The sequence below is a fragment of the Wyeomyia smithii genome, chromosome 2 (assembly GCF_029784165.1).
Source record: "Wyeomyia smithii strain HCP4-BCI-WySm-NY-G18 chromosome 2, ASM2978416v1, whole genome shotgun sequence".
Classification (NCBI taxonomy): domain Eukaryota; kingdom Metazoa; phylum Arthropoda; class Insecta; order Diptera; family Culicidae; genus Wyeomyia; species Wyeomyia smithii.
In genome coordinates this window covers 23,227,054-23,299,142 of record NC_073695.1, presented here as the reverse complement: position 1 = coordinate 23,299,142, position 72,089 = coordinate 23,227,054, and the positions used below count along the sequence as shown (strand labels likewise).

Sequence of the window (72,089 nt, the reverse complement as noted above, 5' to 3'; positions counted from 1 at the left end):
GGTCTCACCGCTAGGTGGATTAATTTGGGTTTTACGACTGGTAGTAAGTTTTTCTTAGCATCTACTGAACCGATTCGGCTGAAATTTTGTTTGTGCATTTCTAAATGGATCACCTAACTTGTTACATAGCCGTTTTCGATATCTGTAATTTTTCATGAAAAAAAATTAATTTTTTACTAAAATGACCGCCATTTTGGCAATTTTTAGAATTTTAAAAACGGCTATGTAACAAGTTAGATGATCCATTTTTACATGCTTAATTGAAATTTCAGCCAAATCTGTTCGGTAGATGCTGAGAAAAACTTACCTTGACAAATGAAAAGACCACGTGGTTGAAGTCGCAAGGGGGGGGGGGGGGAGGGTTGGCCAAAATACCACGAAAGACCAAGGGGGGGTACGGGGGGTATAAAAAGTGATCAAAAAATAACCACGTGGTTTAGGAAAGGCCCCTTCAAATATACCTCAATGAATAACCAAAATATCTGGACACTTCACTATACGTTAAATGTCCGAAAAAAAATAACGAGAATTCATTATTTTTCGATATTCCCCCCTTACCACATCGATTTATGATAAACTAGCTGACCCGGTGAACTACGTTTCGCCAAAAAGTAGTTTTTAGTTTAATATATATTCAACCCAATAGCAGCAGTACGTGTTTCTTTTGTTGCATAGTTAAATGTTGGAAAACACACTATATTTAGACATTTTTAAATGCCATCCATTGCTTTGTGAATTTACCTGAAACTCGGTTTGCAGAAACAAATTCCGTTCATTGGTAATTCCAAATTTTATTTGACGAAATATTCCATTTGATGGGTCTGCGTGTATTATTAGTATTAGTAGTATAAAAATGTTATTGCAGTTATTGCAAAATTTATAGCAAAGTGGTTGCGTTTTTTTCTCACTGAAGATCAATGCAATGCTTTGTGGTAGACTCGCTGATTCAAGTACACCAGTACAGTCGATCCGTTTTGCAACATTACTCGCATATTGGTCTTCAACTGCAGCTTCTTCACATAACGCCACAAATACGCTTAGGGCTTGAGGCAAGCGTGGATTTCATCTGCTGCCGTTGATCGCGGAATTACAGGAAGCGTTGGTAGAAAAACACCTGAAAGTTAGTTACAGGGATGTGATTTCTATAATTGACTGAGTAAAATAAAAGGAAAATCACCAGCCAACAGAATCATTGCTCCTCTAAAATGTCTTGTGTTGCTTCGTAAATTTTTCATTGTTCGATCAAGTGCTTCATTGTGTATCTCATCATTAATTTCCTGTTCGGAAGCGAAAGTAGATGCACGAACTCTAAACAAAGCTTGTTATAGTTGTTCAGAAAATCCATTGCTAAGTTATGGAGGCTCGCACATTTCTGTCTCTCTCCCTAATTTATATATTCAGATACCGGAATTCAGTTTTTTGAAAAACGAGAACGGATTCGCACTATATGAAAAAGAACAGTGCGAAGTCAAATTGACGCAGACTATCTTTTTAGGATTGAATAGGAAATTTAGGAATTGTTAAATTTAAATTTCATCTGATTTCATCTTAATGAATAAAACAAATAATTGAAACTGCAATCGTTCATGAACCGTTAACATTTGTCAACAACAACAACAAATAAAACAAAATGGGCTCGTAAGAAACATCGAAAATTTTTCAAAAATTCAAGATGGCCTCATTGTTGCCCTTTAAAGTAAAATGTGTCCAAACTCGGGAAAATGTTTTTTGGATCAAAATTCATAAAAAATCGTACATACAAGCCAGGGCAGAAAAAATTATTGCACTGTATGTGCTACAAGGTGTGAGGAGGTCTTATATCCCCAAAAAATTCTACACAGAGAAGAAAATGCTTAGATTTTGAGGCCCTGTTATCATTTTGAACCTTTATATCCCACCCATCGCTTCGCCTGTGATTTTTTTATGCAAAAGAAACAGTTTTGACTGATGATTAGTGAAGGGTTTTGTGAATATCCACATTGACACATTTAATTAAATGCATCATTGAATAAACATCAAATGTCAAAAATATATTTGCCAGAATCTCTCTGCTGTCCAAAATATATTAAAATACTTTTTAAAAATGATGTTCTATTAGAAACGTCTTCCGCTAATATTGTTTGGTGTCGTGCTCATTTGATTGATAATACTTGCAACAATATTATATTTATTTCTGGAACCAAGGTTATGCCCAGGGACCGGAAAACAATTCAAGGTGGTATTTTAAAATTTTAACCAATCACCATCCGCTATGAACATTTCTGAGCCCGGACGATGCGTCCCCTCTTTCTTGCGTAAAAAGCGACTTTAGCTAAAAAACAGATGATATTTGAACTTCTATAACCATCGATTTTTTTATTGGATATAAATTTTAGAATCATTTAACATTATTTCAATACTGTGCCTTTAAAACAATGTTACATAGTTCATGTATAACTTTTACCCAAAGGCGTTGTTGTAATTTCGTTTTTTCGAGAAATCGTTTTTTAATCAACTATTTTTAAAATGTTATATTTGGTTCAAATAATCCGGTGTGTATTGCGTTGTGAGAATATTTCCATGTGTGTCGCCTTTAAAAGGGTGGCATCTACGTGAACAATTATCAATTGTAATGCGTGTCATTCTTAGGAGGTGACACCCACGAATATTACATCCATTTTCTCCTATTGGTTGCAAGATAATTTTTATTGCAATCTAGGAGGCTGACATCCAAATTTTCCGCCCCGGATGTCATCCAGTCACGCTACACCGCTAACTCCAACAGTGTCCTGTAAACTAACAGTTGGCAACGAAATCGTCTTAAATAAACAGAACAGCACGAGCCACCTTGGCTTCAACACTAGATAAGAAGAAGAAAAATAACCACAAATGACTTGCGAAAACGCGTTTTTCAAACATTATTTTGAAATATCTTAATAATGGATGCTTCTGTCAGAGAAATGTACTCCATGTACTGTCTCAGAGTGACAGTATTTGATAAGTTACTTACAGATGAAATATTAAAAAAGTTGATCATACTCAAAAGTTTGTTTTGATAATGATAAAATTAGTGTTGAATTGATATTTCGTCATTTTAGGCCGTTTGAAAAACCTTTAAAAAAATTGTTTTGATGTCCTAATTACAGCATTTTCAACATATTGTAATGTACACAACTATGTGCCCGGAACGCAGCAACCGTGGGCCATCCTAACGACCGACGGCGCAGGTTAGAATAGTGAGTTTACCACTGCAACATCATCGCGACCCGCTTGCAAACCGCAATAGTTTGTCACCACGCCTCGTTTCTTGGTCGAAGAGTCAACAAAAAACAAATGCTATGAAAAAGTTCTAGAGTGTAAATTTCTGCGGCTGGAAAAGGGCCACACCTAATGCTTCGTTCTCCTCCAGTCAGCCGGCCAGCCAGCCAGCATTACGCCAGCGGGCAAATTTTGACCGTCTGATTGACGATGATTGACAATGTCTAGCGCTCGAATATCGAGAGAATTGCAATTGCATTTGCATCTGGTCGGCTGCTTGGGTTGGTCACTTGGGTTGGCGAGTTGCACTTGGCAACTACGGAACGCTGATGCTCTTCCGCACTTGGCACAACCGTTGTTGCATTATTTTGTATATTTAATTTTCGTTTATTCCCGCCGTTCAGGATAATTCATGAACGATCATATAACTTTTTATTTGTTTTACGAGCCCATAAGGCAGAATATCATTTTGGGCAATTTTTATTCGACTCGGTTGGTTGCTGCAAGACGGGATACAGCCAGCCGACAGACACGGGATCTGGTCATTGCAGACAGTCGGAAATTTCGGCGTAATGATGATGAATTTAAATAAACTTTAAAATGGTTGCATTTATTGGAAGTGTAAACAACGAATGACTGATGGCTTTGGCTGTTCAACGGATGAACGTCTCGTCGTGACTCGTGACAGTGATAATGACAGGAACTGGATTGAGATTCAGTTCATCGTACTAAGCTGTTAAATCATGTACCAATCTAAAGTTTTCTAAAGCGTATTGTTAATTGTTCTGGTTAATTGGAATGTTGCTAGTGACAGGTTTCGTTAATGTGATGCTTACAAAAGTACTCGTCACCGTCGCAGCCAATTATGCTAAATCTATGCACGACGAATTATTCGTCGGCGAGTTGTTGTTTTGATCGATCGAAAACGATGCTCGTTGTGCATGAATTTTCCAGCAATCTCCAAGGCGTGAAAGCTATTAATTCCACAAGTCGAATCGATTGTTCTCGTTGACTACTGAATGTCCAGACGTAGATTTGCATTTGGGTCTTCCATCTTTTCGGCAAGAAACCTGCATACTGTCTCACCCAGGAGGATCGCCAGCAAAGTGCGCAGTCCGAAAATTAACCGAATATCTAAGCGGTGACCTATGTATGCATATATTTCAACCAAAATAATCTCCGATTTAGAATTACAAATGGCGATCTGTCTGGTTGGAACCAACGGGCGCCTGGTATAATAAAAGAATGTTGACCTCGTCTGCGAGACGTTTTACGTCACTTGTAGCTGCTGGTTCTAAAAAGGACCAAGGAACGTTCGGCGCAATGACGTCTATGTTTATTTCCGTGTTTACCTATGAAACGTTAAAAAAAGGTGCATATTTGAAAGAAATCCATCATTCATTTGTGGTTTATACGAAAGAGTCAATGTACAAATGCCTAAACTATAAGCTATCTTTTCAAAACAAGGGTCAAAAATATACCAGAAAAATTTAATTTAAAGAATTAAAATTAAAAATCTTATCAGGATTAGGAATAAATATAACAATTAAGAATTATTGCGATAAAACATTATTCCATAAAGTCGACATTAGGGCCCATCCACATACGACGTGGACAGCTTTTTAACGATTTTAACCGTACCCCCTCCCCCCCGTGGACAACTGCCCATATAAATTCTAAAATTTTGTATGGACCGTGAACATCACACTGACCCCCCCCCCAAAGCTGTCCACGTGGTATGTGGATGGCCCCTTATTATGTTTTATCACTGATACGCTTTAAGGTGTATTTAAAAAAAATAGAAGCTTCTGTTTTTTTTTTATTAGTTAACGTAAACACTGACTAACGTTGAGTGTTGTGAAGTGGTGAAATTGATCATTGTAAATAAAAAAACAGTCGAAACTTGTCTCAATTTGTATGAGTTATTAGAGAACCGTTCTGATTACTCGGTAAGTATAATTACTGAACTTGTTTTTTTTTGTTTTGTTTTCGAGTGAGACACAAAACAATGGAAATTTCCATACGCATTTGCTCGGTTTCGATTATGCCTAAGTGCTATGCACTTGCAAAGCACGTCGTTCCAAAAATAATGAAACCTCAATTAGGGAAGAGCAAGTTTGATAAATTGCCGTACCTACACTGTACATTTCACGGGCAGCAGCAAGTGATTTCATCTTGCGTTTTCAATGCCAGTGTCACTTATCTCATCCAAGTTAATTAAAGCTTTTATGTGTGTGGTGCACCGGCTGCGGTTGTTTGCATTCTGTCAAGCAAGCGACAGCGACCGATGCTTTATGTAACACAAGTAGCCTCCATCATCGCCAGGCCAAGAAAACGTGATTCAGCTAATGAATTCTGGTAGGTATAGGTACATACATTACATCCACGCATATTGCCCGCACTCGCACTGAACCGGGTACGAATGTCGTTAGGTTTGGAACCCCCTGTCCAATGGCAAAAGGTGTACCATATCATAAGAACATCATATGCAAAAGACAGGAAAGGCCGTGAGGACGAAAACAGTCATCGTAAAATTCAATTGCAACTGGTCCTCACCTAATTTAACAAGTTCTGTCTGCAAGATTTGTTTGGGCTACCCGCACCTGCCGCATCCACTGCTTGTTTCCTACTGCACTGTTTGCTGGGTAACACTTCATACGTGGACACATCCTCTTGTACCATTATCCCAGCTTCCCGAGCCGGATCTGTTTTGCGTTGGCCAATTTTCTGCATTTGTTTGTAACCATCCATCCCACCTGACCAAAATTCATTTGAAAGAAAAACCAAACGTCTCGCCGAGATCCCTGAAAGCATGAATGAGCGAAACAGAAAATCTCGTTTGTATTCTGGTTATGGTCATGTTTATTTTTCACTTTTAATAAGCACACTTTTCTCGTTTGTGCTAATTATTTTAGCTTTGACTTCGGACACATTGGAACGAGTTTGCCGTATTCGCCCTGGTCTGCCCTGGTGTCGGTGTCGGTGGTGGGATGCAATTTTTGGCTAGACAGGATTCGGGACGCAGTCTGGCAGTTTTCGCCTGAGTCCGTGTTTCTCTCTGGACTACTTTATTGCCATGTACGTCGTCGTTGTCTGAATTGGCACTGCTGCTTTGGCGATACATGCTGCTCGCTGCTCGGGGTGTGTAGGCTGTGCTGTGGTGAGTGCTGCTGCGGTCGGCATAGAAGTATCCATTCGGAAAGGCGATGGATAACGACGGCGGTTCGGGTTCCGGTAGTATTTTATTATTGGCTGCGGTGAGCGGCTTGGGTTCTAATGTGACTTTTTTGTTTTATACAAAACCAATCAGTTGAGAAGTGTGCCACCAATCGACAATATATATGATTCTAGCAGTTCGATCCATTTAATATTTGGTCGCACATAAAGGGACATATATTCGTCAAAAAACACGTAGAAAAAACCTTAAGATATCATTGTGCAGCAAAATTATTGATCTTTTATACCGCTCATCATCTTCTGCACAGTGTTGTCCCAACTCACGACATCGTGGCTCAGCAGAACGAATCCATACATGCCATTCGACGATTATCAGACGACCATTGAACAACAAAACACTGATTGGAAATCCCATGCTAGTTTTAAGTTAGACTTAATTTCAGCTCGTAGTCGGCAGCGAGGATAAAAAATTTGCTTTAGTTTTTAAGTCATCAGATATAATTGGCGCCGTTAAACATTAAATTGTATTTGTGCCGTGTCAAATAAATGTTATGTGAAGAAAAAAAAAAAAAATCATCTTCTGCACAGTGGAACTGTCAGCTCGATCCGCCATTTCCTTCCACCATCAATGTAAAACAGCTGTTTTTTTATTGTTCTGACAATTTTCTTCAACTTGCTCTTGATTGTCACCCAATATATTTCAAGTGGACGAAAATCTGGGCAATTTGGTGGGTTGACAGCTGCCACAACATCAGATTTCGAGCGAACTTGTTAGCAACCTCTTGGCGACATCATCCTTGCGTTTGGACATATAAAGTTTTTGTCCTAGGAGCTGCGCGAACTCCATTTTTACATATGTCTATTAGGGTGGGGAATCGTTATATGGAAAAACCGAAACTTGATATCAGAAAGCCAGAACCAAGTCTTTTTTGTTTTATTCGGGGCCCCAAACAATCCTAAATTTATCGGAAGTCGATTGGTTTTGTCTTCGCTTGGCGCATTGCATTTCAAATTTATATGGAGACCAGCTGATCCGGCAAACTTCGTCCCGCCTATTTTTGTGTTTAATTTAATAATTTTCAACATTCCAAATTCATTGATTTCTTGCGATTTGTTTATATCGTTTGAAATTATTGGTTTTATCGGAATGACAACATCCTCGTCTTTTGCCTTTAGAACATCACCTCTATTCCGGAAATACTCATATTGGGTGGTATTCAGTTATTTCCTTTTTTTCAGAATCTGAAAGTGGTCATCTTCGAATTCAAGATGGTGTCCAGGGTCAATGCTTGGCATCTATACATTATTTCGGTTACGGAAATATTCATATGTAGTAGTATACGGCTGTTTCCCAGAAGTTGCCATCTTACAATTCAAAATGGTGTCTGAGGTCAATTTTTAGCTTCATGCATCATTCTGGTTGAAGAAACACCCATAATAGACGTTATTTAGTCATTTTCGGCTGTTTTCCAGAAGCCGGAAGTCAAAATCTTAGAATTCAAAATGGTGTCTGTGGTCGATTCTAGCTCCTGTGTATCATTCTGGTATCGGAGCATCTCATATTGGATGGAAATCGGCCGTTTTTGGCTGTTTTTCAGAAAGCGAAATTCGCCATCTTGGATTTCAAAATGGTATTTGGAGACAATTTCTAGCCTCTGAGCGTCATTCAGGTTGAAGAAACACTTATATTGGGTGGTATTTGGTCATTTTCGGCAGTTTCCCATTCACCGGAAGTCGTCATCTTACAATTCATAATTATGTCTGAGGTCGATTTGTGGCTTCAGTGCTTCATAGCAATCGCGGAAATACCCAAATTGAGTGTTATTTAGTCATTTCCCACTGTTGTTTAGGAACCGGAAGTTGCCATAATAGATTTCAAAATGGCATTTGAAGACAATTCCTGGTCTCTGAGCGTCATCCTGGTTAAAGAAACACTCATATTGGGTGGTATTTGGTCATTTTCGGCTATTTTCCAGAAACCGGAAGTCGCCACCTTGTATTTCAAAATGACATTTTGTGACAATTTCTGGCCTCTGAGCATCATTCTGGTTGTTTTGGGTCATTTTCTGCAGTTTTGCAGTCACTCAAAGTTGCTATTTTACAACTCAAAATGTTTTCTGAGGTCGATTTGTGGTTTCAATGCATCATCACGGTTTCGGAAATACCCATATTGGGTGGTATTTGGTCATATCTCGCTGTTTTTCAGAAACCGGAAGTCGCCATCTTGGATTTCAAAATGGTATTCAGAGACAATTTCTGACCTCTGAGCGTCATTCTGGTTAAAGAAACACTCATATTGGGTGGTATTTGGTCATTTTCGTCTCTTATCCAGTCACCGGAAGTCGCCATCTCACAATTCAAAATGTTGTCTGAGGTCGATTTGTGGCTTCAGTGCTTCATAACAATCCCGAAAATACCCATATTTGGTCATTTGCCGCTGTTTTTCAGAAACCGGAAGTCACCATCTTGGATTTCAAAACGGCATTTGGAGACAATTTCTGGCCTCTGAGCGTCATTCTGGTTAAAAAAACACCCATATTAGGTTGTATTTGGTCATTTTCGTCTTTTATCCAGTCACCGGAAGTCGCCATTTTACAACTCAAAATGTTGTCGGAAGTCGATTGGTGGTTTCAAATCATCATCACGATTTCGGAAATACCCATATTGGGTGGTCATATTCCGCTGTTTTCCAGAAACCGGATGTCGCCATCTTGGATTTTAAAATAATATTTGGAGACTTTCCGGATAGAAACTGGAAGCTTCCATCTTAAATTTAACAATGGCGTCTAGAGTCAAAAAATTTTCTTGCTCTCAGAAACCTCAATATATCAAATTTGGTTCCATTTGCTTGATTATTTCTCAAGATGTGCAGAAATTTTCGTGGAACCCCTCCATCTTTGTTACCCCTAAAAATATTCACCCCTAAAAATATTCACCTGCCGAATTTGGTTCCATTTGCTTGGTTAGTTCTCGAGAAGTGCGGAAATTTGTGTTTCATTTGTTTGGAACCATTATGGACATATTTGTTGCCGCTAAAAACATTTACATGCCAAATTTGGTTCTATTTGATGGATTGGTTCTCGAGCTGTGCGAAATTTTTGTTTCTTTTGTATGAGACCCCTCCCTTTTTAAAAGAGGAAGGGGCGTCAAACTGTTATGGATATATTTAATACCCCTAAAAACATCCGCCTGCCGAATTCGGTTCCATTTGCCTGGTTAGTTTTCGAGATGTGCATGAGTTTGTGTTTCATTTGTATGGGACCCCTCCCTTGTAGAAGAAGGAGGGGTGTCAAACCATTATGGATGATTTTGTTGCCCCTAAAAACATCCACCTGCCAAATTTGGTTCCATTTGCTTGATTAGTTTTCGAGATGTGCATGAATTTGTGTTTCATTTGTATGGGACCCCTCCCTTTTAGTAGAAGGAGGGGTGTCAAATCATTATCGATATATTTGTTACCCCTAAGAACATCCACTTGCCAAATTTAGCTCCATTTGCTTGGTTAGTTTTCGAGATGTGCATGAGTTTGTGTTTCATTTGTATGGGACCCCTCCCTTGTAAAAGAAGGAGGGGTGTCAAACCATTATGGATGATTTTGTTGCCCCTAAAAACATCCACCTGCCAAATTTGGTTCCATTTGCTTGGTTAGTTTTCGAGATGGGCATGAATTTGTGTTTCATTTGTATGGGACCCCTCCCTTTTAGTAGAAGGAGGGGTGTCAAATCATTATGGATATATTTGTTACCACTAAGAACATCCACCTGCCAAATTTAGCTCCATTTGCTTGGTTGGTTTTCGAGATGTGCATGAATTTGTGTTTCATTTGTATGGGACCCCTCCCTTTCGGAAGAAGGAGGGGTGTCAAACTATTATGGATGATTTTGTTACCCCTTAAAACATCCATCTGCCAAATTTGGTTCCATTTGCTTGGTTAGTTTTCGAGATGGGCATGAATTTGTGTTTCATTTGTATGGGATTTCTCCCTTTTAGTAGAGGGAGGGGTGTCAAGCCATTAGCAATATATTTGTTACCCCTAAGAACATCCACCTGCCAAATTTGGTTCCATTTGCTTGGTTAGTTTTCAAGATGTGCATGAACTTGTGTTTCATTTGTATGGGACCCCTCCCTTTCAGAAAAGGGAGGGGTCTCAAACTATCTTAGTCACCTTTCTCGGCCCCTAAAACCCTAATATACAAAATTTCACGCCGATCGGTTCAGTAGTTTCGAAGCCTATAAGGAACAGACAGACAGAGCTGCATTTTTATATGTATAGATTTGTATGGAAAAACAAACTTTTTTGCATTTTCCATTCTAAAGAGCTCAAAATGGCCCAAACCATAGGTGGTAAGTTTTTTGATGCCTAACAACTTGGCCGAAAACACTAAAGAGCTAGGGTGTCCCAAAAAAATACTAGAGCTGTTCAAAGATGATTATTTCAAAATTTATGTTGCAAATCATTTTTTCTGCCAACACTGCCAGTGTACCGGCGTCAGTCAGATTTCCATCTGAAGTAACCTCTTGAACACGTTGTAGACTATATCTACGCCTAGAATATTGACCTAAATTTGTTTGCTTGATCCAGTTGAGTGTATAAACTCGTTACGACAGGTTACTTCTGATGGGAATCCTACTGACAACAGTGCATTAGCGATGTTGGCAGAAAACAAGATTTTCTGCATTTAAATCGACATACTCAACTTTGAACAGCTATAGCTCTTTTTAGGGACTTCCTACCTCTTCATTGTCTTGTGCAAAGTTGTTCGGCATCTAAAATACTATATTTTAACATAATGTAGTGCATTATTAGAGCATTATTGAGCTTTCTAGAAAGGTAAATGCTAAAAAGTGGGATTTCCCATATAAATTTTCATACAAATTTAAAATGCAATGCGCCAAGCGGAGACAAAACCAATCGACTCCCGGTAAGTTTAGGGTTGTGTGGGGCCCCGAAAGGAACCAAAAAAGTAAAAAGTAGGATGGTGGTATTCAAGACACGACCGCATGACGTTGACTACCGTATTCTTAAAAAAAAAAATATTCCATTGAAGCAAATAGTAGAGGGAATTGCAACGCTTCTTTTACAAAACTTCTGTAACAAAATTTCGAGGCTCCAAAAGGTACCAGTTTCCGATTATTCTCGTCCAGAATTCCAGCCATTTTAGTATTTTGCAGTAGCCATTTATTACTAACAGCCACCAGCATAACGGGTGAAACCGGCACTAGATGACCGGTACTATTTTGTTTTTCCTCCTTTTAGCTGCTAACACCTAGCGCTGTCGTGAAATTAACATCAACATGAACATGCATTTTTGCAAGGTTTTTTCCGCTAGAAATAGCAGTTGTAAAACATAAAATTCAACTAACCGCTTCTATTATAAAACTGCGAGGCACCAAAAGGTGCCAGTTGCCGATTTCTTGTTTACTGGTTTCCGTCCAGAATTCCAGCCATTTTAGTACTTTGCAGTAGCCACCAGCATCACGGGTCAAACCGGCACGAGATGACCGGTACTATTTTGTTTTTCCTCCTTTTAGCTGCTAACACCGAGCGTTCGTATGTATCCGGTACGGTTTAATAATGAAACTGATGGGGTGAAATGTTCGAACGATACGTTTTATACCAAGGCTTCGTCAGATAAATAGAAAGAGGGAGGGGCTACATAGATTATGGAATGGTAGAGACAAATGTTTCTTGAAAGCTGCGCCGGCCGCTGTCATAATATTAACACCAACACAAACATGCATTTTTGCAAGGTTTTTTCCGCTAGCAGCAGCATTTGGTAAAACAGAAAATTCAATTAGCCGCTTCTGTACCAAAATTTCGAGAATTCCTGCTTAGTCCGTCCAGAATTCCAGCCATTTAAGTGTTTTGCAGTAGCCATTTACTACTAAAGCCACCAGCATTACGGGTGAAATCGGCACGAGATGACCGGTACTATTTTGTATTTCCTCCTTTCAGCTGCTATCACCTAGCGTCCGCATGTCACTGGTGCGGTTTTGGAATCAGAATGATGGGGCGCCGGCCGCTGTCGTAAAATTAACACCAACAAAAAGATGCATATTTGCAAGGTTTTTTCCGCTAGCAGCAGCATAAACATCGTAAACATAAAGTGACAACAACAATAACAACAAAGTCAGATCGATTGTATCCGTTAGTGTCGACTGTGCTTGGGAAGAGAGGTAGTGATTGGCTGCGCGGTATGATTTAGACAATCGATATTAATTACCAATTTTTCAATAGTGTATCTCAAACAATAGTTTGTTTTTGTTACATAAATTTAACCGTAAAAGAATTCCTGATCGATTGATGCCAAAACCTCGAAAACCTGATTATAGATGACTGCAAAATAAGCGCTCAAAACCTGACCACTTTTCTCTGGTTTTCCCTGGTTGAATTACTAGATTTTTAAATTCAGGGGCCTAACTTCGATATAGACGTTAGTCAACGTCAAAAACTTGGTTCTGGAAAATTGATCATTTTTCCCCAACCTAATGTCTATTAAAATGCAAACGTCGAACTTAGTCGAGACTTTCTCATACAACATTCTAGCGCGGCGTTTCGCAACGGGATTCTGCTTGAGGGTCCTATTGGGGTGTTTGCTGGCGTGGAACGACCGCAGACCTTCACACCGACAGATTCGTCGACAGTGCTGTACGGTGTCAAGAACTTTTTAGCCAAATCGCGCAGAGTGATCCCAAGGTTCGTCCGAACTGCTCTGCAGACTTTCAATTGTAGCTGCTTGTCAATAGTTCCACTTCTACGGTTGCTGTGATCATTTTTGCACCCGACCACGTCGGATTTTTAACGTGAGTGTGCAAAATTTTCATTTGATATAGTGTTAGGGGCCGTTCAATAATTACGTAAGCATATTTTTCCACTTTTTCAATCTTCCCTCCCCCTCTTGTTAGACATCGTAAGATTTTTTGATAACAACAAATCCTGAAATGAAGTTGTTCTGAAACAAGTCTAGCGAATTTTTCGTCTCTATCAAAACTTGCTGTTTTTAGCAGTGAATGTTATTATGGTGTTCTATATGCTATCATATTTTGTTAGAAAGCTGATGCGTTGGTAACAAATTTTGATATGGGTTTGATACTAGTAGAATCATTCTTGTTATAATTTCTGTTATTTTAACACCTAACGGGATCAAATTTAAAACACAACCTGAAATTTTTCACTCGTAACAAACTAACAACTTCTGTTACATTTTTGTTTTGGCTTTCTGATCGGGTATGTTGCATTTTTCAAGAAAACGTTGTTTTAGAGAAGCATTGGGGCATACAGAACAAACGTTTTTGTCGAAGACTTCACATCTCCAGGACTGTTTCTTGCAAAGTTATAAAATATTTTAGCTTATTTTTTCGATAACTCTAAAAACGTATAGAATAAAAAGGGCCAGTGGAATCATCCTTGTCCATTTTTGACGTAGAATACGTCTTACGGCAACGTATACAGGGACCCAATTTCAATACAGGGATCAAATTTCAAAACCGAAAACATCGAGAGCGTCACAAAAATTGTCCAATTTCGAACGTTTCAAACTCAGTCAGTTTTCATCCGATTTCTGCCATTTTTGCAGCAATCGATTGGAAAATCATTTAAGCACCCGTCCAAATGCAGAAAATTGTAATCTGATTGTTCGAACTATTGTACTATTGAAAATTGTTGAACATTGTCGATACACAAGTGTCGGTTTTTGATTGGTCGCTTGCTGCCTTTCCCTAAAAAGGACGACAGAATGGAATACCTAGTTAGCCGGGAATTCACTCTTTGGGCTATATAAGAGACTGTTTCTCCTCAAGCAAATCAGAGGGACGAATGACCGTTTGGAGTTAAAGTCCCTTCAGAAGAAATCAATCAATCGATCCAGCAAATCAGTTTACTAGCAGCAGGCAGTAGCAGTGACTCACCCGAAGCCGCTCATTATAATCCTAGACTGCAATAACAGTAGTCCTCCCTTAGCAGCAACAGTAGCAATGCAGCGGATAACGGCCACAGCTGTGGTATGGCAACGGATAGCGGAGCACGTTTCAGCATCGATAGCATGACCAGGTGATGCAGGGCAGCGGATACCAATGGCAACGGAAGCGTCCACTACTGTGGCAACGGGGATAGCATAGCGGTTGATGTTGGTCTCAGCATCAATATATGCAGGGCCAGCTGATGCAGTTTGGCATTTTAGTGAAATGCTGTCTCTGAGCGATGGCAGGCACACTAGCAAATGTATCCAATGAAAAGAACGTTCTGGAAAGCTTTTCAGTGTTTATTTTTCCCCAAGGAATACTTTATTCGCACTGCCAGTGATAACGCAAAGATGTGATCGGCATCGTATCAGACATTGAATTAAACAACAAATTGTCCTTTTCAGGATGAAATAAAAACCTAATTGAAGAGTTAATATTTTCTCTTAAATCAATTTACACTTTCAAGAAATTTGGAACAAATATATATTCGGCTTCATCTTCGTGTCTCAGAACGAACTGAATTTCTTTTCCTTCAGTCATAAGCACAACATCCGAAAAGCTTTCATTATCAGCATAAAAATTAATTTTTCGCATAATTAAAATTCAAAAATTATCAAGTCCAAATCATGACAAGCAACTATATTATTGATAATGGTCAATCCTTGTTGAAGCGCGAAATTCGACTGGTCTGTTTAGTCGTTAATATGATTGCTTCCCAAGCACGGTCGACAGAATCATAGGCCTTGCCATTTTAAATTTGCTATTTGTCTGTATAAGAGTAAGGATGGGAATTATCGACTGAAATGGCTATCGATAGTTATCGATGATTTCCTAATACTATCGATAGATTTTTCATCCCTATATAAGAGCCTGTTTCAGTTGAAGTGAAGCCGCTCATAATAGTTCTAGACAGCGATAACAGCAGTCTTCCCTTAGCAGCAGCAGCAGTAGCAGTGCAGTGGATACCAGGCGGATAGCGGCCACAGCTGTGGCTAGCCATGTCCAAAACAAGCTCTGCACTGAGGGATATATTTAAAACACGAAACGGTGTGCTTAGCAATTGCCACTCAGTGTTAGTGTGAGACAGACGGCACGAAGGGCGAACCTTGAAACACCGAAGCCAGTGGTAGTGTTTTACGATCGGCACTGGTGCCTGAAGCTTTGGCAAACACTGGAAACGAGGGCTTAACTTTCGTGAAAGCACCGTAGCCGAATGTTTGAACTTCGTAGAAACACCTCGGTCACTGTCATATGGCTCTGCTAGGCCTTATGCGAAGGAAAACGTTCCCAAATATACTCACATTGTTGATATTATTCTGCAGTCTCTGTGCGATAGCGGGCACTAGTAAATGCATTCAATTAAAAATGTTGACTCATTTTGACAACACATAAGCCGTCTAGTTTTGAGTGTTAAATCAGCTTTTCACTGTTTATTTTATCACAAGGAATACTCTATTCGCGCTGACAGTGATAACGCCAAGATGTGTTCGGTATCTTATCCGATATTGAATTGAACAACAAATTTAAAAATGACTGACACGCAAGCAGCCGGGTTTGCTTTCTTGTAAAAGTATTCTACTTCATCCTTGCGGTCGTGGCTTTGCACGTAACCCTCCTGTGATTTTTATTCAAAGTTTAGCTCAAGTACTATAATCTGTTATAAGTTCTATTTGTCCCAATCTACCCACGTTCTTGAAGTTATCGAGAAAATAAGCTGAAATAAGCTATAACTTTACAAGGAAAAGTCCTGGAGATGTGAAGTCTTCGACAAAAACGTGTGTTTCGTATGCACCAATACCTGCTTAAAACAACGTTTTCTTGTAAAATGCAACCAACAGGAGTTAAGTACAAGAATCTAAATGCTGAGTAACTTTCGTGTAAAATACTCTGTAACTCTATATCCAATGAAGATAGGAATTTCGATTATACAGCAAACTTTCATGTTTTAACATGTTCTAAAACTTCGCCAAATAAACCATTCCTTTATCTTTCAAAACAAAAGAGCTAGTATTGGTTATATATGTGCTGTAGCAAATGCTCGCCGTATTCTAATATGGGTTGATTGGGACAAATAGAACCTACAGCAGTTTGTAGTACTTACATCATGATTTCACTTGCCTTTTCTTACCTTACACGTACTTAAAATTATCGGACAAAATGAGCTAAAATATGTTATGACTTTGTAGTAAAAAGTCCTGGAGATATGAGGTGTTGCGGACGCAACGAAAGGAATCAATTTTTCGAATTTGTAATCTCCTGTATTTTCAGTAGGACGATTAAAAATTTCCTATGAACGAAAATTGTATTTTTCCTGATCTGACATACATTATTATTCACTTACGTTTGTAGGTTTCCTACTATTAAACTGATCCGAAAGCCAGGTTAGTGCTAATGTGAATGCTTATACACGTGAAATGTTCCCGAAAATCTGTTCAGTTAGGTTGGGTTAAGCATATGTTTCAATATTAGTTTCAAGGCTTCTGCCGTTAATTGTACTCACTAATTCAAATAATTTTAAGCTGTGTGCACCTTGCCGCTTGCCGTGATATTTTTTATATCAGTACCAAAAACAATTCATGCAGAATCTACCCGTCCCAACAGGTTAACTAATGTTTGCTTACTTTAGCATAGACTGTTTTGATGTCTCGAATAGTCGAATGAAAAGCATTTATTTCCATGGGTTGAATTTTTCGAAGAATGGAAATAACTTCCAAATTATTCATCTAATCTCTTGGATGACAAAGAATAAGTTGTGTCGTACATTTCAATAAATCTATGTTTTTTGCTGGGAAACCACAAATATCTTACAAAAAAGCGTATTTTCATGAAAAAACAGAAACTTCTCAAGTTTAATATTGAAATATCTCGGCAAGAGATTTTTGAGTTGAAGTTACTGTTACAATCGAATGGCATCAATAGAATTTGATTATTCTGAATAATGTTGAAATTAAAAAAAAATCTTTTCAACCTAATTTTGAGGTAAAAATTTGTCTTACATTTCTCCATCGAGGACTTTTTATCAAAAGTTTTGTAATAATGTCAAGTTTCAAAAAATTAATTTGAGGGAAAAAATTGTTCCTTTTTTATTGAATGTATTATGTATAGTGTTTATTTTCTAATTTTCTCAACTTAAAACCAAAATATCTCGAAAATAGGTGCATCTCGAAGTTTATTATTATGAGCTGCTCAATTTAAAATGATTATTTCAATTATTTAAATTCATTAGAATATATATAAAATATTCAGTTTGTTTAGCCAAACACGTGTGCAAAGTATCATTCTAATAAAAAATGGTCGATTTTTTTTTGTGAATTTCCAGATGAATTTCCAGATGGAAACACTCAGTTCACAAACAGTGCATCGCAAAAGCAAAATAAGTGTATAAATTAGCTGTAAATTCTCGGTACTTCTAAAAATATATAATCTGAAGAAATATTTCCGAAAAAATTTCAAGGCATTAGTTATTGATTTACATTACTCTCACTTTTCAATATTCTAGAAATTCACATTAACTGTCAAAAACCCCTTGCCCCCTCGCTGAGTCTAAGTGTACTGTGTCTAAATGTACGATTTTTAAAAAATAGTCTAATGTCAAATAATTCGGGACTTTGTATGTTCTATTGAATAATAATACAAATTTTATGAGCATTAATCATTTATTAATCATTTAGAAAGCAATATACTCGTATAGTAATGGCCGCACACAACTGTACGGAATAGTTGTGCTGCTAAGGTGGTTACGGCTTTTGTGTCATGAGCACGTTGCAGTGCATAAATATGTGCAACGAAGATCGTACACAGCCGTGCACATTAACAGGCTACGATAACATTGGTTAACACAGGTGTGGTTCTAAGGCTGAAACTAGAAAAAAAAAGATTATAGGTAAATTTTGGTGCCCTCAGCCACCAACATTTTTTCAGATATTCAAATGAGTTTTCTCGTAAACATAACGTTGAAGAAGCAAACCCGGCGACCAATTGCGACAATCTCACATAAGTTGACACTGGCTAGAGGCACCAAATTTAGCAGGATTGGTTAAAAAGCTATAGCCTTTCTAGAGCTATTTCGAGTTTTAGGGCAGCATTATTTTCGCTTTTGACGGCCAGTGTAATGCGTGTATTCTTCTTTTTAACACAATTGGCAGCGGCAGAAGTAGGCTTCCAGAATTCACACGATGTACAAAGTATGTTTTTCTATGCGAGACCGAATTCAATTATTTTTTTTTTTCAGAAACTGAAATGACCCTTTGATGTAGTACAAGCCATTCTCGGAGCGTCGTAAAACTTAGTCCAGTACTTGCCCTTGATTCCATCAATTTTGAAATATGGAAATTCATTACGCAGAGATTAGACAGCTGCTGTTGTCTCTTTTCTAGTTTCTCCTACATGGTCAAGTTTTCGTCATCATATTCATCGCATATTATTGTTTCATCAACAGTTTTCTCGATTTAATGATTGGCGTTCAGTCGTTTGAGCATATCATCCGTCTTTCTTATCAAAAACACTTTGCGCAGTTTTTTAAAATATTCCGAAACTGTTACTTATCATCGTTGTTGGCCGGATGGACCAAAGCACTTGTGTAGTGCTGGTTTTACATATAACGTGCAGTATTATTTGCAAAACTGTTCCTTTTATGCAGTTACAGGGTCCAGCTTTACACATTTTTTCGAATAATCTCCTTTTTCATCTGTCAAAATGCTCAACTTTATTTATCCCTTGAGGTCGATCATAGCCTCTGGCACCGAAATTCTGAGCTCGTAGAATCTTCTAAACATGGCGTACAGATTTGTCCATCTTATCTTGCAGTCAGTGAATAGACTCTGTTGTGAATCTTTCTGCTTTCGAACACAATTCTAAAGAGCACTGTTGTTTCCTACTGGTGATAGCTTGAGTATCATGAGATGATATAGTGAACCTTTTTAAATTCTCAAAGTGCATTACAGTAAATGTGCTATTTTATATCTAGGTAAAAATTGAGATATAGTCATAGTCATTGAGAAGATATAGTCATAGTTATATCGCACTGTTAAGCTGAAATCATGTGGCAAAACTTTTTCAGTTTCAATGCTTTCCATGGTGCAATCTGTCATCCATAAATGACCATGTTCTGCTAAGAAAGCCATTTTTGCACAGCCAGCCCATAAAGGAACCCCTCTGCGGATTCGCCAAAATGTTGTGCCCAATAAGACTGGATCCAACCACACCATTCCCGGTTGAGAATTGTTTACTATTTCCTAGAGGTTGCCGAAAGGACGTTTCACAGTTCACACGGTGTACCGGTCCGGACTAGACGCGGTAAGCCTCGTTTAGTGTAATTTGCGACAAATAGCCAAATTATTCTCGGTACCCGGTCGGTCTCGTCTAGACGTCCCGGTTTCCTAACGGTCTATTGCGGCTAGACAGACAGTCTACAAAAACAGGAAACAGGCGACTATTTTGTTGTTAGTCTACCCAATTGGACACTGGTCGTATTCCGCCATTGACTAGCCGTCACACGTAGGGTTTCTTCGGGCAGAAAGCTGGTCAAACATCGTTCAGTCGCTTAAATTTTCATAGTTAAAAATTATATTTTTGTACTCAAATATAGTAAGTTTAGAAATTTTGATAAATTCTTTGACATAGATCACAATGAATAAAAAATGTTTTATAACTCTGCAATAATATTATCAGAAAACTCCATATATTAGTTTTGGCCTGTATATTAACCATAAAGCCTCTAGGTGCGGCAGCCGAATTGCACTGGCTATCTTTGAACGCACCAAGACGTTATTGCTCATGACTATTTTTGGGCAATGTCATACCGACGACGCACGCAATTTTCAATACTTTGGACTATCAGCTAGATTGAGAATTATATAACTGTTGAAAATTTCACCTTGTTTATTCCCATTCAAACACTTGACAATTTAAACAGGAAACTCTACTTAAAAGCCAGATTAGCTCGATTCACGCATACGCACTTTTCAACTCAGACGGCAGGATTAGTGCGTAGACGCACTGTTTAATGTCGCCAATTTAGCACTCATGATCTTCGCCCTGATCACGCTTTATTCTTGTGTGACCTTCGCAGTAGTGCAACTAACCCAATTACTATGGTAAGGTCGAATCGTTGATCATGCGACGATCGAAATTAATTTGTGTTCCGCATAATTGTCATCAATATATATTAAACTATTGTTAGTACGGCGCAGAATCTTCGTTGTCTAGCCGCCCAATTACGCGCGCCATCGTGCAAGAATCCAGTCAAAATAGAAACCTGACTCAGCGTAGAAATTTCTATGTACAGCGTCACACACATTAACCGCCATTACCGTTGTCATTGTCTAGTGTCTAGGAGACAGATAGTTTCTCCCGATGGGTGGTGCTTATCTGTTGTTAGTAGAAAGGTGCTGTGGACAGCAGGCATCAGAGAACAGATGTAGAACGTTCAAGTATTCAGTTGATCATAGAAACCTCGTCATATCCGTCCAAGGCCCCCGTGTCTAGTTCGAGTGCAGCGATTTCTCGCCGTTTGTCACCGATTTTTTTTTCGGAGCATTAAATTGCTTTCGTCGTCTATTTGGCTCATTGGATAAAGTGTGAAAAAGTGAATGCGCATATTTTTCTATTAAGACAACCTAGTCTGGCTGTTGAATGGTGCAAGACATCGAGTGACTGCAAAAATGTGTTTCTCGTCAGTAATTTTGATAAAACGATAGAAGAATCAGATCGACAGAATCCGAAGGTGTGCGCACGCTAGTTGATGGAGGCGCATGGTTTTTCAATCTAATTTGACTTCAGTGATACTCCAACTGTTTGCCAAAAGAACAATCAAAGTTGCAGTCAAAATAAAATGGATTCAATGAACCCTGGTTCCTGCTAAACAAGTTCACTGACACTGGCGGCCCGTCGGCTAGAAAGCAAGCAATCTAATCTATCTCTAAAAGATGTAGTCTCGTCTGATTTGCATAGTTATCATCACTCATCACAGTCGGCTTCGTTCTCGACGTCGCCGTCTGCGGTCACACCCCCTCCCCCATCTTCACCCCCCTCTCCAGCCATCCGTTGTCACTTCCAACGTCAAACGATTATGGGCGAAATTCCGGTCAGCCGTTTCTTCGCGCGCAGTCTCAATGCAATCTTCTTCGCCTCGAAGTGTCCAAATGGGATAGAAAATAGCACGTTGGCACAATCATTATCGAGACAGATTGAACTTAATTTGGATACCCAATATTTCAGCCTATCTGCTGGAATACGCTGGAAATCATTCTATTGTTCAAATATCGTCACCGCAATTTTGTGGGATGTCTTAGTCGATTAGGTAAATGTAAGCTAGACTTGAGATGTCTATTGATTACGGCACAGGCGACGGGACACGATCGATAATTTTACCATGGTAGAAGTAGACGGGTATAAAAACACTTATCATGTTAAAAACATTCGGGCGCAATTCTAAAGAGCTATATTTATTGCTCCATACACTGAGCCCACAACTAATGCCAATTGAAGCGACAGTTTAGCAATGCTTCGAACTGATTCTATTGTAGCTTTAATGCACGAAGAAATGCGATATTTTTTCACGTTCTACGATGAATTCCAGCAGATTTTGGGCTCTTCAACTTCATTTTTCGATGTTGTGCTGGTTGCCGTTGTTGAACTGGTGGTACTTTCCCGATGCTAAGATTTTCTGTTAAGTTATTTTTGTATATATTCTTGAAGAAATAGATGATTTTTCTTTAAAAATCGAAATAATTATCATATTCTCAATAATCAAGAGTTTTATACCTAAAATTCTGAAATAAAACTTCTGGTCAAACTGGGGGGCCATCCACATTCTACGTGGACAGATTTTCAACGATTTTGAACCCCCCCCCCCTCCCCCTCCGTGGACAACTGCCCATTAATTTTGTATGGACCGTGGACATTACGCATATTAACCCCCCCCCCCCCACCAGTGAATTTCAGTAATTGGATTAAGTAAACTAATCACTCACACTCTAAATAAACGATTTGAAAATAAAAAGCCATTAAAAACATGCGTTAAAACGACTTTATGGGAAACCGCGTAAAGACTTTAGTGTATTTTGTAAATATCCATCGCTGTAATTTAGGGCGCAGTTTCATGTTTAAAGTTTGTAGGGCCTAATTTTATAAGGAAAAGATTTTATTTTATTTTTATTTCTTCTGAAAAAAATATAGGCTTTGGGCCCGTTATCCACACTTAATCTTAAAATACAATAAATTAAAGACGAAAATACAATCAATTAACAATCATGAAGTTGTCCTTTTAAACTAATTTAAGATTGCAGGCGACATGTTTATGTGAACAATATGCTGTAGATTAAACGATCTCATGAAACGGCATGTAGGTTCATGTTGTGAATAATTCCGAGTTCGTTGCGGAGGGTTGAACACTCTTGGATTATGATGTATTCGAGCTAAGAGGGATCAGTCCGTCCTGCTAATACATTGGTGAAAAATACTATTTCAGTAATCCTATGTCAGCAATCCTATGTCAGCAATGTACTGTGTCAAGGTTAACTAATGCACACAATTCTTGATAGGCAGGTGGATCACCATAGCATCTAAGGTTCCGTAAGGCAAAACGCACAAACATTCCTTCAATTCGTTGAATATGTGTTACATATTGGGGGCGCCAAACAACGCTCGCAAATTCTAGTTTGCTCCGCACTAGCACTTTGTAAATGGCTAATATAAAATAAGGGTCTTTGAGATCCCATCCGTACCGTCTCACAAGAGTAAACAATTTTAAACTGTCTGTTACTACATTGTCAATATGGTTTGTAAACAAAAGTTGTCGGTCAAATGTAACGCCTGGGTCGCAAACTTTTTCTTCAGTTCCATTTAAATGATATTTAAACTCATTAGGACAAATTTTACGAGAAAATGTTATAACTGAACATTTTCCAGCGCAACGTTTAGACCACTATCCAGAATTGTCCAAAACTTTGCATGTCCAGTTGTAATTTAGAACAATCGTCGTTTGTTTTGACGGGTAAGAAAATTTTCACATCTTCAGCATAAATCAGAATCATGGCATAAGTCAATTTGTCTGGAAGCTTATTCATCACGACTACGAATAACAGTGGTCCACCCGAGTTCACAGTGAACGAAGCAGAGCCTTGTCCCTTTATTTAAACATACTGAACTCTTCCCACCAAATATGTTTGCAACCAATTGTAGAGTGGACCGCCAATGCCGAAGTCACTAATCGATCGAAGAATGCTGTCCGTCTTAAACGCATCAAATGCCTTGCTCATATCTGTGTAAAAACAGTCGACTTGAAGTTCTTTGGATATATAATCGGTTACTAGAGAAGTAAACTCGCAAAGATTCGTGGTAATGGATTTCTTTTCTAAAACTCCGTGTTGCACAGAAGAAATGCGTTCAGCGACTACCTCGTAGAGAGAATCGTTCACTAGCCGTTCGAAAAGGTTAGGAGTGGCAGATTGGATTGTTATACCACGATAATTCTCTACTCTCTCTGAGCGAGATCCGTTTTTTATGAACAGGTATATGAGAAATTTTCCAAATTGAAGGAAAATAACCGGCACCCAGTGACGCGTTGAACAAACTGGTAAGAGGTAACAAAAGCTCACCGTGGAACTGTTTTAGGAGGCTGGTAGATAGAGTGTCAGGGCCAGGCGACGAGTTTGTGTCAAGTTTGTGGACTGCATTTTTGACATCAGTTTCAGGAGGGGAGGCTGGCATCACGGCTAACTAATAATACGTGCCCCGAAAGCTATCCGTTTAATTTATTAATTTATAAGTGAATTAAGTGGCCAAACTTGTTAAAAAGTGTCAAGTTGTGATCTGTGATGCTTTGTCTAAATGAGAAAAGTGAAGGTTTTGTGAAAAACACAGTGTTCCTTGCGTGAAAGTGATAATTTTTCCTCGAATTGCAATTGAAAATTGTAAGGCCAGCTAAGTTGCGTCAGTGTGAGTGCCTACTTTGTGCGTCGCGCTAACTAGCGGTTCGTTATTAACATGCGAAAATGGAATGCATGGCGGTGTGAGCGAAGAGAACGATAATATCTGGAGAGAGAGAGCGAAGAGAGAAGTGTTGCGCTGTGCTTGTCGGTGTTTGTTTCGCTGGCATAGGCATAACCAAAATAAAACAGATGAGTATAAGTTTTTGTATCAAATATTTTAAGAATGCATAGGCTCTGTGTGTAGTAGTTTTTAGCGGGTTTTGGACTTTTTCAGAAGTGTAAATGTGTCATCTGTTGGGTGCACAAAGTGTGGTAGCTTTTCGGTTGCGGGTAGAGTTTTTTTTTTATATTTACCAACCAGATTGTGCGATGCACTCTCACAGGTCAAAATTGACAGTTTTACAATATAGTTTCAAAATTTATCATTCGAGCATGACAATGCGGTATGCGATTGATGCATCGTCTACAATTATGAGTCCTGGCAGGGCGGTGACATTTTATTCAGTTCTATGTTCTTGTTTTATGATTTTCCTAGCTTTTGGACATATGTTGATATACATAAGTAACTTTTATTTAATTATGTTGAAATCGTTTTGGGCGTGAAAATAGTTCACGACAACTGAACTTCGATTGCAATTATTTTGGCATTTTAATAATAAACTTGGAACTCTGTTTTGTTTAATATGCTTATTTGCATTTTTTTGAGTTTTTGGGTTATGAATGCATGGAACTTTGTCAGTTTTTATACTCAGTAGGTCTTTGGTGCGTAACGTCGTGTCGCGTATGCGTCGGTAGGAGAAAATGGAGCGGTCGTGCATTATGCCCCGGTGAAACGCATCATCGGCCCGGGTGAGTTTTGTTTATCTAAGGGTTTCCGGAGTGTAGTGGGCACGCTATTGTTTGCTTCGGGGTGGTCAGCTCAGTTTCGCGCACGTTATTTTGACAGCGCTCAGTGTAACTATCTTAATACAGCGGTTTCGGAGTTCAATGACCATTACATCGTATAATGCTCGGGTGTGCCTTGTGGGTTTTTTTTTTTACTCGCTCTAACGGTTCTTTGAGCTGGTACCAGTAGTTTGCGTTCGGCGTGCGGTGCGTTTTACGAAATTCATTCGTTTCAAGGTAAATTTTAATAGTTTACGGGATGAAACGCGAAGTTTGGTGTGATACAGACTGTTAACGATTGGTTGCCGGTGATACCTAGAAACTTCGATTCTCCTATATGCCGATACAGCGATCGTGATGCGGTTCTATTTATATCGTCTTCTGATGGCCGGCAGAGACCGAGAAATATCCATATCGGGCGCGAATTTGTGTAGAAAAGATCGCACCATCAACCTCGATGGATCCAGATCAATTCCTTTCCACTAACACTAATACCTTCCTTTAATACTTGTGGATGATGCAGAGGATTCCTCGGTCTCTAGTAGCAACAAGTATTAAACTAACACTCCCGATATCCCTTCCTCTATTGATCTGCATTGGGCGTGGCCAGCTACGTTATTGACCAGTGAAAAGAAAAATCACCAGGAATTGTACACTGAAAATGGCTTGCTACTCCTAGGCACCATTTTGACGGTTCTTTGTGCAATTTCAGCTGATTCTGGTCAATCGCGGGCAACACACGGGCGATCAAATATGCTATGCTATGCTATGCTATGCTATGCATTTTTGAAATCAGTTTCAGATACTTGAAATACTTCCAATCCAAGCCACTGTCAAAAGAAGGTATACGCACGGTTGAAGGCTGCTCTGCAAAGACACTACGGAAATGTTCAGCGAAAAGGCTAGTCGACGATTGAGTATCGGTAGCGGTTGCGCCTCTGTACCTCACATTTTCTGGGATGCCAGAATGTTTCCTTCGATTATTTACGAAGTTCCAGAAGGTTTTAGGATTATTTTTCGAATCACGCTGTATTTCATTCAAGTAAACCTAATATTCCTCCTTGTGTGCAGCTTTGAACATACGCAGCAATTGTTTATAGTGAGTAACTTTTTCGTTTGATCCCGCACGACGCATTTGCTTCAAAGCAGCTTTTTTGCTCTGCCGCGGTCGCGCACTTCTGCTTCCGGTAATCTTGCTTTATTTTGACCTTTGGTTTGGTTTACTGACAAAGCCGTACACCAGAGCGCTTTCACCTGGCCTCAAGATCACTCCAATGCGCGTTTGAATTTCGATGCTCTTTAGGGGCACGTTACTGTGTGCAAAAAGTTGTCGATGGTAAAAAATACATATCTTTACCTTGCGCGTTTTGATCCAGAACTTTCTAAGCCCTCGAATACCCTTATAAGTCTTCCGACACTCCTCTACCAATTTTTCGCCGTGGGACTACGTCTTTGTTTACTATACTGGGATGCATTCTGTAAAATTGGAAATAAAACTGGCAAATGTTGCGTCAGATTTCAAACGTTAATAGCAGCATAACCACATGATGGATAACAATAACCAATATGTTGTTGGATAGATAAAATGTGTAACAATTTTGTAACATGATAGTTATCACTCTAATTTCATTGTTAAGCGGTAAAATTGATAAAAAGTTTCAATGACAAATTTACGCGAATAATAAACCAATTACATGCGAGCATTCCTAGCACAGACTGTGATATTCTCTGTATCAGTATCTGAATAAAAATTGACAGAGTCTCCCCGTCCCAATAGGCCAATTTATTTTTGCTTCCTTGAGCTATGATGTCTCGAAGGTAAGAGTTTTCCTAGAAGTTTGAAACAATCCCCATCATTGAACAATTTCTAAATCTGCAGTCAGAACCTAATAAAAACTGATGTCTTGAAAGAAAACATGCCGGTAAAAGCAACAGTACCAGTGGAGTAAAGAACCGCAGGTCTCTCGTCGTCTATGATTGCAGCGGTACTCTTCTATTCATACATTTCAGCGGTACACTTCTATTCGTTCTGCAGTGGTACTATTTGCACTGAAGCGGTACTATTCGTACTGCAGCGGTACCTACTATTCGTATTGCAGTGGTACACTTTTGTTCGTACATTTCTATTCGTGTGCATTCGAGAAAAAACTGCAATGCTGCTGTTGATGGTGATTGAAACTTTATCTAATAAATATGATTACCATAAATTACTCAACAAGAATTGTAAATTTTTGCAACGGATATTTATACAATTTTTGATAAACATTTAAAAAGGTCCTATCTGCTTTTCTCGTTTTTCCGGAGCGTCTTTTCATTTTGGTAATGATTCAGCTTTAGTAACTCTCCCAACTGTGGTTTTCGTTCAGAAGGCTAAAGTGAACCCTCCGCTATCAACTTGTGCAAATAACTCGTCATAAAAGGTGTTAAATAAGTTGTGATGATTGAATGGAAGTGATCGATCAAAAAATCGATCAAAGTAGATAAGACCTTTTGAAATGTTTCTCTAGAATTTTATCTTCGATATTCACTAAATAATCGTTACCGGATAGTTTCGAAAGAAAAAAATCCCAAATATACACATTTATAGAAGAAAAAGAGCCTGCAAATGTGAATTTATGAATTTTTGATTTATTTACTAAGATTCATTCAGAATCTCTTTTTATATTTCAAAATTGTTAGATGATATATTATTATTTTAAGCTTCTCCATAATAAACGTATATAAGCTGTCTTCGTAATACAGCGAATGTAGTTGTAAAAAGAAAAATCACCAGGAATTGTACACTGAAAATGGCTTGCTACTCCTAGGCATCATTTTGACGGTTCTTTGTGCAATTTCAGCTGATTCTGGTCAATCGCGGGCAACACACGGGCGATCAAATATGCTATGCCATGCTATGCATTTTTGATACTTGAAATACTTCCAATCCAAGCCACTGTCAAAAGAAGGTATACGCACGGTTGAAGGCGGCTCTGCAAAGACACTACGGAAATGTTCAGCGAAAAGGCTAGTCGACGATTGTTAGATGATATATTATTATTCTAAGCTTTTCCATAATAAACGTATATAAGCTGTCTTCGTAATACGAATGTATATATGTATATATAGCGAATGTAGTTGTAGGTAAATGAAAAAATATGTCAAGCAAAAAACAAAAATGAAATTGTTCATTGCTACGATTTGCTGGAACTTGTCAATAATTTCGTTTCACATATCTTCTTATGTTTGCCAATTAATGAACCTTTGTAAGGGCTTCCATATTATTTTGAAAGTAAGATAGATGTGATTTAATCGGAGTTAAATAGGACAAAACCATTCATTATGATAACGTAAGTATTATTGGATGTGGTTTTTGATGATATAGAGTTAATTCTGACTTTGACGCATTACGAGAAATTCTTGGTGCTTCTTCAACAAGCACGATATGCTTGTGCCTTGTCAAATACATGTTGTTTGCACAAAAAAATACAACATCCATAACATCGCCAAATATAAACGATATACTTTCGAGTGTTGTTGAAAATATTTCAAAAATTGATTTCCGGTGGAGGCTGATAATAAAAACACGTACAGTCACTGAGCAAACACATTGATTCTGTCTGCAGCTTCTGTATATTTTGTAACAAAAATCCCCTAATTACAGTGTTCAGTCCCACGTCACCATTTCATACAACCCTAGGGCTGCATGCCTTGTTGTATTTAAGCGTGTAGCACCTTTTCAGATATTCAACGACACAAAAACACGTTTGGTCATAACAAATACCAATTATTTGTGGAGTAACGATCGTTTCCCCGAAACGCTTCTTTTTTGCAGAGGTTTGCGGTGTTTTCGATAACGACCCAGCTGATCAACAAAATCATACAACTCATATTATTTCATTAGGTTAGAAGTGTGCCGAGTATCTGAACGATCATTTTTATGAATATTTTGCTTTCAGTGCAAACGGAAACGTTTTTCCCGAAAAAAATAACATGTTTTAAGCGCTGAATTTTTTTTTAAATTTGTTTTTATCCGGTGAAGGTAAACTTCATGTATCAAAAACATTCATTCAATGACCGGGAAATTTAATGAGTAACTTTAAAAAAAAGATGAAAAAACTTGGTTCAGTAGTTTGACCGCAATCGTAAACACGGCAAAGTCATTTTTTGAGAAACACCATTCCGAGATAAACGCACATAAAGTTTCAAGTTTAGCTTATGCGGCCGCGACGAGATGCGCTTAAAACCGCTCTAACTTCCTCCCTAACGTTCAAATCTTTATGAAAATTTGTGAACATTTTCATCAAGAAGTTGTACTTTAAGATAACGTGATAAAAAAATTTCGATTTTTTTTAAAACTGAAAAGATGTAACCCCTCAAGTTTGTTGAAAAACCAATTATATGTGTACTCTTGCACCCTGATATGCTATATGTGTTTAATTCATTGCAATAATTTCATGAAATTTCAAAAACAATACCAAATTTATAGTCGTCGGTATCGATTGCCTAAATTTTAATAACAGTCTCACAGTACAGCAGATCATTAAATTGACCGTTGAAGGAAGTTGTAACGAATTTTTCAGTAAAGCTTTACCTTCGAGACATCAATATAGTCTGAGTTGATAGTAGGATATCACAACAGACGTTTGGTGTCTACTCGTGGTGTCCGTGATAGGCGTGCTCCCATGTGATTGGTTCATTGTTCGCGGAAACTCGACCTTGAAACATTGCAACAATTTTCGCTGCTGAGCCATAATATGATTATGATAAATGACATGTCACGTAATTCGTCTCCTCAATGCTAGAACCAGATGACTCAAAATTTGTTGATTTGGAGTTCAGTGTGCTATCGGTGCTTATTACGTGAGTCACTTCACGGTGAAATATATTTCACTCTCACACTCACTTCACTTTTTTGGACCTATTTCCGATTCCACCTCAAGTGAGGTGACAAAAATCACCTCTGTGAAGTGAGATTGGCAGTGAAGTGAAATTGAGAATAGGACAAGTGAAATGAGATTGTTTCCCAGCTCAAATCTCTAAGTTCCAGAAAGTCGTTTTTTCCTTTTTTTTTAGTTAACACCAGATCTTGACATGTTCTGCATTTCTAAGACATTCGGCATCAAAAAAAAAAAATGTTTTTTCCGTTATCGAAAATTTCCTGAACTAGTTTGCATTTTTTTCATCGGACAAAAAAATGAAAATTTTACCGCTTTAAGGCACGGATCAAATTCTGATTCGTTTCGTTACGGAAGAAAAAATCCAATATTTACCATTAGATCACAAATCAATCAACCTTAAGACTTATGGCATCTTCGTAGAATCATTTCACCGTTCAAAATGGTCGTGAAATAATTCCACGCGAAACGTCGCTTTTTCCGTTCTCACTTCACTGATATGACACTCATAATAACCCAGATTCCGCGGCAGATGTCACTTTGTGACTTAGGTGAGTCCCGTAATAGGATTTTGTTCAGTTCACTCTGATTTCACCGTGAAGTGATTCCCGTAATGAGCACAATCATACTTATCGCGTCGAGCTCTATAACTTATTAAAGACTCGTTGAAACACAATAACAAGAAAAAATGTTATTCATTAATTACAAAACTAGATATCTCAACGTAGAAAAAGTGTGTTTTGTGCTAAAATTAGATAACTTGGCTCTTTCTTGACTATTTCGTTGCTATAACAGGATATTTTAACAAATAGCTCGGAGCGAAAAGAAAGAATGACAAATCTTACTTGGTTCATGCCTTGACTCAACACATTTTGTCGGTTTTATGCAACACTAGTACTACTCAAAATGCATAGTCTGGAGAAAAACGCGTTAAAGGTCAACGTCGAAAATTTTTGAATTTCCAAGAAAATTTAAAATTTCAAAGATTTTCCATTCTCATTATTTTTACTACTTTTATAGCGAACTTTCGATTTGAGCTACAAAGGCAATTCTATGCATAACTCTATTTTTTTGCGAATTTTTAAACGGAATTTCGTGAGATAAAACTCAACAGTATTTTTGGTATCCTTCACCGGTGTTACACGAAACCGACGATTTGTTAAACGAAATATGACAACCCGAAAATAAGACACTGGCGGAAATGTCGTTTTGTGGCTTGATATTATGTGGATGCGATTCATAAAATCTGAGCCATTCAAAATGGCATAAAACACTTCGTACCAGGAAGAAATTTGTCACGGTTATTTCAACAAGCGAAGCAGAAGAGTATTTTAGCGGCCAGTACAGTAACTCTACCGTTCACCAATACATAACAGAAAAATATAATGAGCTTTTGGACAAGTAGGTTTAGATCCCTACGAAGGATAAGTCCTAATTGCGAAAATAATGAAATAAGCAACTTCTAACAATTAAAATTACAAATTTCTAACAGTGTTGAAAAGTCGCCATTTGTGATTGGCCAATGGCTACACAAACTCATTATTTACTAATATTTGTCACAAATACTTAAGATACTAACAAACCCCTCCTTAATTTAAAAAATTATATAATGACTTCAAGTCTCTATTCGATTTAAAATCTTCAGCTCTCAAGGATTGTTCTAAATCTTTTTACTAGAATTTACTATATAATGATAAAGTCAACGACGATCATCTGTGAAGAGGATAAAGTTTTTTAGAACAAAAACCGAAGTTACAGTATAATTTTTATTGTTACCACGTGACATGATTGTTTATACCAACACAAGAGCAGTAAAATCAATAAAAATGCTTTGATTATAAGTTTTTTTTCTGTTAAGGCCGATACAAATTTCATTTTTTTATTTCATGTCTCCCCTCCCCCCACCCCTCTTCAAAAATGTTGAAAATTGGAAGGGTTCAACCCGTCTTGTTAATATTATTGACTTTTCGACAGCGTATATACCTAGTTTAGCAACAAACAAGTCCAGTGACAGCGGAAGTGTCACCAAAAGGCAAGCCAAATGATTAATAATGATAATAATGTGATATTTTTCAACACACTTTTGCATACAAGTTACAAACGTCGTAACTTGCATACAATTTTTTATGAAAGCTATTCCTTTTTTTTCTTCTCAGTTTTATTTATTTTTTGCCCTCCCCTTAGCTTACTTTGATAACCGTGGACATAAAAACTATTCAAAATTTGTATCAGCCTAATCGGGATGCTAGAACAAAATAACGAAAATTCCTAGTAATACACATATGGTTTTGCATGCTATAACTAGATAACTCGGGTTTTGTTTAATTTTTTTAAATTTTCTCGCCCGTGAATCACCCACTCACACTGAACAAATATTTAGTCAGAAATTAGAATGATTCAAGACATTTATAAAATTTTAAAATATCACTTTTAGGGTATTTCAGTAGTTCAATCGTCATCACCAAAAAGCAAAGCCTTGGTGCTACATTCCGTATCGGAATTCGACCTTCTGTTTTACTATACACAGACTTCGCAGCCGACTGTTAAGTGTACAGGACAATTGCGGGGCTAGCACTATGATCCTACCGACACTAACAGTCTCTCCCGATCCGGGACTCGAACATATAATGACTGGCTTGTTAGGCCAGCATCGTTCCTCGAGACCAGCTGGGAGATCATCGTCATCACCAACATTGGTCAAATTTTCAAACTCAAATGTCAATTTTCGAGTTATCTAGATCTCGTATTGAGGGGGCGAATTGTGCATCATTTTATCTAGCCAACGTCATATTGATTATTCAATTCCATCGTGTTGATGTACAGTGAGGTAGTTATGAAAATTTACTTTTCGAATTTCGTTTAAGAGTAGATCTCAAAAATTTCGTTATCTAGAAAAAAACATTCATGCAAAATTTCAGCACAATCTGACTTTGGGAACACGTGCCTCAAAGCGGTCAAAGTTTCACTTTTTCGACAAATGAAGAAAAGCATAAGTAAAAGTACATGAAATTCTCGATATTGAAAAAAAAATGTAGATGCCATATGTCTTAAAAATACATGAAATTCGAGATCTGGTGTTATCTCGAAAAAAAATTTCGAAAAAAATCAACATTCTGGTACTTGAAATTTTTGAGATAAGGACGTTTTCCAGCAATCCTTACATTTGGCTGATTTTATTTTCACTTTTACAGAATGTACCACAGTATAGTAAACAAAGATCAAAAGACGCAAAAAACTACAAACACGTGGCCAAACCACCAACACAATTGTAGGCACAATTTAGACGATTGAAAAAAATCACGTCCTTTCGCAATAAAATCTCATCGACGAAATTTTTATTTTATTTTGTAGTTCTTAACAAGCGGTGAAAGTTTTTTTTTGGTTTCATTGTAAATTGAAGTAAATTTGAATGTTATGTGACTATTAATGCACCGTTATTATTTGTTTATATTTTTATAATACTGAAGCCCTAGCAACCCTAGTTTAATAGTAATTTTATTATCAATAGTGAGCTGTTTTTTCTTTTGGCTTTTCCAAAATATCCTATTAACAAAAAAAATATTCATATAAAAAAATTATATATACTTCCAATTCTTTGGATGTTGTTCCCAAAATAATATTTGGATCACACCACGAATTAACTGTGGACTGCTAAATATAAAAGATTGATTACAAATTTTCCAAAAAGACTACAGTTGCCCTGTAGACCACCCACGAGTGTTATAAGTATAGTACCTAACTATTTTTTTTTTAGATTTACTGAATGTTCCAATTAATATTCGGCACGTTCTCGCATTTTTTAATGGTATCAAATTAAACTGTTCCACGAGCCTACAATGCTTAATGCTAGATGATGGAAAAAACATCATCAACCAAAGTTGTTATGATTGTAAGTGACAAATCTATTTTCAGTACACTTTCACACAAAACTCCATTGCTTTAATTGTACCAATTTATCTTGTGTAAAATAATTAAAAATAAAACAAGCACAAAAAAACGCGACGAAATAGGGAAAATTTGGATTGATGTTTTCTTCCGAATCAACCAAAGTTTTTATCAATTTATCTTCTGGTAAGATTATCCTTCCACGCTCTGAGTACACAAGTGACTTGGATTAGAGCACGGAGCAGAGTGATTTGCATGCACTGTTCGTCCAGGCAATGTTGGTAAAAATTACGCGCCGGGTACAAGGATGCCAGCGCTGTGGATTCAGCAATTTTGTAACTAGAATGCAGTGCAGTGTAACATGACCAGTTTTCCAGTACTTGTAATCGGAGGTAAGCGCATCAAATGTAAACGTTTTCATTTTCATATTTAATTGGTCGATTGGTTGTTCCTGTAAATCTGGCTGCTCGGATGTACGCATTATACTACCAGAATACATACTAAGTATTTTCTCAGTTGACTCTCGATGACAGTTGCCGCTGTTTAATCTGACATGAATCTATAGTTAAGTTTGAACATTTTGAACAACATACGAATATTGAAAATTGATAGTTTTTCCGGACGAATGTGGTAAAATTAATAATATATTAAAAATTAGAAATAGACAATACGAACTATCGCGCACTTTATCGCCGCCTACTTAATAGGGAGCCGCTGTTCGGTGGCGTAAAATTTTACATATGATTTTGTATCTTGAAACACACCTTTATATCGCGTACGTTCCTTTTTCCACTCCTCGCCCGCAATAGTGCACAGTCTTTTGCTGTGTACAAGCCCTCCGCTGTTACGGGAGTGTGTGTTGGTCTCGGGTTCCCGTATAAATATAATACCTCCTTCAGCAGAAATCATTTCGTGCACAGCTCTTGACAACGCAAGTGTCCAGTTGCTCAGCAGCAGCAGTTCTCTCGCCATTTCTTCCTTGGCAGGGAAAGTTTTCCCAAGTTGTTAGTAGATTTTCCTGAACGGCAAAATTTTACTCAGTTGTAAGAAATACCGAACAATTTGTGCAAAAATAAGGTGATTTTAAGACAAAGTGAGAGCAGAATAAAATTAAAAAAAAAACTTTTGAAAACAATTTACTTCCTGTGTTGAAAGATCGGTGATAGTATCGGTTTGAACTTTAAGTGGAGTGACAAAATGAAGATATTGCTACTATTTGTGGTGACCAGTTCATGGCACATATTCGCGGCCACCGGTGCCCCGTTCAATTCGTACGACACCATGGACGAAATGGTGGTCCCCGAGTCAAAAGTGCTCGATTTCGATAATCTGACCGAAAGTGAGCGGGTCGATTTGATTCGCAATCAGATTAACATAACGGCGGTCAAACTGCAACAGCAGCTTCTACGGGCCGCCGCTCAGAAGAGCATGCAACGGGTTGGGGCACCGATGGCCATCAAGCAGAATACGGCAGACTCCAACATCTCTAGCCACGTGCAGAATCGCAAGGTGTAAGTACGCTATCAGTTTTATTTCCCGCACTTCTCGCAGGTATTATCGTCGTTTCATTCGAACAAAAAAAAAACACCACATGCAACAAGAAGTTTTTTGCATTTTCCGGTATTTTTAGAACCGCTGCGCTCGGGGTTGATATAAAAATGCACGCCAAAGTGAATACACCCGTGCCGTGTAGTGTGATAAATTGGAGGACATTATTTCTATCCGGCGACACGTTGTATTTTGGTGTCGCAGCATTTTCGAATCGCTGCTGACTGCATCGCCGCCGGCCGGAACAAATAAAAAATTAAAAACACATGGAAAATATGTCACCATCAAGTGGAAGCGTGAAAAAAGAAGGTTCTTCGTGAGGGCCGGACTGGTCAAGTCAATGGTATCGGGCGGAAAATGCGTTTTTCTGCTCTGCTTGGAAACATCAACTAACCTTGGTCAAATTTAATTTTTTCGCTATTTGATTCGAAGACATTTCAAATCTTAGTTCTAATGAAAGACGACGGTCATTTTCTGAGTTGAACTTATAGTTTCCTAAAATTCGAAAACAGTGTTTTAAACAAAGAAGTATCCCATTATTCTAACCAGGACTTCAAACATATGCGAATTCAACGGAGAAAGAGTGATTGGTAAATCCGAGATAAGTTTTTACTGACTGGATCACTCAGCAGTCGAAATTAGACTTTTTTATTCCATCCAGAATCCGATGAACGTGTGAAAAATTCAACCCCGCCATCTTCGATTTAGATAAATTTTCTCATCAACTTTCGATATAAAATACCGGTTTCCATATTTCCCACGAATCGCTTGCAGTGATTCAATTCCGTCAATGGAACTTTCATACTTTTTGTTTTTTTTTTATATCCACATCAAACATAGGAAGTGAAAAATCCAAATTTTTTTATACTTGTGAAAATTATATTGGGTTATTTCGGCTAAGCGGTCTTGTAATTTTGGAACAAACTATCCGATTTTTTCGAACGTTTCGATACCGGTTGGAGTCTTCATCGTAAAACTATTTTATTTGAATAAGTTAAATGTTTTCAGAATTTTCCATTTCACAGGCATTATGTACTTACAAATACTCGTTGTGTGGTTTTCAAAGTGGTTTTCAAAGAACATTATTGTGTATTTGGTGTAGTTCAACAGTGGGCATATTGATGGTTTTAGGCTGAATTTGAAAATTGTGTGATTCAGTGTGATGATTATTTTAACGTATTTTCAAAATAAAAACAAAATATTTTTCTTTTATGACTTCTTTTTTTAAAAGAAAGTATTTAATTTGTATCAGCATACTACCTGCAATTGAATGGCTGTCAGTATTTTACACATAATCAAGAAATTATAGCACAATTTTAGAGCTGCGATTTTTAAAGCAAGCAGAGAATTAAAAATGTACTAATCATTGTGAAAAAATAACAATATAAAACTTAGCTAAGACGAAGATGACCTGCTTGAGCAATCCAAGTAAAAAAAAGAGATAAGTTGTGAGCCTACAAGAGGCCGCCGCTTCCGTCGGTGGGTCAGCAACCGATTCGGCAAGCAGGTATTTCGTCAGCCTTGAGCCGCCAGTATTCGGAAAGCATGGAACTTTACTGCATGCAATCATAAAACTATGCTCGATTTACTCTAAACCTGTATCAGGAATACTCCAAAAATCCTATTTGTCTTGCGTTTTCAATTGGATTTTAATCATTATCTTTCTTTGAAAATTTAATTTTAATTTAACTCAATGATACAATTTTTCAGTTTGAAGGCTTCGTATTTTACGAGAAAAAGTTGTATAAAAGTAAATGGAAACTAAATGTATATGACAGCATCCTCTTCATTAAAAAAAACTCGATTTTGCAGTTTTTTGGTTCCAAAAACAAACAAATTGACAGATATTTTGATGGTTTTCAAGTTTTACAGTTTAGATCAAATTTTACGCGTCATTTTTATTCAAATTTCTTGCACAACCTGTTTCTCAAGACTCACCGAGATTGGGTGAATCTTTTATTCAAAAATTATAGTTTTTAGTTTACTGTGTTTAAATTTACAGTAGTTTGAGATCCACATTCGAAAAAGATAAAAAAAAGCTAAGACACTTAACTTAGGACTCAAGGGAAATATTCATTTCACCCGAGGCCAATTTTTTTTCGCTTTCGTTAACCAGTTGTTTGTCTTCGAGCTCGAACTGAAAAAAAATGAACCGCTTCTATGAATTTTGGTGCTCCTGACCGAGTCGAAAGTGCGTACAGCCTTCAGTGACTTAAATAGGGTAGATGTAGAAGTGATGAATCTGGTGAGCAATTACAATCGATGTTCGCGTGAATGGTTAAAAAGATATAATCTTCTATATTTCTACAGTTTAAGTTCTAGGGCATAACCTGTGTTTGTAAACTTGTGTTCAGAAATCCAAATAAAAGTGTTGCAGGATATTTTTTTTCTGGTTTTGGAAAGTTAAATTGTGTTTTTCGGTAAATGAGTATATTTTGTTTTTAAATTTTGGGGCTATCCACATACCACGTGGACAGATTTTTAACGATTTTGACCCCCCCCCCCTCCCCCTCCGTGGACAAATGCTCATATAAATTCTGAAAAAATTTTATGGACCGTGGACATTACCCAACCCCCCCCCCCCCCTCCCCCCCAAAGCTGTCCACGTGGTATGTGGATGGCCCCTTGATAGTTTCATTGTACTCCTGAGAAAATTTTACACAAAAGGCACCTATCACCAGTGAAACTTGAGTTACAGCATTTTTAAGAAATAAAGTCAAATTTCGCTCTGGTTTCAAGGATCTTTTTTAAAATTTTGTATGTCTCCGGATATGCTATATCAATATTCTAGAAATTACATTTTGAAGAAGTAATCAAATAGAAAAAATGTCAATTTAGAGCGGCAGTGTTGTCAGATATGTTCAATCAAAAGAATGTGAGACGGGGATTTTTTCTATTCCAAGGCTTGTACCATCGCAGAACAATGACTTTGTGCACCATCAATTTCAATTATGAAAATTTGAAAATAAAAGTTAAATAAGTTAATCTTCATGCCAAACAATGTCGAATGCCTTTTCTATGTCTAGAAGAGGAGCTCCACTGGAATAGCATTCTGATTTTAAATTTGACCATTTCATCGTATTTCTGAGGAAATTTTATATGAAAAATACTTATCACCCCGAGAAATTATGAGTTAAACTCGAGCTACAGCATTTAAAAAAAATAAAATCAATATTACTTTGATTAACTTTTAAATTCTCATTTTGCTTATATTTCTGGACAATGAAAATTATAGTGAAATAGTCGAGGAACTCTGGAAATATATAAATTTCCACCGGAATATTCATATATTTGAAATTTTGAAAACTTCTGCTGCCAGCTACATCATGCGGAAATGAGTTAACACTATCGAGCTCGAGAGTGAATACATTTTGTACAATTTGGTAGAATTTCCTCTCATATTTTTGCCAATTTACTATTTACAATATTTGCTCATTCAAGCAAGTATTTGAAATATTATTCAGCTTTAATTAAAAAACAAAAAATAATGGTTTTGAAGAAGACAGATTTGTTTGTAGACGTCAAAGTACCATAATTGCGAGCGCTTCTTTCACACCGAACACGAAATGTGTTTGATTTTTTTCGGGCAGCCTATCTATCCGCCACAATCACAGCTCAGTTGTTATATAAATCTGTGCTTATTTTTCATAAAGCTTTTTTGTAATTCCCGAGTACAGTTTCCGGTTGTAGGTTAGTTTATTTATTAAAAAAAAATCTGTAAATCTCACAATTTCGGACAGTTTTGATAGGCTCTGAGTGAACTGATTTTTCAAGATTAGTTCTCCAATTTTTACGTGATTTGCTTTTGCTTACGTTAAATGAAAAACATCTTTAATGGTAAACCAAGATTCAAGTTATCGACCGATGAATTTACTTTTGTCGATTAGTAAACTGTTGAAGAGAATTATCCTCAAAAGGATGATGTCACACTTACAGAAAAAAATATTTTTTCACAGATGAACACCTTGGATTTCGTCAAGGGCAATCCACAATTTAGCTATTGCTCAGAGGTACTATTACACGAATCAACAAATCTAAAGCTTTTACAGAGGAGCTTCTCTTCTAGACATAGAAAAGGCATTTGACATTGTTTGGCATAAAGATTTGATTGTGAAATTGTTCACTTTTGTTTTCAAATTTTTTTAATCAAAATTGGTGGTGCACAAAGTCATTGTTCTGCGATGGTACAAGCTTCGGAATGGAAAAAATCCCCGTGTCACATTCTTCCGATTGAATAAACGCTTAGATCTTTCCTATTTACAAAAGTTGAAAATGTTTTTAATTACTTACAAAATTCAATTGATTAGTTTTACTTAGCCTAGAGCTTTCTAATCATCTTAACAAGATGGTTGTTAACTGTGTTTGAAGAATAAACTTTTGATTTAGAATCAAATTTTATCTATCAGTCCTAGTGAAACATCTCTTCACCCCTCTTGAGTAATAAAAATACTTCCCGAAACGCTGCATCATATTCCGACCTCGAATTAAAGCCACTCTAATGGTCATCGACCACATTGAGTCTCAATGTTGCGGCATTCCTTTCGCCGCCAGCGAATGAAAAGTCCAAATCCGGAATCGACCTCACTCGCTCGTCAACACGTGCTCCCATTCGCGTCCAGAAAACCTCCTTAATTACGGCCCCAGACAATTTGACGCGCCTGCAGCGCGCTCGTGTCAGCCTGTGTTGATAATTAATCTATCTACTCTAGGAATCGGCTAGAGATGCACTTGCGATTCGGTGGTAGTGATCGTAGCTGATCATGCCGAGGGAGATAGAGAGAATCGCACACCCATCCACCCACTGGAAAATACCGATCCGTTTCGCTTTGCTAGTTCATAGAGAGAGAGAAAGCGAATGCCCCGTGCGCGGTTTGGGCTATGACGGAAGAGGTTACGCGAAGGGCATGTGAGATTTTTTTTTCTTCATCATCATCATCAGCTGTGCCAGTGATCGCGCGAATCGGCAGTGGTAAAAGAAACGAAAAGCCGGTCACATGCAGGATCACCGGCCGGCTAGCAGGAGTAATTATTAATGAACTGCGAAGCTATGCTATGTCAACGGGTCAGCATCGCACAATACGCAGCATGTTTGAGACCGACCGACCGAACGAGCAGTGCACGCGATCGCTGAGTGGTATCGTGGACCAATCGTGCGAAACCGTAACTAACTCTTCTTAAAAGTGAATGCTAAGCTTTTCTCATTTGGCAAGGTAAGAACTGACACGCATCTGGTTAGTTAAGCCAACTCGTTCGCCGCCAGCAGAGCAGTCAGGTGTATTTTTATGGACAAGTACTGACGTAGTCTTTGGTTCGTTAGAAAGTGGGTTCTTCTTTCATCAATGAATATTGGCGAACATATGTTGAACCAAACCTAAAAATATGACCAGGTGGGTGTGTTTCAATTTACAGCTACGAGGTATTTTCTAGGAATAAAAGTGGTTGAGTAAAATTGTCATCTGTTTTAGAGAGACAGAGAGATTTTTATTACCCAGTGCAAGTGTAATACCGGATGGAAGTGGTAAACGTATTACGCCTCTAAAACCGTTCAGCTTAGAATAATTGCTTTTTCTTGTTTTTTGAATTACCAGACACAAAAGCGGTGATCATTTTTGTTTGAGTGCAATCTTGAACACAAGTTTAACCTATTATGACAGAAAACTAGCGCGTTTCAAACGAGTATTTTGGGACAATAAAATAAATCAGGGATGTCAAACATAACATAACACCGGGTGTGTAACAAATGATCATTACTCACATTAACTTTAGCGAATAAAGCATCCAGTGTTTTCGGCTCGTGGGCAGTTTACTCTTATTACAGCTAGTGTCATTCAACTCTTACTCACTAGTGAAGTCAGGTAGTAAGTCAAGGAAACAAGAAATCAAAAATTGATTGTGTGGTACAGCCACACAATCAGCCACTTCAAGCCGCCTTTGAGAAGGTGCTATGGCGGACAGTGTCATCATCAGGTGCAACTTATCACGCAATGATGAAGTGATGAAAGTTGGAGTATATTTGTAATAATTTCTTATCGTTCTGTTGACTAGAATCCAGTTGAAAAATATCGATCATTCCCACTAAGAGGCTCCCCGAATGAAATCCGAGGTTAGGCGACAGTTGAAGCCGATGAAATGGTAACGCTAGCTTAACCGGTTCACTAACGAATCTATGCTGCACAGTCATTGTTAAATAACAGACGGATCTAAAAGCAAAAGAAGTATCAATTTTTTACTCCTACTAAGCGAAACCGAAAGCGATTAATCATAACAATTACTAAATTCTTTTCATGTTTCTCTCAAAATTATATGGAATGTTTGGTGTCTCCAACGTTCCAACAAATCTGCTTGTGTTCGAAATGACTGGAAAGCCCATTTGTATGTTTCGAAAATTGAGAATCCTGATAGAAAAAAGTAACAGCTTTGAAAACCTGCACCCAGTGCGGCTACTAATACATAAACCACTAGAAATGGCGCGTTTTCCGCTGATTGTTTGCGAATGTCACTTTCGTTCATACTCCTGCAAATAGTTTATTCACCGGATATTTTTCAAATATTCTTAACATTCAATATTAATCATGAGGAAACTCTTGAAATGAAAAAGAGTGAATGAAAACGAGAGTATAGACGCTACCGCTCCGCATAATTCGTGAACAAAAAGCAGTTTTACCAACATTCTGTTCGAGAACAAATTTCTCATTTCAGGGCAAAAGATTATGGATTCAACACATTAATTTTCGATACGAATCTTGGGACATTTTCGGTTGCGCAGAATTCTTCTCCTTGCTGCCAAAACGAAATGAGGTATAGAATTTTTTAAATTTTTGAATTTTAACTCGGAGCGAATTCCAACTTGGAGCAAATTCAGTAAAATCCGTGAATAATGGAACTGATAATAATATTTGGTTTGCGCATAATCGTTTAATCAGAAGATTTCCTCATAGCAATAACCGTTTAGAACACCGAAGTCGGTATAATTTCACTGAGTTTTTGAGCAACTGACTTTACCGAATGCGAACTGACAAAAAGAGGCGAGTATTTCAGTTAGACTATTTCAATGACTGATTTAATGATAGAATTTGTGTCATAAGCTCGATTTACCGAGATAGTCTATTGAATTTCCCAAAAGAAACATGAAATATTTTCTTTAATTTTTTTTTATTTAAATTATTGAATGTTTACGTTACTCTGAGAGTTTTATACATAATAACAGCAAACTGCATTAAAATTTTACCCCAGTCGTAGTCAATTCCCAGTACCCACCAGCTCCAACAAAATAAAGATTAAAAAACTGTTTATTTGCTGGTTTGCAAGTAACGTTGAATACAACCATGGTTTCGCATTAAATCGATGATGAATTGAAGCTTTACTTACGAATAAGGTTCACCACTGCTGTATCAACCTGCTTTAATTGGTATAAAATATTTGAGAGTTTAATTTGAATGATGATTCGGTAAAATTTTATAATCACTGAAAACTCGTTGCTCACGCTTACAGACTGATGAGTTGACTGCGAACAGTAAGGTGATACGGATACGGAAATATCGGCAGCTTTGTTAGCTGTGTTCAGTACATCATGAAAATTTATACTTATAGCCAATAACTGGGTACAGATCAAAAACTTTACAAATTTTACGGACCTGTAAAAATGTGATTGTGGGTGTGGTATTCAACAGCTTAGAACAACGTCTCACTCAAGAAAAAGGAAATTGTTAAGAAAGTGTGAAACAAAATTTTAATTGAAATATAACCAAATTGAACAAAGGTAGACAAAGCGACCAAGCATCAGAGCCGATATTGTTCAGTGCTTTTGCATGCAAGTGAGAAATAGCCACCATAAACGTTAGTGCAAGCGTTAGTGTTACCATGACATAGAAACATTTCACTATCATGCAATGTTTATTCTTTTTTTCTTTGTTTCGTTTAGATATTCTCCGTTCCAAAACGTTTCAAATTTATTACACTGAGTTTTATTGTGTGAACTTTTTTTACTGTTGTGTAACTATGTTTGTTTATTGTACAGTGGTATTACACGACTAACAGTTGAAATACTACTACTCCGAAAGACACCGGTTCCGGAAAGTCCGCTCTTGGATCAATTTCGTCGTCTCTTCATTTTCACTGTACCAAGAGACCGAGTAAGATTATTTAGTTGGATTTTCAGCGAATTGCTTTGCGTGAATGATGCAATTGAAATATTTCATCAAAAAATGACAGCTCATTATAAGAATGAAAATTTAGTGTAACGTTTGCATTAAAAAAATTAACTTTTTTTCAGATGGTAATAAAAAAATAAGCCAAATAATTGAGTTTGATAAATTTTCCACGGAAGATAATAAATATTAGTAATAAATATCAGTTTACTTGCAAAAAAAATCTGCTCCCTTGCGAGCGGTCTTTCGACAGTTAACCGAAACATTCACAATGACGGACGAAAACATGCGTGTAGGTATGTTTTTGGGTTCTTTATTTACCCCCCCCCCCCCCACTGGTCTCGAGGTACGATGCTGGCCTAACAAACCAGTCGTCGCAGGTTCGAGGCTCGACTCGGGAGAGAGTTAGTGTCAATAGGACCATAGCGCTGGCCCTGCAATTGTCCTGTACACTTACAGGGTGACAAAAAAGTCCGATCACACAGGAAAATCTCAATATTTCAAAGAATAAGAAGAAAATCTGAATCTGGCTTTCATAGCTTTATTCAGTAACTCATAAAGATACTTCACAGACGATATCTCGGAATTACACCACCTTTCTCTGATCGAACCAGCTTCAGACGTCTCGGAAAGTCGTCGCAAGCGGCGCGCACGTGCTCCATCGGCATCTCGTCCCAGATTTTCGTGATAACTCGCTTGAATTGCTCCAAATTTGTTATTTTACAGTCGTTCAGCTTCGACATCATGCATCCCCACACGAAATAATCCAGTGGATTCAGTTTCGGAGACGACAGAGGCCATTCATTCTTCGAAATAAAATCGGTCAAGTTTTCCTCACACCACGCCTGAACAACCTTTGCGGTGTGGGATGGGGCGCCATCTTGCTGGAAGCAGTAATAATCGTCTTCAAACAATAGTTCAGCTTGAGGCAGAACATTTTTATTCAAAACCGTGTCCAGGTAGTACGCTGCGTTGATTTTGACCCCTTTATCGATAAAAATAAGAGGCAGTTTACCTCTCTTGCAAATGGCTCCCCAATCCATCACTGACGTCTTATTTTGGAACCGGGAAACGTTCAGCTTGTCCGCAGGAGCTTGCTGGAGGCTCACACTCCAAACTCGATCATTTTGGCGATTGACTGTTTGCTCCAAAACGAACAGCATATCGTCCGAAAAAATAATCTCGTCATCTGCGTGCCAACCGAGCAACTCCCGCGCCCGTTGGTACCTCTTGTCCTTTGTAGCTTTGGTAACCCCATGAACCACCTGTTTTTGTACGGTGTAAGTTTTAAATCCTTGCGCAGAAGCAGGCGGATTGATTCTTGGTTCATTTTAAGGTTCCTGGCCAGCTTCCGTGCAGATTGGGCGGGATTCCAGCGAATCCGGTCTCGTAGAATCTTTTTCAGCCTTGGAGTTCTCATAGACCTTGGTCGTCCAGATCGTGCCTTGTCCTCGGTGCCTCCGGTCTCTAGGTACCGATTTATGGTCCGGTACACGAATTTCCAGTTGATTCCACCCTTTGTACCCTTTCACATATTCAGCGATAACAGCTGCTCTTAACTCTGCCATGGCTCACAACTCAATGTAAACAAACTGCACAGAAACGAAACTCTGCCACTTTGGGCAGCAAAGTTAACCCTTTCATTTGACATATAGATGGCACCAGAGAGATGCAACGTGTAGGCTACAGGCGTCCTCAAAAAAGTGTGACCGGACTTTTTTGTCACCGTGTAATAGGGCCGACGCCAGATCTGGCTAAAATACCGCGTCTTCGCGCTCATGGTGTTTATTGATGAACGACACGAGTCCGGCAGACACTTCGAACTAAAAACTTCCCCGTTGACGGCCAGTCGAGAGTGAAAGAAGAGCGACTTTGACATCCCCTTCTTGTTGATTGTCAGCCACAGCAGCTCCTTCTGGGGTGTGTGGAATGAACTTCACCTTGGACCTCACTTCCTTCCTGGGGGAAGTGGAATACGAAGTGCCCTATTAGTCGTTGCCATCCAGGGTGAGATGAGTTCCATCGGCCGTCTGCGCCGTCACCACCACCATGTCGCGATTCGCCAGGAAAATTGACTCGACCATCTTATTCAACCGTTGCCACTACGTCATTCCCTGCAGCTTCGAGACTAGTGAACGGGACTGCCGGTTCCTGACATGTATGTCCACGTTCGCCACGTACTTCTTCACTGTTTGGCCGGCTGCACCGACCTCCCAGCCAAGCGCACTTAGCGATGTAGCCACTTTTGCCCTCGACCCTCGGTCTTTTTCTCAGCATCCTTTAGCTGCTCGTAGCTCATGGTCGTCAGCCGTCCGGAACCGAGCTTTCTTTCGATGCTCTGATTGTTGTCCAATAGTGCCGAGATTTTGTAGATGCCAGAATGGGCGTATCAGGTTTCCACAAAGTGCCGCACGATGTCGCGGCCAGATACCGTTCTTTATCACGCACACTAGTAGCTTCACTGTTTTCGCCATCACGATTAGTTAGAGGTCGACTGATAGAGCTGGAAATTTTTGTCTGTTGACTAATGGGTTACTATGATTGATGCTGCATGGGTAGTTTCGTCAATGCGTGTGAAGGTAAACCAACGAAAACTCGGTAATGTTTGTCTAGGGGAAGTGTACCAGTTGTGGCAATACCTAAAAATGTACCATTCATAGCATTCATTGGAAGTGAAAATTAAAAATGATTGAACTCAAAACAGTGATAAATAAGAGCATACTGGTATTGTGCAAATTTTTCCAACTGACGTCTTCCTGCTACCCATGCGGATGTGAACGGCTTTCGTACCTACAATTTGTGACTAATTAAAAATTAAAAGTCAACAGACGAAAAATCTTGTGGCCTGTGAAGGAATTAAGTGGAATAAAATATAGTAGTATTTTCTACCAATTTCAATGTAAAATTTCCATCCCAAAATTTGTCTTTCAGCAACTCTAGTTTTTAAAACCTAGTTCCTGAAAGATTGAAAGAATTGGGTATTCAACATGAACGCAGTTTTGATTAAAAGAACAATCACCAAAAAGTGGCACATACAGCCAGCTTTTACAGAAACACGGACAACGCCTTGAAAGATTTTTCAATGTTTGTTGATTGCAGTTGCTTAACATTTGAAAAGAATGTCAATGCAAATCCCATTTTATTATTCCTTCGTATATGAGGCAATATTGAGTGACATATTGACGGCAGTGTTTACTAATAGATTTGGGTCAACATTGAAGACAATAAGTGACATTATATACGATTTACAGGTTCATACGATTTTAAGCGTTCAACAGTATTAGATCAAATTCGTTGACACGCAGCATCGTATAATGGCTCTTCATACCTCAGATTTTATGCAAAAGAAAATTGTTATACTAAAAGTCCTCAAGTTTCCTTGAGTTTTTGGGCGCCAACTCTGTTTCGAAAACTAACAGAATTTTAATCAATGCGTCATCTAAATTTATACACTGTTAATATTGTCTAGTCTTAATCAACGCGCCTTCGACGAAAATACCCAACAGGATAGCCAAAAATATCTCACTGACCTTGACAACAACAAACAGTTGGATTGCGTTATTCGTCACAAACTGCCAGACAAAAGCATCCGCGCACGATTATCCGTCCAACTACTATAACAGCCACCGTTTCCCGTTTGCTCTAATTTCCGTACGGCAGGCAGCAAAACATCCTGCCTGTCAGTTGTAGCGCTTCAAGTCCACAACCCGGCATATTATCAAGTCTGCGAATTTCATTGTCAATCTGTGTTCGCGCATTCCTGTTAATGTAGTTGCGTCAAAGAATCTAGCGGTGAGCGTGCGATACCGGTCCTTCTCTTGCATAACACATTTCCTGGTTCCGTGGGTCCAGCAAGATAAGCCCCATGCTGAGAGTTGAACTGAACAGTGCTGCGTCGAATTATACCGCCATCGATTGAACTCTCACATCGAAGTTCCCTGTTGCAGCAGGTGCGAACCCATATAAAATGACGGACGACTGTACAATAATAATCTCACCAAGCAGACTTAACGAGAGTGTGATTTATTTTCAATTCAATACTCTCCAAGTTCTGGACTGATTCTACAAGCCGCGCGCCTTCCGCCAGCATCGCCGCCCCGCAGGCTGAAACACAAGCCTCTAACCTAGCGGAGGAACGGAAGGCATATGAAAACCCCCCTGAGCCAGACGGCGGCTAGACAGCGTGATTTTTATTAACATACTTAGCGGTCTTCTGCCTCTGTCTCTCTGTCTTCCATTCCTTTCCAGTTGCGCCCATCCCCTTCCCCACAGGGGGCCAAAGGGGTCTGGGCGCATACGAGCTTTTTATGTGCACTGCACACATGGCTGCTGTGCGAGAGAGCTCGAGAACAGTGCGGCTGTGTTTTGCGTTTACCGGTCCCGTGCTTGCAGCCGCCGCCTCCCGCCTGCACTGGCTGCCATTGCGTTGCGTCTGACGGGAATGAACATCAACTGCATCGTAGCCGCCACGCCGTAGCCGTCGTCGTTGTCGTCGTCATCAGCATCGTAACATGCATTAAGTGGATTCGGTAGTGCCGACAGGCTGGGTTGCAGTTTCAATGTCAAGGTCGCTGAAGTGTTTAGGAATGGATGGGTAAAGTGTTTCGTAACAGGACAGCATGTGGGAATTTTGCCTGTGGCTTCTGGGTTGTAGTCTACGCAGAGTAGATTTACGTGGATTGTTGTCGTATTACTAAAATCATCAATTTACCTATTAGACTGAAAACTTATTTCTTAACTACTATTTTGATCCCATTTATAATTAAAAAAAATGCGTGCAATGATCATTGTCCACAATGATACCAGGAAAAAATCAACAAATGTGACATGAAACAAATCTGCATAACACGGCAGTATTCCCCATAGGCGATAAAATTTGTACATCAGACATAAGCGTCAATGCTTGATAGTAAGTCTGAGCAGCATACAAAGTAACATCACAACAGCACCAAAGTAACAAGCTAAGAGCGAGTGTAACGATGTTCCAACATCCCCCAACAGCCAAGCGACTGTACGATGGAATGAGGCCCACTAAGAGCTGTCATTACAGCGAGCCGATAGCTGCTGACTGTTCGGAAGCATCGCGACGTCGTTGTTACTTCTAATGAATGGGTGTAACCCTACCAGACCGGCTTTCTTTACTGAACACTAATGAATCGCTTGTTGGATCTTCGCTGCATTGCATGGCTATCATGAACATGTTCACTTTAGTTTTTTTCTTTCCCTCTCGCCTCACGGCACATCAGGGGAAGTGCAGTTCAAGCCTAACATGTAATACAAAACGGAACGTGCCTCGTGATCTTCGTTTAGTTTTCGCTGCAGCGACTGTAGGCTGCATCCAAGTATCATCTCCGTACGGTTCAATTAGTTGATTATAGTCACCTCCTCCGGCCAGCAACCGCACTTTCCTCCTCCGGAGACAGTATCCTTGTTGTCTAAGAAAACTACAATTTCAGAACGACGACGCGAGACCGACTGGTCAGAGCGTGGCGGCTGAGTTATGTCTGCACTAGAAGCTCCACTCCCGCTCGTCATCCGTCCTGTTGTGGCAACCATAACTAGCAGCGCAGTAGAGTGGATTAGCACACTATATGTGTAAATGTATGTATATATGAAGTGGCATAGTCAGACGATAGTTTGCAATTGAAAGTATGCAGAACTAGATAGTTAAGCTGTAACTCAGAGCACGTTGGCGCGAAGCTGGAGGCAGTGGCAGACCGTAGAAGGTTGCTCATAGGCTGCGCAGAATAAACAATTATTTATAGCCGACTACCGTCGCGATGGACGGTGTCTGCGAATGCCTGGAATGGAATGGAATCATTTGCTGGGGAGGAAGGCCTGCGGGAGGGATGGCCAGACCGTGGAGGTTTACCGCGCGGTCGTCTAGCCATCGTCTGGGAGTGCAGCATGAATGAGATTGATGTGACGAATTTGAACCGGTTAAGGACGTTCCACCGGGCCTGGCTGGTTGGAGTCTGCCCCGGAGGGCAGGTGTGTCTTTGTCGGCGGGGAAAAAACTCGGTCGGAAGGAATGTAGATATGTGAGAAAAACGGTTTGAAATCGGAGCACACGAGATATCTGACTGCGGTGGGTTGAGACGGTTAGTGTGCAAATTGAGCTCCGCTTTGTAGAGCTACTAGCTGCGATTGACATTGTAGTTCAAGTAAATTCGATATTCACTCTGGTTTCGAGTACTTCTGCCTAGCATTCATCACCATCAGGTAGTGGTTTAACCCTCAAATGTGCACGACGTTGAAAAATCATCTAAAACCATAAAATCTTTGTTAAACAGGTTTACCGCTCTAAAATTAACCAATATACATAAAAAATTGAAAAAAATTACTTTTTAAAGTGCAAATATTAGCATGTTCTTTTTAAACAACACTGTGACTTTATCGCAGAATAAAGTCTAAACAATTACTTTTGTTAACAGTAACTTTAAAATTGACCTTTTGTCAGTATAATTACTGATAATTCAGACATTTTCACTTACCACTAACCTTATTTTAAAATTTATTTTCAAAGACAGTCAGCAGCAGTCGGGAATCTCGCCATGTTTTTTTTCGTTTTCGAGATTTTGACAGCAAAAATAAAAACAAAACATTCAAATACAGTACTTCCAGTTGTTAAGTATTCTTCGTTAGAGTCTAGAGAGCTGTTCTACACCCAACGCAAACGGGGAACATTTGATTACTTTAGGGCAATTTTTTATTACTTATTGTGTCTTATGACTGCGCATTATACACAAATAGTAATAACCGAAAAGTAACAAAAATTATGACGGGCACACGCTTGTATGTGTTTCTGCAGGAGAACATACAGCCAAGCACCGCAATGCATGTGTTAGCAAGGCTTCACTCGCTGCATTTGTATTGATGCAACGATCAGATTCATTTTTGTCCCCTTCATCCACACATAATGAGAATCTCACTCGTCAATCTCAAATTTCTAATTAGAAACACTTTCGTTTCGTCCCCCAGTGTTTACTTGAAATGAAAATCTGTTATACTGTCTGAACAGAGTTGCCGAAGTTGCGGATATTGTTCTGGATGGGCACGAGTTTTGTATTTTCAAACAGGTGCAAATGAGTTTCAATGAACCAATGAGTATGTGTTTTGGATAGCTTGCAAGAAAGCGAATGTTTTTGTTTTTCTCTAACGCAGTTTACAGATCATGATGTCATTTAAAGACGCATTTCAAGTCTTTGAAATCATCATAAACGTTTACATACTCTATGACGGGGAAAATGCTGCTTGGCAGCTCTTGTCATATTCTTCCTCTACTCCGTATGCATACAACGAGCGAACTAATACACGCTCACCGGATGAATTGGATATTGAAGAAACTTGTAACATGTGCAACATATGCGACGGTATGTGATTTTTTTTTACTTGAGATGGAAAGGGAGCAGTTTTCGACAGAAAAAATCTTGCATGTGGTTGAAACGACCATTATTAGATAATCGTACTCCCGTAACACGTGCTAAATATATGACAGTATGTGTTGTTACTTGACTGGGGAAGAATTTTATTGCCTTTTAAGTAATAGGTTTGTTACCTAAAAGGCAATTCTGCGCTATTGCTTTTAAAGTAATAAGGGAAAGTTTTGCGTGTAATGAATTATATTTCTGCAAAATACTGAAATACGTATATTTCAAAAAAACAACATTGCGCACTTAAGGGTTAATAGGTTGACTAATGAAACTTTTCGTGTAAACCCTGATAAAAAATTTAATGTTTCAATTACTTTTCAACGGATATTTTTCGTTTTTTCAACAATCGATTAGAAAATTAGTTATGCGTTCGCCTAAATACGGAAAATTGTAATTTTATGATGTGAACTAATTAGGAGAAAAGTACCAGTTATGGCATATACGAGTTTTAGCCTGTGGAGTTTAAATGGTGTATTACTATCACTGGTACCATTGCGCTTATAATCATAGCTGGTGCACTAGCCATAACTGACTCACCTACCCTTGTGAAATGACGTGGCATGTTTTGAACACAGATTTCGACCAATCAGAGCTTCAGATACCATTTTGAATTCCAATATGGTGACTTCCGGTTTCTATAAATGACCAAATTCCACTCAACATGGTTATTTCTGAATCCAAAATTCATAGGTTGGAAATCAACTCCAGACACCATTTTTAATTCCAAGATGGCGAATTCTTGTTTCTGTAAAACAGTAAAACGTAACAGTAAACAGTAAAAAATGGGCAAATATCACCTAATATGGGTGTTTCTGTACACGTATCGCACAGAGCCCAAAAATCGAGCTGTCGGATTACGGCTTCTAAAAACGACCAAATACCGCCCCAATGATTATTTTTTGAACCCAGATGATACTCAAAGGGCTGAATTCGACTGCAAACGCCAAATACTTACTAATATGAGTGTTTCCAAGCCGGGGTCTATATTCAGAGGTCGGAAATCGACTCCAGCTGCCATTATTAAAAGAATTAAAGCAAACTGCAAACTTTGAATAGAATTAAAGTTACGATTTTAAGAAGGGTTTTCCCCAGGAAAATTTCCTACAAATATCATGTATCGATATATTTTTAAGAATCATCTGGAGGTGTCTGGAGAACAAGATTTAAAAAAATTGATTTTTCAATATTAAATCGAATCGAAACTTGAAAAAAATGGCGCAAAAATATGGTTCTACCGATCGATCTGAAATCTCGCTCAATTGTTACAGGACCTATAAGGAACACGAAAAGTGCATTGGAGCGAGAAAATAACACCATCACTTTTTTCACATATTGTCTATTGAGTATAATGAAACAAAATAACCTTACGTTATCGTGCTTTTGCACACAACTCTCTGATTTTTTCACTCAATATTCTCTACTACTGGTAAGATCTCCGAAGATCATTGATTTTAACTGTATATTCTATATATTCTTACCCGTTTCGCTACTTTATTTCATCACCCAACTATTTTCATTTGTTCGATCTCTTTTGTTATATTTTTCATTACTTCTAATGAAATGGATTTCTTATTTTGTTACTTATTATTATACAGTTTGTATCATTTCTATATTCAATTATTCTCCTAAGGTTGGCTCTTTCGTTTCTATTTCTTTCTGTCTTTTGTGATTTCCCCGTTCTTTGATTCTCTTTCAATTTTTATTTCAACTTTTCTTATTTGAATTTCGTGTCTTTTTATTGTTTGATTTTTTTTACTAAATATGTTTTTTTGATTATCCTCCGCTTATAAACATGTTTACGTCTTATTTTCGTTTACTTTTTCTTATTCACTTTTCCCAGTTTACTGTCGTAATTTTCCTTTGACATTATTTCTAATTTCCTGTTCCCTCTGTTCCATTGCTTATCCACTTGTTTTTCTTATTTTTCTCTTTTTACTAACGTTTTCCTTGAGCATCTTTTCATATCCCCTTCTTATTTCCAATTCTAAATTTGCTTTTCTGTTGTTCACTCCTATTTTTATGTCCTGCTTCTTTATTTTTTCATCTTTTTTTCTTGTTTTCATTACCCATTTTCGTTTTCGGTGTTCATTTCTCATTCACCCTCCTTCGTTTTTTTCTATGTTTTTTTTTCTTTTAGAGATTTTCATTTTCATCTCTCTACTATTTCTTAGAATATTTTCAATTCATGCCCCAGTTCGATGATATAGGTTCTGGATTTCACATTTCGGGTTTAATTGAAACTATTATTGTATAGTGTATCATTCGTGTCTCCATTTCAGTTTACTATTTCATTTCTGTATTTCTTTACCACTCACTTTTTCATCTCACCTTTCTCCCTCTTGTCTATTTTTCATTTTCTTTTTTTACTACCCTTTTCATGTTCCTTTCCATATTACTTACCAATTTCAACCATTTTTTTTTTTTTGATTGTTCCCTTCTATTCTAATTCTCAATTTTTTTTTCTGTTTTTCTTTCTAATTTTCCTCTCTCAATTTTTCCTCTTAGCCTTTGTCATTGTTTCCAATGTATGTTATGTTTAAAAATTCTTCATCTTTTTTGTTACATTTAAGTTTTTAATTTTTTTTTGTATTACATTCTATATGTTTCTTCTCCATTTCCGTTCTTCATTTTATTTCATATTTTCTTTATAAATCCCTTTTTTCGATTGCTCATTTTCAGTCTATTTCTCTATTCCTATTTCAATTCTCTTTCGGTTTTTCCTTTCCCATTTTTTTCCCCTTAACAGTTTTCTTTTAATTCTTACTTAAATTTTTCAACTCCATCTTCCATTTTTCTTATCACTTTTCAGCTTTTCTGTTATATTTCGTTTCATTGTTTTGTATTGCATTCTATATTTTTCTTCTCTATTTCCGTTCCCCATTTTCTTTACAAATATCGTGTTTCGATTGCTCCTTTTTATTTTATCCCTACATATCTATTTATATTTCTCTTCCGATTTTCCTATCCCATTTTTTCTTTAGCTTTTGCTATTGTTTTTAATTTCAATTTTCAGGCTTCATCTACTATTTTGTTCCTTCACTCATTATCTCTTATTTTACATTTTATTTCGTTTTTTTCTTCACTATTTCCGTTCTTCATTTCCTCTCTCATTTTTTGAAAAATCTTTTTGCGATTGCCCTTTTTTATTCTATTTCTCTATTCTTATTTCTATTTTACTTTCCGATTTTCCTTCCTCGTTTTTTTTCCCTTAGCTGTTTTCTTTTGGTTGTCATTTAATTTTTCATTTGTCCATTTTTCCAATACTTTCCAGCTTTTCTGTTACAATTTATTTGTTATTTTTTTGTCTTATGTACTTGCTATATTTTTCTTCTCTATTTGCTCTCTCCTTTTTTTTGCCATTTTTTTTTTCGAATGTGCGTTTTGATTCGATTCCTCTATTCCTATTTCTATGTCTCCTTCCGATTTTCTTTCCCCATTTCGTTCCCATTCGCTTTTCTATAAATTTTATTTTAATTTAATTTTCTATTTTGTTCCGTTACCTTCCATGTTTTCTGTTACTTTGTGTATCGTTTTTTATCGCATTCCATATTTTCCTTCTCTATATCCGTTCTCCGTTTCCTTTCTTATTTTTTTACAAATCTCATTTTTCTATTGCTTCTTTTTGTTCTATTTCTCTATTCGTATTTCTGTTTATCTTTCCAATTTTTCTTTTCCATTTCTTCCCTCTTAGCAGTTTTCTTTTGTTTCTAATTTGATTGTTTCAAAAAACTTTTTTAAAAATGTCTTTTTTCGGTTGTTTCTTTCTATTCTAATTCACCGTTCCTATTTCTATTTCGATTTCTTTTTTTATTATGTGATTATTTGATCATCTATTCTTTTAATTAATCGTTTTTGATTTGCGTTTATATTTCATGTTTCCTTATTCTTTTATTCATTTATATCTAATTAAATCCTAGTCTTCCTTTCTATTACTCCTTGCCTATACCGATCCTCATATTCTGGTTAAGTTCTATGTTTCATTTTTTCATCGTAGTTTTAACTTTTCTTATAAGGCTTTCGTTTGTTGCGTTTCATTAATTTTTCAAATCTAGTTTTGAACATGACTTTTCTATTTTTCTTACACTTAAATATTTTGGTTTCTTATTTCCTAATATCGTTTGTTTTTTTCTCTCTTCTATTATAAATTAAGATTTTTTTTCAATATTCTTTCTCTTTTCCACTCCCGTTTTGTCTCCTTTTTCTCTGTTTGATTGATCATTCTTGTTTTTACTTATTACTTTTTCATTTACTCTATCCTTCCCCTTTTTTTATATTTTCATTTCCTGTTTTCGTTTTCCGAGTTCTTTTCTTAATTTTTTTATCTTTATCTCCTTTATGATTATTTCCCGCAGTTTTCTTTCTTCCTTCATTTAACGATTTGTTTAACTCTAAATGTGTATTTTCCATTTTTATACTTGACTTCTCTCGAATACATCTAGATTTACCATTTCTCATTTGATTATTGCTTTCTTGTATTGTAGATATCTCTCGCGTCCAAATTTCAGCTTACTATAATATATCTTTGTGTCTTTATCATTAGATTTTTATCATATTCCCTATTGCTTCTTCATTTTTTTGTTCAACAAATTTCTTACATTTTGTGCTAATTTGCTCATTCTTTTTTCCCTCTAATTAGCGGAAATTTCATTTTTCAACAAGTCTGCACCGCTTTTTTTTTACAATTTTTACGCCTAACTTGTTCATGCGTCCTATTTACGCATCAATGTACGCGAGTCGTACGAAATGTTTTTACGCAGTTAGGCTGATACAAATTTTGAATAGTTTTTATGTCCACGGTTATCAAAGTTAGCTGAGGGGAGGGCAAAAATAAATAACATTGAGAAGAAAAAAAAGGAAAAGCTTTCATAAAAAATTGTGTGCAAGTTACGACGTTTATAACTTGCAGGCAAAAGTGTGTTGAAAAATATCACATTATAATCATTATTAATCATTTGGCTTGCCTTTTGATGACACTTTCACTGTCACTGGACTTGTTTGTTGCTAAATTAAGCATATACGCTGTCGAAAAGTCAATAATAATAACAACACGGCTTGAACTTTTTTTCTTCCCCTTCCAATTTTCAACATTTTGAAGGGGGGTGACATAAAATGAAAATGAAATTTGTAACGGCCTTTAAAACGTCTAACGAATATATATTGATTGAATTTTTAAATTCACAGATGTTTCCTTACTTCTTGACGTAGGACCACGTCTTACCGGACTGTATCGAGATACATCATGCGGAAGCCAAAACCAAGGTTTAACGTTGGAATGAAATATTTCAAACAGTAATACTGATGTAACCACATGATGGATCACAATAATCAGTATGTCGTTGGCTTGATAGAATGATGAACAATTGTGTGTTTTCAATTATCATTATAGCTGCATTGCCAAGCATTGAAGTTTGATGCAGCCAAGCCAAGTTAGGCAAACACGAAGACCGTGTTGCGACCTGGAAGACAATCGAATTGCCGTTTGAATTGCCTTATTCTATATAGAGGCAAATATTAGAAGGTGTCGCACACTACTTTTTGTGGCCGAGGACATCAAAATTTTGTTTATGTCGGTAGAGGCAGATAGCGAGAGGTGCAGCGCACTGTCAAGTATGCAACAGTATATCGCGGTGTTGGATGTTGCATCCAGAACATATTATGTGATAACAACTTTGATCAGAAGACGAAGGTTTTCAGAATTTGTGATACAAGAGCAGTAAATCAGTAAACAGTTTAGTTGAAAGAAACTATTTTCAGTTCAATTTCGCAGCTTGACGGAAATTTCCTAACGTCTTTTTCTCAAAACTATAACTTCAGAGTTGTGCCAGTGTTGCACGATATGCACGAACATATTCAATACAAGTAATGTAACAAACCTTAATTCTAAGTTCTACATCAACTTCGCGGTCAACCTTTGCATACAACCCTTGTTTTTTTCTCATTTTAAACTTGATTTATAAGTGAAATTAAACCTGATTTGCAGTTTTTTTCAAAAGTATTCAGCAGACATCATGAAAACTTTTTACAAATCAAGGTTGTTTTTACGAGGATTTCGGAGTTTTCACGGCTTTGTTTAGGTGATTCTAGTGTACTTCCAGATCAGTCTCTCAATTCCAGATTTTAATTCATTATTCTCCTTTGAATATACTGCTTTAAACTATCCTAAGTTCCTCTCTTTCCTCGGTTTGTTAATCTAGCATGTGTTAAGGAACCTTCAATTTGAAAAATCGTATGTTGTAATAGCTATTTGTAATAACGACATAAATTACAAATTGGAATTTTCAAAGAAAAAATTCAAACCTAAAAACTAAGTGTACAAAACATTCCATATTTTATCTTAACCCTCTAGTGCCCAAATTAATTTTCAGACGGACTTCGAAAAAACCACTTTGAAACTTTATGAACACTTTTTAAGTATTGATTGAAGCTTTTTAGAGATTCAACTGAAGACCGTCCAAAGGCGGCACTGGGCACTAGAGAGTTAATGGTTTTACCTTTGGTGAAAAACGGCTCAGAATTGATAGTAATATGCTCAGTGAATTTCCACCAAAAATCCACTCCTACTGCTGGAACGTATTTGTTTGTTAGGATTTATATTTTCACATACTCTTTCACGCAATCTATGAAGAAAACCGTATAAAAACAGAAATACTTTGTGTTTTGGTTAAAAAAGTTGTGAGTTTCAAATTGCTGATGAATTATTTTTGTATTATCAATGTTTAAAACTCGCCGTTTGGAATCTTAAAAAACTCGTACTGCATTGAAATCTAAGAACAAAATTGAAGCAACTTCTTATATTGTGTCCTATTTCGTCTTTCCTGCAGCATTGAAAAGCACATAATCGGCAACATCAAGCATAGCATCGAGTCCAGCTTGATGCGAAACGATTCCGTTGGCCAGGTGGGTCCCACTCATGAAATGGCATTTTCCGCAGTATGTGACCTGCCGAAGCACACCAACCAGAGCTACTGGGATGACGATTATACCTGGAATCTGTTCTTTCGTCTTACCCATAGTAAGCCTTACACTTCGGTCAGTTCGGCAATTTTGAGGTAGGTCCAATTACTAAACCAACCGAGTGTAGTTTTAAAATAAATTAACCAAAATATAATTAGGTTGTACATGACCGGTGCCGGTAATGCGACGGAAGGCTGGAATCGACGTGACTCCGACAACTGCAAGGACCCAGCCGAGCAGATGATTCGAGTCACCGCGTCTGTGTACTGGCGTAAGAAGAGCAAAGGTTAGTCCGTCCGTTCTCACCCCGTTGGTTCCGGTGTTGAGCTCCCCATCAATGACTATTATTCCACTCTAGATAATTTGTCCTCAGAGCGCAAGAAGCGAATCTGCAGCAGTATCACGATCACCCGCAACTTCCGTGGCTGGATCACGCTCGATACCCTGCTGGCGGTTAAGCTGTGGGATAAACCGAACCGTAATTTTGGCATCGCAATCGACGTTCAGGATCAAGATGACAATCCTCTGCAGGCGTCACGGTTTTTCTCACCTACCGAATGCTCCGAGGCAAGTAAATCAAACGGTAAGTGTGTTGTTCTGGCTTTTTATTTCATCTAACCATAAGAAACAGTTTTAAGTTCCAACTCTCAAATTCCGATATTCCGACGTAATTGCGATTCTAGGAAAGTACTATCAAGATCGTCATGTCGTCGTCGCCGTTGTATCGCGGAAATCGTGACTCCCGGAACTCATGCCCAGGAAACGAAATCGTACATCGGTTGTTTCAAATAGCGAAACGCCACCCGAACGCGAGCCGCTCGCTCGCTAGCGCTTGCTAACGGACACCGGACACGAAGTGTACGCATTCCTGAGGCACGTTGTTCCCACGTTTGTTTACCGCACCGAAGGTATATCCGTTCTGCTAGGGCTTATATCCTAGCCGCGGTTTGGTGGTGTTGAATTTCCCCTGCGACAGCCGATATTAACATTAAACGTTTTAGATTTTTTTTTTCGGTACGAAGAAAAAAATCGTCGCGCGATACTTTTTCGTTTATGAAACCCGACTGAACCGCCGGGTGACAACAGCGACTAAGGTCGCTGATTGGGCACATTATTTCCGTTTATCTTGGCCCAAAACGTCGCCATCTTCGTGCGCTCTGTTCAACATGGCATTCAAAAGAAATTTTGATTGAAATTATTCTTTGTTAACTTGCATAAAACAAAAGATGTTTTTGAAGATATTGATTCCAAAAAATTCAAAAAATTGCCTACTTCCTATCGAACGTCATCGCTGATTCACCACCAATAATTCCCGCGAGTTCGCAAAGATCAATAAACAAACGATCTGTGAACCGAAAGCCATTTATGAATGTTGTTTTGACGTTCGCTACCTCGACTATTTTGTCCCCTGGTTTGGAAGTTAATCAAAGTCACAACAAAGAGCAAGCGAGCGAGCGGGCGGCCGGCGTTTACTTGCTGTAGACCAAACGTCTCGTGCTCTGGGAAGTGGCGCGAACAAAAGCGAGGTATAATAACATCCGACGGGTTTCGGCGGGGTTTTATTCTCGCAGCCGATTTCCGAAGCCACTGCACTGCAAACGGTTGCAATTAATTGCGGGCGATTTTTATTTTTCTGTTTTTGATTGGCTACTTTGTGCACTTTTTGCCCTTTTGAGCACAGTCGGCGGGAAATGGATATTTTCGGTTTTGTTTACGCGATTGGTGTGGAATTTTCATTCACTTTTCAACCGCCACCACCACCATCCAAAAATGCTGAGCGTTGCCAAGCCAAACCGAGTGCGATGCGGGCGAAGGCAGATAGTTTTGACTAGACACCGAAACGGTTTCCTAAACGTCGCGAGCTGGACTGGTGGTTTATGTTGGGATGGGTCATAAGGAGGCGGGGCATAATGGCTCAAAACGGCTTCAGATTGGCCCGAATAGCAGGTGGATTCAACCTCGAAAAAAATCTAAGCACTGCATTGGAATTGAAGAGAGGTAACGAAGGCATCAACAGAGTTTTCCTTTTCAGTTGCGTTTTAGGTGTATTTCTTGATTTGTTGATGTGATCTACTTACTGTGTAGTAATTTATGATTGTTTATGTTTGATTTTGCGCTAATATTCGAACTAACCGACGAAAAGCCGCTGCACGAAGCAAAATTGTTTGTGCTTCCGAGAGATGCTCCCTTAACTAATTGGCCAAATATTTGCTAGCGGTTGCTTTCTAGCAACCGCAAAATTGCATCGATCGAAAAATTTCGCTTTCAATCGATGACTTTTATTACGATCGTTTGCTTGTATTTTTAATCGTACTCTAGGCTAATTCTGATCATTCCAAAATTCTCCTGCTAATGCGTCACGCTGTTTCTCTCTTTTAGCAACAGCAACCGTACTTCCATGGAATTTTTTCCGAAGCTCACTCTCATGGACCTCTCATGAAATGGACGATGTGCCACAGTAAGTACCCAACTAACGTTTGTCGTCACGCCGAGTACTGAGTCACTGAATCAAATTTTTCCTCCAGCGTCCCACGCATAGACGTCGCAATCCACAAGACCTTCCCGCAGCATCACTACTTCACCAGTCACCACAACCCGCACCCGCATCATCGTTTGTTCCGCCCGAAGCACCACTACGGGGGCAACTACAACGTCCGCTACCGGCTGGATGGATTGGCGTCGGCCGCGTCCTCAGCGTCAGCGTCGTCCACCGGCGGTAACTCGTACGAAACGGAAGAGGTCGAAATCAAGCAGCACCCGTCGGTTCACGCGCACCACTCGCTGACCAAACCGCACAAGAAACGTCACCTGACTCACCACCGTCACGTCACAGCTGCGCTCAACTCGGCGGAAAGTGAAGAGGATTACTCGGCGTCCGCTTCGCTGGAGGAACGGAAACTCTGATTCGTTGCAAGTTGAAAGCTGAACACACGTGAGTGATCACTTGAATCTCCCCATCACCCCACCACCACCGCCGCGGTGTGCCGGTTAGTTTATAGTTGCAGTTTAGTAGCAGTAGCGATAGTATTAGGAAGGTTGGTATTACTTTTTGGTTCGATTACCTGTTTTTTTTTTTTTTTTTGTATTTTGTACGTGAGTGTGGCGTGTGTGAACGAACCGATTGGATGCGCACCGTTAATGGCTGTTGCTGAGGATGACTAATGGTGGTGGCCAAGGGAAAGTGCCGATGATTCACAACACTTGGGCCATACGAAATTGCTGGTTGGGAAAATCTACCTTAGGATAAAATTTTATCGAATTTATTCCTGACCAACTGGAATGCTCACTTTTAAAAGTGTCAGACGATTATTTGGGTAGTTGATAAAAAGATTTTTTTTCATTTTGAACTCAATTGTCTAGAATGTAGATAAAGGATGGAAACCCTCACCTCCACTATATTTGGGCAAGAGCGGGTCCTACACTATTTTCGAGTGATATCATCAATCTCAAGTAACATTATTTCGGTCTCGTTTGACCAAATGACCTTTTTCTAATCATCAGTTCCATGATATGTGATTTCGTACCCTGTTCATCCGTTTCATGATATTTTTCGCCGAAAAACCAGGGCTTCTTGAGAGCTACTCTACTCCTAAGACCTTGTTAATGAAGACGATTTCGCACTATTTAAAGTGTCATATGGAGGAAAAACTCACTTCCAGTTTGTGTTGCTTTTTTCGGGGCTGATAAACTTTGATCTTTCGGATAGCGCTGTCAATCCGGGAACTTCCGGTGAAAAACATCACCTTTTTTTAAATTTCTGTACAAGCTTTGCAACCGTATATTTGCGTTGTTGGGCGACTTCTGCAATTTGACGGTATCTTTCGTCGGACTCGTGATGCTGTATTATCAGTTTTATGATATTGAGCGAAATTCGTTCGTTTATTTGGTGTTTTGAAACAAAATGACCAAATTTTGATCACGTTAAAACAATGAAACTACGCTGTATCACATTGAATGCAATGTATACATTTGACATAATGACAGAAACGGTTTGATATACAGTAAAATGATATCAAGCATTTTTTCGTGTATAAACAAGTTTTGCATGTTTTTTACGTTGTTTATATCATTCCTCTTCAAAGGCATGGTATTCTCCAGAACAAGAGATGGGAAAATGATTTGACTCTGGAAGTAAGTTTACATGCTTAAACTTGGTAAAAACGTTGCTTTTTTACTCATAATTTTCCAAATTATTTTAAACAGTATGTAAGAGGTAACATAGAAAACAAAGAAGCGCGCTTTAAAAAAATACGAATTTCAAAATGCGTTTTTGACGAATTCATTACTGTTCCTCAATTATTTGGTACCAAACTGCAGAAAAATATTTGAAATGTAAACTTAATAGATTTCCAAAAATATTTGTGGGATTTATGGCATTTTTTCTATTTTTATTTTGCCCTGTACAGAATGAATTTTCAATTTTTGTATGCAAAAGAACTGAAGTTTGGCACTGCAACCTTTAGCGCAGAACCTGTAATCCCGGCTCTCGTACTATTATACATTTTTATCCTATATAGAAGATTATCGATCCTAGTAGAGTAATTGGTTCCCCTGATTGCCATATTTGACGATCTGTTTCAGTCACTTACAGGCAGATTAGTTTCGAAAACTTTCGGTATAGGTTATGTTTACATTTAATTAAACTATACTTTTATACCGTACGCAGATACGTATTTCGGTTGCTACATACAACCATTATCAGTGCTTGTGTGGTCTGCCGGGTATTCAATCTTTTGTAGTAGATTTAAATAGAAACACAACCTATTCTCAATATTCAATTCCATTCTACTAAGATGCTCAATAAGTAATTTATTTGACTTTCAGTATACTTGAATGTCTAATCAGATTACCTTATGGATAGTAGTATTTTATAGCCTACGAGCACTCTTCACAACTTCCATCTTTATATATCGGTTTAATGGAAGCATATTAAATCCAGTGGATCATCGCAGATTTTCAGGTCTAATTCCTATTCCATTCCGAACGTTTTCTTGTTCGCCTAGAAAGCTTTCGAAGCTTTCCTTATCACGTAATCTAGATGTGAGCTCCAATTTAGTTTTTCATCTGGTATAACTCCAATATATTCAACTTCAGACGAATATTATACTTCGGATCCATTCAATTTAGGGCTTTGAATGTCTTTCATTCCTGCGAGAGTATGTAATCATAAGTGTCCTGTAAGGCTTTATGTAAAACCCTTCATTTTGGCACCATTGTAAAATACATTTTAGTGCAGATTGCATTCTGTCTTTAATTGCGTTGTCGAATTTTACACATCCAAAGCTGATGACTTCGAAACCATCAGCTGTTAATTGATTGAGGAGATCATTCACAATAAGTGAACATGACCACAGTAAATCAGACAGCACTCCACCTTGAGGAATCTTTTTGTGGTTTTCACTATTATTAATAAGCATCCCAATTCTGCGGATACCTTTCTTTTGTTCAGCAGCAGGCCCCATTCAACTGTATATTTTGTGAAATAGTATTAGATATGTTCGAACCCGTTCCTGCAATCCTTGTTGGCCTACAGGCCTCTACTTCTGTTTTCTCCCTATCATCACAAGATACTTATTTCGACCCGGGAAAGAGATTTTGTATCATTATTTGAAGAATTTGTAGACAATGGTAACCCTTTTTTTCGTTCTGGCTGAAACTTTGCACAAGGTTCATATTAGAGATACCTACTCAAGAAGAGAGAGAGAGAGACGATGAAAAAACGCCAAACGATCTCTCTCAAAACGCAATGTTGACTAACTTTTTCATTCGACTCGTGAAATCGGTGGTGACGATGGAAGTCCTGAGAAATAATAAAATGCATCACAAAAACCGTCAAGGTGATAAATTTTATGTGTATGCCTAATTTTATACACTTACACCATAATTGATCATTATTTTGTTGACCACACAGAAGATGTGTGAACCTCCGGTTAAAAATCATTCATTGTTTAATTTCATTTCAAGTTCATTTTTTAAGTTTTTTAATAAAAACTACAACAGGTCGTCTAAACATTTATGGCTGTCCGGTCATGGAGAAATGAAAAAAAGTAAAGGAAAACCTTGGTTAACGATTGGTATGATATCTTTGGCAAATTTGTGAACAGACAGGAGAAAATGATCCTACCGGAAAAATTGTACACTTTGAGACATTGAAAAAATTTAAGAAAAAACGCAAAACTATGATTTTAAATAAATTTTTTTGAAAAACTTCCTTTTCAAAAGTTTGAGCTTTACGAAATGTCAGCTAAACATGAATAGTTGTTTTGATCTTGGAGAAAATAGATCTAAACATTTTTTTTAACATTGTATACTCTTTTTGTAGGAAAATCTATGACACCCTTAGTCTATTGCAACTTCCGCAGCATTTGTATAAAGAACTTGCACGCAAGTGAAAATAATTGGAAGCTACGTGTTCAATCAAAGAACACATTTGCATCGAATATTGCGAGCGAGTGAAAAATTTCATGCTTGCGATCATCTGTGCAATGTTTCAGCCAAATCAAAATGACGATTGAAAAAAAATTGGGGTGTTTTTAATAAAATTTCTCAGTATTGAACTAAATAATGTCCGACAAAATAGAAAAATATTATTGGCAATCTGCGTCGAAGTTGACCTAATATAATAACAAAAATCATAATGTTTACAATTACTCAAACATAATCTTGGATGATTACTGGTGAACTGGAGATCAGAGTAGGATAGTAGCAACGTAGAGTAACACACCTTTATCGAGACTAGTGAAAATGATCTGGTTAGCTGGGCACCCAAAGGAAAGAGTAGATAACAGATAGAACCGGAATGGCCGAAGATAGGACAGTGGGGAGAAGCAAAAGCCGCGATAGAGCAGGCAAAAACTCGAGGAGCCATGAACGAAGCCCATCAACAGTATTCGACTCTGGAGTTAAATAGCCTTGTAGACGGACCAAGCCAGCCTGGGCGGACTCCTTGGCTGATAAAGAAAAAGAGCGACAGCAATGCCTGAGGTGAGCTAGGATGAAAACAAAAATGCTTGTGAAGGACACGACCGGCTGCTAATCGACCCCACTGACCAATTGACAATTTCTTCACGTTTCGGTAGCTGGCCAGGATTTCGTGCCGGATGATCCTGGATGATGTTTCTTATTGTTAGGCTCTGCATTATCCTGGAGCAGGTCAATGAATTCCAAGAGTCCAAGAAAGGTTTTTATAACAAAAAACCTTTTGACCGACTTAACCACGACAATCTGTGGAGCACCCAGAGATGCAAAAGAGACCTAGATAAAATCGCCAACCCCATCGAAACAGATTACGAGGCTGTCACATGCAGAGTCGTCCATAACTGAGCCTTTTGTTCGATCCTATTCGGGTAGTCGCCGGTGTGAGGTAAGGATGTATATTATCACCGCTACTGTTCCTCATCATTATCGATAAGATCATGGTAGGTGCAATTGACCGCGTTCCGAATCGTGGGCTACTCTGGCAGCCTATCACCATGGAGCACCTCAAAGACTTCGATTTAACTGATGGCGTTGCATTACTAGCAAAACAGCACTCTGACATGCAGAGTAAGCTCGGCGACATGGCTGTACGCTCCACAACATCAGCGACAACAAAACCAAACCGTTGGATGTAAACGTGGACAATCCTTCCAACTCTACAGTAGCAGGGAAATTAGTGGAGAAAGTCGAAAGCTTCCAATATCTCGGTAGCCAAGTGCGACATAAGTGCAACGATCGTGAACGCTAGGGCTGATTTTGCGACTATAGGAAACATATGAAGATCTAACCAGGCTAATTTGCGCATCGAAACTCGAATTTTCGATTCGAAATCTGTGCTACTATACGACAGCGAGAAGAGGTGTGTTTCAGTTTCAGCTGCAGGTCTTCATCAACCATATATAATTCATGCCTAGTAGTCCCACAACTGGATCTCAAATGCCGAACTCTATAACTGGTGCCATCAGGATTCGATAGTAACAGAAATTCGGGAACAAACAACACACTTCGAGAAGCGAAAACAATTTCTGAAAGCAAGTGCTGAATTGAAATCCAGCAGAACATCTAAAAAGAGGTAGACCCGTGGCGACGCAGCCTCAACAAGGAAATCAAAGAAGTCGGTAACAATCTGACCTGGGCTCAAGGCTAAGCTAGTAGCCGCTCAGAATGGAAAACTTCATTTCGAGGCATTCTTTATAAACAAACAAAAGGAGCACTCATGGGAAATCCACTTACGCATTTTATGACAACCCCAAGAAAGAAAAAACGTTAAAAGAGGACAACTTTTTTCGAAGTAAAACTCTGCCTTTAACCGCAGGGTCCCGGGTACCTTTCCAGACTTTATTGCTTCAAAAAACAAGGATAACCTCAACTCAGCCAGCTGAAACTTATGAAATGCTCTTAGCTAGTGGAAATAAACCATTTTCCATCATCAGACTGTTCATAGCAGGAGGGGGGGGGGGGGAGTCAAACGGAAAGGCTTCGAATTTTTTTACCCCATAAGAACTCCGCAGGGTACCCGGGACCCACAAAATGAAATGCTTCTTGCTTTTTTGTCGAAAGATTGAACATAAACCAGTGACCACAACTGGTTCCTGTAAATCCGGATATTCAGGAGCATGTTCCGGTGAAACAAATTTGCACAATTTTCTATTGAACTGACTAGCATTGATATCAAAGTTCATGAAATCACTCTAGGAGTTGATTTTCATTCATTTTGAGTCCATCTGATGAGTTGTCCGAAATGGCCATTTCGGGACAGATTTCCGATCTTGAACATGGTTCCGAAGATTCGGATTCACAGGAACCATATGGGAACTAATGGCTCTCTAGGTCCCGTATAAAAAATAGACGAATTTTCCAATCTTTTGACAGGTCAAGATGGAAAATCGGTCAAGCATTTCATTTTAGTATGTACCCGGGTACCCTGCCGAGTACTTGCGTGTGTTAAAGTTGCCGAGTTCATAACGGTTAAGCTGCACCATTTTGGTGAACAGACGCGCGAAGTATGGTTTTCGCGCCTATGTTCACGTCGCACCTTCTCACTAAGCTATTGTCGGATGACAAAATGCCAAGGCAACATCAACCAGTTGTGTCCATGTTTCAGCTGGCAGTCCAATGTGATCGTATGACTCAGTGACAGGTGTGCAATAGTAACTTTGAAGGGTCGGACCTAATTTGATACTCCCTCCAGCATTTGAAGGCCCTTCTTCTATTCTGTAGTTTGCAATGATTGCATTTGCAATGATAAAAAATCATTAATAAGCAAACAAACGGAGCACTCATGGGAAACACACTTAAGCTTTTTTAATGGAAAGATCACAGGAAAAAAACGTTGGAAGATGTGAAAATCTTCTTTTAAGTACAACTTGGCCTTTAAGAAAAATCTTCCATAGGAGTAAAACTAAAATCTGAATACTTCCAACAAAATTTTTAACAATTCTGAATTCCAATGATTATAATTCGTTCGATTTTCAATTGATCTTCTTCGTTCTTCCAGCAATCGATTGGAAAATAAGCAATACATAAATTGACGAAATTCCACCGATTATGAGTGTATTCAGAACCGGAATGATGCTTAGAAGCCATTTTGAAATCCAACATGGCGGTTTTTGGTTTCTGGAGACCAGTTTAAATACCATTCAATTTGCGTATTTCCGGAGCCGGGATAATGCACGACAAGCAATTTTGGTAAAAATGGTATCATTTTTCTACAATTATAACCTGGATTTCTGAAACAACTGGGTTCGAATTACTATGCCATGATCACTTTCTTGAGAAATGTAGGCAAAAATGGTGGTACAGAAACAAAAGCTTGAAAAATTTGAAATTTTTATTTTTCGAAATAACGTGGATTCCAACTTTTTGATGAGTTCCTTAATAATAATTTTTTATATCCGGGTTTTCAATTATATTATTCTCAACGATCGAAAAATTAAGTAATCCTTAAGCCAGCCCTGCTTTCAGCCACAGATGTTTTGATGCTTTAGACGATACCTTCCAGCGCCAGTTTAAATTTCACTATCACTTGTTAGCATTCCTCAGCGTCAGCCAATCGATCAGGATACCGAACAGACTACGTGAATGAACCCTCATATCTACTGTCCCACTGGGTATTATATGTTTTAGCAGACATCAAAAACACAAACATGAAAGGGTTGGTATTTTGATATGTCGATTTCAATCCTACGGCGTCGTCTACAGTTACTCGCTTACTTTGTAACCAACCAGTAATACGAACAGTAAAAAATTAGCGTAGCCGTACGGTTAGCATGTAGTTTGATTGTGTGGACGGACTTTTGTCGGAGTGCGATGAGACAAGTGTGAACGCGACCCCCCTCGAGAGAGCATACATATTAAAACGAAGAACAGTAATAATAGGTTTAGAGTTCCTGAAATCCATAGAATGTACTTAACCGGTTAACGGATAGCGGTATCGAACAGCATTTGTCGCAGATTGGGAAACAAAAAACACAAACGCTTAGATTACTCCTCGTTATTAGAGAGTCCCGCTAAGGTAAGATTATTAGGGTATATTCGGCTACGCGATGACGCGCGGTCAGCCTGATCTTTTGAGACAGATTTATTTATTTTTCTTGAAGAAACTGATTTTCAACTAAGTTAAGTTAGCATTAGCATTTGGCAGTAGGTAGTGTAGGACGCGCAAGTATGAGCTTTAAACCTGTAGATCTTAAGATAATACGAAAGATGCAATTTTTGTATATAAAGGAAAACACAAGCGCAAGCATGCAGAAACATTTTCTCGCTTAGTTTATAGGTTATTTATTACTTTACGTCAGTTTAGGTTGTTGTGTTTTCACGAGGAACGCATTTCCATGACATTCAGCAACACGACTAAACAGTAAGCAAACACACGTCATTGATTTGTAAATAGTTGATTTGTAAGTTTGATCTTAGCTCTAAGTGTATCGCTCCGCGTGAGGGCTGTTCTTGGTAGTCTACCGTATTGTGACAGTAAGATGTGAATTATTCTCCAATATACTCGTAAGCGTTGTGTCTAGCGTGTAAGCAAGTCGATAATAAAACTTTCATTAAAGATATTTGTTCTGTCAGCCGCTTATTATACATAAAAAAACCCAACTATGAACCCCTCCCTGCACCTTCAGTAAGTACTCAACGTATCACTGGCTGGACGTGTAATCCGAAGCCCATTCACCCACCGCCTCTAACAGACCGTAGGCATTCAAAACTCTATAAATAACGTACACAAAAAGCCCGTAATACACCGCCAACAGAACGCAATGTGCCAGCTTCTGCCGGCGGTACTTCCTCTTGGCATCCGGCAAGTTATCCAACGATTCCTTCATAATATACATCCGAATGCCTTTCAGATTGTTAGCCAAGAATTCAGCCCAGTCGATTTTCTTCACATCGCACGGGAAGTACCGATGATCGTCCGCGGTCATTTGGTCCATCACCCTGTGGTAGTGTTCATTGCGGAAGTCCCACTCGTTGTTGGTGAAAAAGCTCAGCACCTCGGAGAATTTGTGCACCTTACGGTACAGCTTGAGGATCTTCGGTTTCTGACTGTTAAACTTGAGAGCCAAATCAAAGAAAATGGCCGGGATCACGTGATAGAAGATTTTCAAAAACTCCGATACGTAATAGTATTTGGTGGTATTGTAGGTCGTGATCCATAGCGCATTCAGGAAAGGAATCTTACCTTTCCACTTGAGCTGTTCCGTCATAACCGTTTCCCAGTTGACGGGATTGTCCGCTACGGTGAAATTAATTATATTGGTTTCTGCCCGATGACTGGCAGCGTACCAACCGACTGCCAGTGTAGCATTGACCACTAAATCCGCTGGAACGATGTCCGCCCGGTAATCGTTGTTGATGTGGAAAATCCGCAACGCTCCAGTGGCAGCCCCTACAACCACCCCGTTGTATCCGTAGATGTTATCCGTCCAGCCGGGAATCGGATCACTATCGGTGGTCGTGACTGGAAGCAACAAAACAATTTAATTATCTCTTTCAAGTACTAACCTTCAACACCCCACCAATTGATGGCCGTATCACTGCAATTGGAATTGTTTTCGAGTAACGCCTCACAATCTCCTCCGCCAGGGACTTCGTAAATGCGTACGTGTTCGGCCATGGTTCAATAATTTTCTTACTAATAACCTGAAAACTCTCCTCATCCTGATCCTGCTCGATCAATTTGATTAAAGCGTACGGATCGAATACCGGTTCGTAGAATTTCTCCTCCACCATTTCCCGATTGCAGTTGGAAAACGCAGTCGACACGTAGATAAACACTTCTAAAGCTTTTATCTGTTCAGCGATTTTCAATATCTCGCTAGTTCCTCTGACATTGGTTTCAACGGATTCCTTCAACGACTCATCGAAACGCACATCAGCAGCTGCGTGAAGAATGATATTTGTGCTGTTCATGATATACGTCATGTCGTCATTGCTGATTGCCAGCTGATGCTTGCTCACGTCCCCATCAACAATTTTAATTTTACCATGATACAACTCCGGATTCTCCTTGTACCCTGTGAAGATCGCTTCGGACCCGAGGATTGAAGATAACCTTTCATTAGGGGTCAGACCTTTTTTAGCCCGAGAAAGCAAGAGAATTTTCGAAACTCCACACCTAAAACAAAAAAAGTGTCCCTCAGTAATGACGGTGTCACAGTGAGCCACCGAAGCACCCACCGAATCAGCTTCTCGATGTAAAGCTTGCCGAGAAATCCCGTTCCACCGGTCAGCAGAACGATTTTTCCCTCGTAGAAATCCTTCAACGGAGAGTGATAGGATTCAAAAGCTTTCAAATCCATGTTCACGCCTACCGGCTGCCTGAAATGATTCACTGACCTGATGGAGGCACTGCAGTTGGTCAACTAAAGCGTAGCCAGCAGAATTGAGTTTCGATCGGCAAGCGCAATGTGTAATTTACATATTTGAAATGCATTAATTTTGTGACCAGCACCGGTCGAGGTACAACTGCATTTGCGCGTGTATTTTTGATGCCACGAACCAAAGGATCTAAGCGTCGAGCATTTTGTGTTGTGAAAATCTGAGCATAAAAATTAAGTTATTCATTTTTTAGGTATCAAACAAGAATATAGGAGTTTTTAATTGAATGAACATTAAAGTTGATTTATTGGTTAGACCCTTTTGATTAGTGGATTACATATGACTGAGTGTTTTGCGATGTGAAAGAAATTCTGAGCAAAAAAATAAAATACTTTCTTCGCCACTCTAGCTTTTAAATTAGAAAGCCAAGTGTATTGGAGTTTTTTTACTTCCTCACTTATTTTGAAACTTATTTTTCAAGATTTTTTCAACAGTAGTAGTTTCATATATTCCAAACTCATGCTTAAATTGCATTGCAATTAGAGTGGCTTCATTTAAGTATCCACTCTCTATCAAAAAATATAGTTCGCCTACTCGTAGGCAATAAGTAAAACCAGCAATAAGCTAATGAGTTCACAAGAGTTTGCTCCTGAATGTAGCTAACAGGAGAAGAACTTCGCAGGTTCATAACGCTCGATTCGGAATAGGGTAACATTACATTATGTTGCATGTCGATAATAGTCCAAACTGTAAATGAAATTGTGACAAGAGCTAAATTCTTCCATAACTTAATTAAAATACACCTCAAAAATTACTTATTGTACAACTCAACAGATACAATCACTCCTAAAAGTTAAATGATGCGAAACCATGTTAATATTGTGTGGATTTAGTGGGTCTGGATAACGAATGTGTCTCAACCAACTAAGACACACTTTTTGCATAAACATATTATAATTATGCTTTTTTATGCTCTGGTCGACAAAAACCACTGCAATAACCAGATGTTAATCTGCAATAGTGTTGTCTTATGTGTTTGTACTGGTTTATTGGTGTAAGAATTGGAAGAACTTTTAAATCTGGTTCAAGCTAATTGTATTGTCTGGATAATCATTGCGTCATGTTGTTCCCGCAATGTGCGGATCGGAAGAATGCAAAAACTGCTCGAACCTGTCTCCGTTGCGCAACCCTTGCTTTACAATGGCAACGGAGATTTTAGAGACGTTTCAAAACTCAATTCATGAATCAAATTTT

The 72,089-nt window shown here is 38.3% G+C and overlaps 2 protein-coding genes across 3 annotated transcripts; one reads left to right on the top strand and one right to left on the bottom strand.

The window, feature by feature from the left end:
* The first annotated feature begins 34,878 nt into the window (after nucleotides 1-34,878).
* Nucleotides 34,879-69,065, top strand: LOC129723182 (protein anachronism). Of its 2 annotated transcripts, none has more exons than XM_055677222.1 (6): nucleotides 34,879-35,466; nucleotides 57,905-58,132; nucleotides 58,196-58,323; nucleotides 58,411-58,620; nucleotides 60,417-60,495; nucleotides 60,563-69,065. In XM_055677222.1, the coding sequence occupies exons 1-6, from the start codon at nucleotides 35,153-35,155 to the stop codon at nucleotides 60,939-60,941; spliced, it is 1,338 nt and encodes a 445-aa protein (XP_055533197.1). In that variant the 5' UTR covers nucleotides 34,879-35,152; the 3' UTR covers nucleotides 60,942-69,065. The 2 variants fall into 2 exon arrangements, with proteins under 2 accessions (XP_055533197.1, XP_055533196.1); XM_055677221.1 differs by having other exon boundaries at nucleotides 58,396-58,620.
* Nucleotides 68,581-70,869, bottom strand: LOC129723181 (fatty acyl-CoA reductase wat-like). Its single transcript, XM_055677220.1, has 3 exons — nucleotides 70,695-70,869; nucleotides 70,034-70,632; nucleotides 68,581-69,975 (listed from the first exon to the last, which is right to left on the bottom strand). Exons 1-3 carry the CDS (start codon nucleotides 70,814-70,816, stop codon nucleotides 69,155-69,157), a joined length of 1,542 nt encoding a protein of 513 aa, XP_055533195.1. The 5' UTR covers nucleotides 70,817-70,869; the 3' UTR covers nucleotides 68,581-69,154.
* Between the last annotated feature and the right edge of the window lie 1,220 nt (nucleotides 70,870-72,089).

Bases quoted from the DNA above. Each gene is read 5' to 3' on its own strand.
- LOC129723182 (XM_055677221.1), top strand. From the start codon at position 35,153: ATGAAGATATTGCTACTATTTGTGGTGACCAGTTCATGGCACATATTC. The intron at 35,467-57,904 runs GTAAGTACGCTA...TCTTTCCTGCAG, and splicing joins CACGTGCAGAATCGCAAGGT to CATTGAAAAGCACATAATCG. The intron at 58,324-58,395 runs GTTAGTCCGTCC...ATTCCACTCTAG, and splicing joins CTGGCGTAAGAAGAGCAAAG to ATAATTTGTCCTCAGAGCGC.
- LOC129723181 (XM_055677220.1), bottom strand. From the start codon at position 70,816: ATGGATTTGAAAGCTTTTGAATCCTATCACTCTCCGTTGAAGGATTTC. The intron at 70,633-70,694 runs GTGGGTGCTTCG...TTTTTGTTTTAG, and splicing joins TACATCGAGAAGCTGATTCG to GTGTGGAGTTTCGAAAATTC. The intron at 69,976-70,033 runs GTGGGGTGTTGA...TGTTGCTTCCAG, and splicing joins AGTGATACGGCCATCAATTG to TCACGACCACCGATAGTGAT.